Raw genomic sequence first — 72,089 nt, 5'->3', positions numbered from 1 at the left:
AGAGTAGAAAATGTATGTTAACTTTTGATTTGTTTAATTAATCACGTGATTATGCATTTCCCAATAAAACATGGTTGATATTTGACTTATTTGGTGGTTATTAGAAGTTGGAGTATTGCATGGAAGAAGGAGCAGAAATGTTGTGAGAGTTCTTTAAACTATGGAGTCGTTGTTCCATGCATTAAACATGACGCAAAAAAATATATTAACAAATGAAGTAATACTCTTTGGTAATCTAAATATATTATGTAATATATCTTTTGTTCTCTTTTATCCCTATATGTTTGACAGTGTCTACTAGTGAAAGGAGTTCATCCCTTTCACTCAAAAGATATAGACCAATTCTTGGGAGAAATACTCTTGGCACTCTGTGTGTCTTTGTTGACGCACATCTACTTGTGCAGCCGGTTGCTGGTTTATTAATCTCCTCCTTCTGCATCTAAAAGGTCAGGGACTGTGTTTCTTTCTTTCATTCCTGTATAAATCATTTTTCTCCTTGCTTTGTAATGAACGCTACAACAAAGAGATGAAACATAACCCATAAGTAGGGTAACATCTCCCTACTTGATTTTATTTAGTAGTAAGGGCAGAACTTGATATATTTTGTTGTCACAAAAGGATAATAAAAGTATCACAAATTTAGAAATATTCTGCATGTTCATTGTCAACTGTCTTCGATGACCAATAGCATAGAACAAAACCTTTTCAGACTCTCATTGATTTCTATGGCATTCGCTGGCCTCAGAGGTGGCGGGTCAACACAGTAGATTTGCATAAAGCAAGATAACAAGACAATGCAATAGCACTTAGTCTAAACTTCAAATGAGTAGTAGTTTTTTTATGACAATTTTAAAAGTTTTAAAATTGTAAAAGTCTTTTTCCACTCCCCCTGTACCATGTGACAGCCATCAGCCAATCACAAATGCATACACATACCATGTGACAGCCATCAGCCAATCACAAATGCATATACACTTATTCTTGCACATGTTCAGTAGGAGCTGGTGACTTAAAAAGTTTAAATATAAAAAGACTGCACATTTTGTTAATGAAAGTAAAATTGGAAAGTTGTTTAAAATGGCATGCTCTATCTGAATAATGAAAGTTTAATTTTGATTGAGTGTCCCTTTAATACCCTTGATAAAAAGACACAAGAAAAGAGTTGCACACTAATAAGTTAATTCACTAGAGAACAGGTGCTTCCTAGAAAAATACATATGAAACAACATAGAAAAGGAAGTGGGGATTTCACAATAAAAAATTCCCAAAAGTCTAGGTAAATCCAGCACAACTGTAAAATTAAATAAATACACAAAAAGAGCCTGTATGAATAAATACACAAAAAGAGCCTGTAAGCACCTGTTCTCTAGTGAATTAACTTATTAGTGTGCAACTCTTTTCTTGTGTCTCCTATGCTATGCCTTTACAGCACTATTTGACTCAGTAACAATTGGGGTTCAAGTCTGAAGTGACTGGTCTCTATACACCGGGGACTGTATAACTGCATCCATTTTTGCATTAATGCTGCACCTGTTGGATTACAAATATCTGCTAATCTTAAACGGACTGTTTTTGGTCTATTTTACCTGGTGCACCAGATAATAATTTTTTGGCCAGTACTTTATAACACTGTTTTGTGTGGGATCCACTGTATGAATGTGAATGTGTGTATTGTGCATTTAGTTAATACATATTTATATCGTTTTTGACATACAGGCTCTTTTTGTGTATTTATTTAATTTTACAGTTGTGCTGGATTTACCTAGACTTTTGGGAATTTCTTATTGTGAAATCCCCACTTCCTTTTCTATGTTGTTTCAAATACCCTTGATATCCTTTATTGAAGGAGCAGCAATGCACTGCTGGAAAATAACTGAACAAACCGAGTGAGCCAATGACGTGAGGCATATAAGTGCCGCTAGCTCCCAGAAGTGAGCATATCTATATATGCTTTTTAACAAAAGATACAAATGAACAAGGCAAATTAGATAATAGAAGTAGATTAGAATAATTATTATTTTTAAGTTGCAGGCAAATGTAAAATTTAAATCTTCACCATTTCCTATGTTATTCTATGTAGCCAACTCACTAGCGTTTCTTCATCTCTGCATTATTTAGTGAATCAGCTCCATTATAATAAAATAGATGCTGGTGATGCTGGAATGGCTAATGAGACCAGTAAAGCTGGAGAACTCTAGGTTGGTAAGGATTGCTAAGTATCATGCATATAAAATAGACTTTAAAGGGACATTAAAGTCCAAATTAAACTTGGATTGATATAAAGCGTGCAGTTTTACTCCCCTTATCAAATTTTGTACAGTATTTTTTATGCATCAGCTCCTACTGAGTATGTGTACAAGCTCACAGTGTTTATGCATACTAATCTGTGATTGGTTGATTGCTGTCACATGATACAGGGGGCTAGCAAATGTTGGAGGGGAAATTGTCAGAAAGAAATTTCCACGTATTTGTAAATCAGAGTAAGTGTTATTGCATTGTCTTTTTATTATGCACTTGTTAATTAGGCAATTCTACTGTATTTAATGGTCCTTTAATGAACATTTAACCCCTTGGCTGCCTTACATGTGGTTAATATAATTTATTGCTTCATATGCTGATTTAGACGTGTAAGGTTTTTCCCTGCCTATACTTTGCATTGTTATGCTTGACATAATCATACTACAATTGTAACTTTCTTAAATAATTACACTTATGTTTATGCAATCCTTCTACCAAAGAGTCATTTAAACATTACTTCCGGGAATAACAATTAATTTGTTTTTAACTTAACGGTAAAAACATGACGTACTTCTAAATGGCCGTGCTAAAAATATACAGAGATATTTGTAGTAAAGCTTTACTTGAATGGACATTATTCTTTGCCGTCTTCTAAAATCACTGATGCATTTTTACCTCCTCTGAGAAAACGTAAGATGAAAGAAACATTCTTTATCGGAGCAGGTAAAGCATCAATTACAATTGTGAATTCAACTTGTGGAATCTGGATTTGCATGATTTATGTAAAGCTAATTATTGTTTAGTTCTGTACTAGCCTGAATATTTGTATCTATCAAAAGATAATTTACGCTTAACACAAGTTAACGAAAGTTACATTTTTAAAGGGACCCTGTAACCGTATGTTTTTTTCCATGTTTGCTAACTTTAGTTACATATTTTCTGGTAAATTTTTCTGGTACCTGAGTTTTATAAAAATCTATTTTTTTTTTTCATTTTGCTTTCATAATCTATTTCTGTATGACACCTTGGTCTTCCTCGAATTTCAAAATACAATAAAGGGGCAGTGAACATTAGCATTAATTCTAAAAGACTTCTTCAATCACATCCTAAAAAAATCTATTATAACACTCTTAGAAATATTCTCTTATAAATACTCTTATAACACGTATAAAGACCTGCTTAGGCCTTTCATTTTATATATATACTAGTACTAAAGCCCGTGTACACGGGCCATTTTTTGCAGTGCAGCGGTCCCACCCCTTGCTGTCTCCCCCCTCTCTTTTGCTTTCTCTCGACCCTCTCCTTTGCGCTCTCTCCCCCCTCTTTGGCTCTCTCCCCCCTTTCTTTTGCTCTGTCTGCCCCCTCTTTTGTTCTCTCTTCCCCCCTCTTTGACTCTCTGCCCCCTTTCTTTTGCTCTCTCTCCCCCATCTTTTGCTCTCTTTCCCCCCTCTTTGTCTCTCTCCCCTCCCCTCTTTTGCTCTCTCTCCTCTTTCCCTCTTTCCTCTTTTGCTCTCTCTCTCCCCCCTCTTTTGCTCTCTCTCCCCCCTCTTTTGCTCTCTTTCCCCCCTCTTTGGCTCTCTCCCCTCTTTTGCTCTCTCTCCTCTTTGGCTCTCTTTCCTCTTTTGCTCTCTCTCTCCCCCCTCTTTGGCTCTCTCTCTCCCCTCTTTGGCTCTCTCCCCCCTTTATTTGACTCTCTCCCCCCCCTTTGGCTCTCTCTCACCCCTCATTTTGGCTCTCTCACCCCCTCTTTGGCCCTCTCCCCCCTCTTTGGCCCTTCTCCCCCCCTCTTTGGCCCTCTTCCCCCTCTTTGGCTCTCTCCCCCCTCTATTTGGCTCTCTCCCCCCTCTTTGGCCCTTCTCCCCCCCTCTTTGGCCCTTCTCCCCCCCTCTTTGGCCCTTCTCCTCCCCTCTTTGGCTCTCTCCCCCCTCTTTGGCTCTCTCTCCCCCCTCTTTGGCTCTCTCTCCCCCCTCTTTGGCTCTCTCTCCCCCCTCTTTGGCCCTTCTCCCCCCATCTTTGGCCCTTCTCCCCCCCTTTCTTTTGCTCTTCCCCCCTCTCTGGCTCTGTCTTTCAAACCCTTTGACTCTCTGGCCACGCCCTCATCACGGCACCCCACCCGGCCACGCCCCATTGCGGTGGCCCCCGCCCGGCCACGCCCCTTGCAGCATCCGGCCACATCCCTCGCTGCAACCGGCCACGCCCCTCGGCGCGTCCGGTCACGCCCTTCGTCGCATCCGGCCATACCCCCATCACAATGCTCCCGTCAGCCACGCCCCCTGACACTCCGCTTCAGCCTTGCTCTGTGCTGAGTGTCAGGATCCAAACGGCCAGGTATGTTTGTCATGTGCAGTCTCTACTGCGCATAACTGCATCTGACAAACATTCTTGGCCATTTATTATATAGGATATCAGTGTTTGTAATACATTGCAGAAGAAAATATTTTTTAACTTTGGTAATGACCTTGTTAAAGCGCAAGCATAATGCCTTTACTACCCACGGCTTTGCACAACCAACATTGTTAAATTGTTATATTAATATAATTTATAACATTTAAACCTTTAAATTGTTGCCTGTTTCTAAGCCACTACAGACAGCCTCTTATCACATTTTTGTATTGACCTTTCACAACAAGAGACTACTAAACCATGTGTGCCATATAGATAGCATTGTGCTCTCTTTCATGGAGTTGTGCATGACACAGCACTGATTGGCTACCCTGCAAATCAATAGATAATAAATAAATAGCCATGTGATCAGGGGGCTGTCACAAGAGGCTTAAATACAAGGTAATCGCAGAGGTAAAAAGTATACTAATATAACTATGTTGGTTGTGCAAAACTGGTTGTGGGTAATAAAGGGAATATCTATCTTTTTAAACAATAAACATTTTGTAGTAGGTTGTCCCTTTAACCCTTTAAGGACACAGCTTTCAGTTTGCTCAATTGTTTTATGACGGAAAAATTCCGTCATATGTCCTTAAGAGATTAAGCTCTTGTTTTTTTGTTTTTTAAAGGAAATAAGCCTGTCTTTAAACAAACATAACAATTTAAGGTATATTAAATTACAATACCCTGATTATTGCTCACCATGCTAATGTTTTTTTTCTCCTGTGCCTGCACCTCTCTTCAAAGCTGTTCGTTCATTTTAACCCATTAGAAGCTCTGCATTTTCACACTGGGAGACACCATCTTATTCTCCCTACATGTGACAGAAATAGTGAACATTCACAGATCAGTGATATTGCTGATTTCTTGACAAACAGTATCATGCACTTCAGTTTAGAGAAGAGTTGCCACCTTTTCTGGAAAAAAAATACCAACCATCCTCATTAGCATAAATAATTATATTGCATAAATTAGAAAGTAAAGCTGCTAGGACTTATTTTAAATGACAATTGGTTTATAATTACATTCTAACAAACTGACATTGTTACATTTAAATATTTCATCTTTATTTTTAACTTTGACCTAAGCCTTAAAAATACAGTCCATGGCCCATATTATAAGTGGCACACTCATTTTTCTTTTGTTCTTAAGCGCTGTGCTTAAGTTAAAAATTACCACGGCCGGATTAGCATGGTTATTACTTGATGAAAGTTTGGAATTCAAACTGGCAGATGTTGAAGACAGAGCCCCTAGGAACAACATATGTTTTAGGGGCATCCCAGAGAGCGTTACCACAACAGACCTGCAGGTCTTCCTTCGAGAGCTCTATGTAGAGCTCATGGGCACACCAGAAGGCCTTGTCAACACCATGTTAAGAGCTCATAGAGCGTTAAGGTCGAGAGCAGTGCCCCAAGGCAAACCAAGAGACGTAATAGTCTGCTTCCATAGCTTCACCTATAAAGATAGACTGATGCAGGCTGTGTTTAAAAAACCACCTCTCTCAGAGAAATTCAGGGACATCAAACTGTTTCCAGATCTATCCATGCATACCCTGCAGCACCGCAAAACCTACCAACCAGTTACCTCTGTCCTTTGTAAAGTGCATATCAAGTACAGATGGGGATACCCTACAAATTTTATCATCACAAAGGACAATCAGACCCATGTTGCCTCTACCCTCCACAAAGGCCTAGCTCCCCTTATATCTTGGGGTTTACAGAATGGTCCACCTCCCTCAAAACCAACTACACACACGAAATTGCGGGCCTCAGCCCCTGAATGGTTCATTCGGGAGCAAAGAGCAAAACGCTCCAAAACATCTCAACCTCAGGGACTCATCTGAACTTGATTCCTTCTAGCTCAACCTTCAAAGAGTGATACCCAATTTTAGGTATCTGTCTAAAAACACAGTCTTGTTTCCTAAAGGTTGATAAACGTTCACTTCATGCACTTAAAGCAATTTATGCACATACAGTATTTTTAATGTTTACACTAGTTTTTTCCTGTTACATCAAGTTAACTGTTAGAAAATGTTACTGTTACGGAGCAGGGCTGGTATTGTTAGCTCCTGTTTCTTACTTTTTCTCCTTTAAATATTGCTCTCCCCCAAAAGAAGCCCATGCCAGGGTTCCACTGTGGTGGACTATTTCCACCGATTCTGACTACCCTCTACACATGCACCCTACCCAACTTAGTTCCTATTCCCCCTTCCTCTTATCTCTTCTCTCCTTCTGCCCTTATACGCAACACCCGATCACCTATCCGTACACGTAACGTACATCTTGCAAAGTCCATGTCTACCCTCAAACGGTTGACACACAATGTAAGAGGTTTAAACTTACCACACAAACGCAGCTAATTACTGAGATCACTCAAATTTCATAACACCAATGTGGTTTTCTTACAAGAAACACACACTGGACATCTGACAGCCCCCATCGGATACTCTCCAAAGACTACACAACACTAGAATGCGCCCCATTTTCCAAAAAGGCCAGAAGTACGGCCATATTAATACACAAGAGAATTGCCTATGAACAAATTCAGGTCATTAAAGAACCCAAGCTAGATTCCTGATATTGGTCTGTAAACGAAGCCACGTTAGCTATACCTTAGTATCAGAAACAAAATTGAATGGATAGAGTACCCATTCTAGAATACACTTGAAGCACTCATTGTAGACATATATGACATATAGTATATTAAAGTTTGAAGTGATGACCAAATAAGTTAGAGAGATCTCTGAAATAATTAAAATATAACTTTTATTAAACCTTAGTATCAATCTATTCCATTCTCTAACTGGTGTGCTAAGTATTAGTGCCAAGATGCTATATAACCAGCCTTATATTCTTTCTCCCTTTTTTCCCTTTTACAATTTTTTTTTCTCTGATATTGCCTTTCCTTCAGGGTGAATACAATATGTATACCACCCTTGTACGTATTATCAAGTGCAACTCCAAAAAAAATAATTCCAAAATAAATCAACAAGTGATACTGGGGAATATACTCCTTATTTTAATAACCAGAAAAGAAAATTCCATTTCTTTTTTTTTTTTTAAATATTATATTTCAAGTTTTCTATGCACAGTCTGTTATACCACCTACAACCCCCACCATGCTTTCGTCTAACACTCCTTATTTAAGTTATGCCGAATGGATATATAATTCTATTTTCTCTGCAAATCAAACCAATGATTTTTAGTCCTTTTTCCTTAGTTACCAGCAAACTAATAGGAGGATACACCAATAATCTCCTTATATATAGCAGGGTCACAGTAACTTTAAATCACGTATACAATTCTAACCTCAAAGCTTTACAATATTATACACTTTACAAGAGATAAATAATACGTTAGTATTGTTAGAAATCAATAGATGTTAACTAGCTTAATGTTGGGGTCTCCATCTTAATTGTCCAGTTAAACTGCTATAATGTTTCTTATAACACATTATTTTACCATTTCACTTAGCCAAATGACCACGAACACCAATATATACTCGCAGCCAGATCAAGTCCAGTACTCCATGTAAATATACTAGAAAAGAATTCCAGATCTGACTTCTGCCAGAGTTTAGCCTAGCTTTTTTATTCTGGCTTTCTTGATGCTGCAGTGTGACTTAATGACCACCTTTAGAGGCCTACTTATCAAGCCGTCAACTTACTTGCATTCAACGGCACCAATACGCTTGCCTGACATCGCCTAACATCGCGGCCGCGGACTTGAATACGCTCTCCATATTTAACAAAAAAGCTGTCAAAAAGCTGCGCACCAAGTATGGGGCGATGAGCAGCTGACTGTTGTTAACTAACAGTCATCGATCTTGCTGCTATTCGGCTTTTTCACAGCTTTATTTATATCCTGTCACTAAACACTGCCACTATACTAAAATGTTTAACCCCTATCCCGCCGCTCCCAGACCCCGCCGCAACTAAATAAAGTTATTAACCCCTATCCAGCTGCTCCCAGACACCGCTGCAACTAAATAAACTTATTAACCCCTATTCCGCCGCTCCCGGACCCCGCCGCAACTAACTAAATGTATTAACCCATAAACCTCTGGCCTCCCACATCACTACCACTTACTAAACCTATTAACCCCTAAACCGCAAGCCCCCCACATAAAAATAAACTAAATTAACCTATTAACCCCTAAACCTAACAACCCGATAACTTTATATTAAATATTAACTCATCCCTATCTTATAATAAATTTAAACTTACCTTTAGATTTAAATTAAACTATATTAAACTATATTAAACTAATAATTAATCTACCCTATTAGACTAAAATTACATTAAACTATATTAAACTATTAATTAAACTACCCTAACTATTATACTAAAATTACAATAAACTATATTAAACTATTAATTAACCTACCCTAACTATTATACTAATTTAAATTAAACTACATTAAACTATTAATTAATCTACCCTAACTATTATACTAAAATTACATTAAACTACAAATTAAATTAAATATATTATATAGTTAAAAACCTAACCCTACTCAAATAATTTAAATCTACTATTAAAAGTTACAAAGTTACAAAAAAATAACAACCAAGTTACGCAAAATAACAAACACTAAGTTACAAAAAAATAAACACTAAGTTACACAAAATAAAAAATAAATTATCAAATATTTAAACTAATTACACCTATTCTAAGAGCCCTATGAAAATAAAAAAGCCCCCCCCAAAATAAAAAAAAAAACTCTAGCCTACAATAAACTACCAATAGCCCTTAAAAGGGCCTTTTGCGGGGCATTGCCCCAAATAAATTAGCTCTTTTACCTGTAAATAAAAAATACAAACACCCCCCAACAGTAAAACCCACCACCCAAGCAACCAAACCCCCAAATAAAAACCTAATCTAAAAAACCTAAGCTCCCCATTGCCCTGAAAAGGGCATGTGTATGGGCATTTCCCTTAAAAGGGCATTTAGCTCTTTTTCAAAAGCCCAAACCCTAATCTAAAATTAAAACCCACCCAATAAACCCTTAAAAAAGCCTAACACTATCCCCCAAAGATCCACTTACAGTTTCTGAAGAGCCGACATCCATCCTCAACGAAGCGGCAGAAGTCCTCAACGAAGCCTGCAGAAGTCTTCATCCAAGCGGGCCAACATCTTCATCCAACTGGGCAGAAGTCTTTATCCAGACAGCATCTTCTATCTTCATCCATCCGGCGCGGAGCAGCCCCATCTTTAAGACATCCGACGCGGAGCATCCTCTTCATTCAACATCTTCTTCAACAATGAGTGTTCCTTTAAAAGACGTAATCCAAGATGGATTAGCCAATCGGAATTAAGGTTGAAAAAATCCTATTGGCTGTTGCAATCAGCCAATAGGATTGAGCTTTCATCCTATTGGCTGATCCAATCAGCCAATAGGATTGAGCTTGCATTCTATTGGCTGATTGGATCAGCCAATAGAATGAAAGCTCAATTCTATTGGCTGATTGCAACAGCCAATAGGATTTTTTCAACCTTAATTCCGATTGGTTGATAGAATTCTATCAGCCAATCAGAATCTAAGGGACGCCACCTTGGATGATGTCATTTAAAGGAAGATTCATTGTTGAAGAAAACATTGAAAGAAGAGGATGCTTCGCGTCGGATGTCTTGAAGATGGAGCCCCTCCGCGCCGGATGGATGAAGATAGAAGATGCCATCTGGATAAAGACTTCTGCCCAGTTTGATGAAGACGTCGGCCCGCTTGGATGAAGACTTCTGCCGGCTTCGATGAGGACTCTGCAGATTCGTTGAGGATGGATGTCGGCTCTTCAGAAACTGTAAGTGGATCTTCGGGGGTTAGTGTTAGACTTTTTTAAGGGTTTATTGGGTGGGTTTTAATTTTAGATTAGGGTTTGGGCTTTTGAAAAAGAGCTAAATGCCCTTTTAAGGGCAATGTCCATACAAATGCCCTTTTCAGGGCAATGGGGAGCTTAAGTTTTTTAGATTAGGTTTATATTTGGGGGGTTGGTTGTGTGGGTGGTGGGTTTTACTGTTGGGGGGGTATTTGTTTTTTTTATTTACAGGTAAAAGAGCTGATTTCTTTGGGGCAATGCCCCGCAAAAGGCCCTTTAAAGGGCCATTGGTAGTTTATTGTAGGCTAGGGTTTTTTTATTTTGGGGGGCTTTTTTTATTTTCATAGAGCTCTTAGATTAGGTGTAATTAGTTTAAATATTTGATAATTTATTTTTTATTTTGTGTAACAGTTTTTTTTTTTTGTAACTTAGTGTTTGTTATTTTTTTGTAACTTTGTAATTTTTAATAGCAGATTTAAATTATTTGAGTAGGGTTAGGTTTTTAACTATATAATATGTTTAATTTAATTTGTAGTTTAATGTAATTTAGTATAATAGTTTGGGTAGATTAATTAATAGTTTAATATAGTTTAATGTAATTTTAGTCTAATAGTTAGGGTAGATTAATTATTAGTTTAATATAGTTTAATATAGTTTAATTTAAATCTAAAGGTAAGTTTAAATTTATTATACGATAGGGATGAGTTAATATTTAATATAAAGTTATCGGGTTGTTAGGTTTAGGGTTTAATAGGTTAATTTAGTTTATGGCGATGTGGGGGGCTTGCGGAATTCCAGCGTATTTGCGGTTGATGGCTTGATAAATAGGCCTCAGAGTCTCTTATTTTATCAGTTAGTCCCCTTTCTCAGGGCCGTAGAGGTTTCCTCTTCTTTTTTTTCTTCCTTTCCCAAGCAAGTCAAGGTTATCAGCTTCTTGCTGGTATGACCATTTATGTTGCCTTATTGGCCCAGGAATCTAGTTAGAGTCAGTTTTTTTCTTTTTTGTCAGCCAGCTTCCTTCTTTTAACAGCCGTTAGCTATAAAAAAATCTTTTTTACCCTTCTTAGCAGCTCAAGCTGAATTTTTGGTAGGGGCACCAGAAATAAGGCACATTAACAGGGTAAGTCTCTGCTTTCTTTTACTCTGTATATGGGACAGGCTCCCGGGCCTCCCCTGTGCCCGTCCTTTACAACCAGGAATTATATGTGTATCACAAACTGCCTTCATAAAACAGCTTAATGGTTGCTTTAACACTGTGTGCCATGCACATGATACTTGCGGTTCTGTCTTCCTCCCTTCAATCCGTCTTCCAGCTGGTCTCCATATAATGTGGCTCCCTCCTGGGACACCTCATGAGTGGGGCTGCATCCTTCTTGAAGACTCCCTCTGGCCTAATTCACATTGTCAGTGTGCAGGGATCAATCAGGCACCATATCGCAGCATCTTCTTTATCGTGCTGTATCCTTCAGTGGTTTGGGCACCTGTTTGTGGGGCTTGCCCCTTATGGTTGGAGTCAGTGCTACTCAACTATAGCAGCATGAGAGGGACTTCCGTGCAGTGGCCAGGGAAAAAAAACAACCCTCAGTGGTCGTCCCATCAACAGGAGCTTGGCTGTGGGGTACTGTTCACACGCTCTTTCGTATCAGAGCTAATCGCGCATGTGACTTGCAAGCATGCCACCCCACTAGAATAATATCCGCATAGTGGGCCTTCCAGAAGTCAATGAATATAAAGATCTCATAACATTTGCATCTATAACTCTACCTAATTTACTAGGCATGCCAGTCGAAGCCGGGAAATTGCAGGTATAAAGGGCACACAGAACAGGTTCTAACACAAGATATCAAGATGGGAATAATAGGCCCAGAATGGTCATGGTGAAATATCTTAATTTTCAAGAAAAAGTTGATATAATCGGGGCATATAGGAAATGTAGCCCATTTAGGATAGTATCTAGACAAATTCTTATATTTCAGGTTTATTCTATAGAAACCACAGCTAAAAGAAAAAATTATGGCACCCTTCTGTACAGCACAGATCAAGAATAATTTTAAAGCCAGTCTAAGATATCCAGCTAAAATCGTTTTAGAAGACGTTGAGGGTAACATTACACTAAATAACTGTGAAGAGGCCAAAGTATTTCTGGGAGAAAATAATATTACTGTACAAAATTATATTGCAGAAGCAGGGAGAGCTAGAAGATGATATTGATAATAGGTAGTCAGAATACAAGGTGTTAGCATGTCAGGTTTGCTTTATAAATGTGTATATGCCCCGTGTAAAAGAGAAAAATAGGATAATTTTAAAAACAGTAATTTATATTTGAATATGGTTGGTATTGTTCAAGTGTTGTTGTTATGTGTGTACTGGAACCCAGAGGGAGTTCCAACCTTGGCTCTCCAGTAGGATTTTATTTAGTAAAAGTTATTTTAACCCACTTTTTCTTTTTGTGTTTTTTTTCCCCGCCTCTTCTCTCCCTCCACACTCTCCCCCCCAATCATGCCTTTTTATTTAAAAAAAAAAAAAAGGGAAGCTGTACAAATTAAATTAGTTTCTTGGAATGTGTGGGGGGGGGGGTGACATCCCCAATCAAGAGAAAGAATATACTTAAACTCAAAAGACCAGATACTATGTTCTTGCAGGAACTACATTTAAAAGCAGGTGAAATTGATAAGCTAAAGGTAAACTGGATAAAAGATATTGTAGCAATACAATGTGATAAACAGAGCCGGGGTGTAGCCATTCTACTTAATAAAAGCCTGGATTATGAGATAATAAGACATGAACTGGACCCAGCAGGGCGTTATATTATCATACAGGTCCAGATAGCGAAGACTAGATAGTCATTTTGCGATATATACGGACCTAATAAACTTGATAAGTAATTTTGGAGTAAATTGGAAAATAAATTATTACCATTGCAGGGACACAATTTGATAATTATGGGAGATTTTAATACGACAAGGGACCCTGGTATGGATAGATTTGGGCAAACTAATAAACAAATTCATGCACAAGAATCCAAGATATTCAGAAAGTTTATTAAAACATTACAGGTGAAAGATATCTGGAGGTTACAACATCCAGATAAACATAATTTCTCCTGTGAATCCAGAGCCTATAAATATTTTTCCAGAATAGATTTGTTCTTAATCGATTAGGTACTGCTAAATCGGGATATGGATTCAAGAATTAATGAGATCCTTCTTTCAGATCACACGATTATTAGTCTGCAAATTATGTCAAGGAAAGAAATACCTGAAAATAATTTTGGGTTCCCAAAGTTTATGAGCAATAATATCCAATTTTGTAATTGGTTGATCAATACGTGGAAAGACTATCTGAAAATAAATGCTGCATGCATTGAGACACACAAGATTTTATGGGAGGCAGGTAAAACGGTACTTAGGGGGGAGGTTATGGCATACATGTGTAAGTTAAAAAAGAAAAATCATGCCAGGGAACTACAACTAGCGAGTCAATTAAAAAACGCTTATACTCGGTATTTAAATAACCCCCAGACAATTACATGGGATAAGTATATCCAGGCTAAGGCAGAAAGAGAAGTTTTTTTAAAACGAAAATGGGCTATGGAAAGCTTAAAAGATAGGGCATTCTTTCAGGGACAGCAAGGGATCTCTGCTATGTATCTATCAAAACTAGTTAAATGTAAAAAAAAAACAAGAAAATAATTGTTAATATAAGGGAAGGAGATAAAAAGTATACACAGGCCTCAGAAATTAGGCAGGCATTATTTTTAGATTTTATCAAAAGTTATATGGATCAGAACCAATAGAGGTAGGGGAGAAAGAGAGATTCTGGCAAAAGATTAAAGTACCAAAGATTTCTGCAGAGGTACTACAAACTATAAGTCAAGAAATTACTGAGGCAGAAGTATTGATGGTAATCAAAAAGATAAAATTCAATAAAGCTGGGGGCCCAGATTTTATAAAATTATCAAGCAAGAGGTGGCAGGAACATTAGTTAAATTTTTTAATGAATATTATGTTAAGAATAATATGCACTCAAAATATTTTGCTGACTCTACAGTCACCTTAATTCATAAGGAAGGACAAATCCGTGAAGAACTTGGCTCCTATAGGCCTATATCACTCTTTAATGTAGACTATAAAATACTGATCGCAATCATAACAGAGAGGTTAAAAAAACATTGGGGGATATTATACACACAGACCAGGCAGGATTTATGCCAGGAAGGAATGCCGTGAGAAATATTAGACATTTACTTTTAACCTTGGATTATTATCACAACAGAGATCAGAGGAATAAGAAACAAAAAAGGGGAGATATGGCACTGCTAGTGATAGACGCAGAGAAAGCGTTTGACGCTATTAATTTGGACCACTTATTTACTGCATTAACTAAGTTCGGCATCCAAGGTAACATACTTAATATGATTAAACTTATATATAATAAACCCAGATCACAACTGCTGGTAAATTCTCACAACATATCACCCTGCATAAGGGGACATGGCAAGGATGTCCGTTATCGCCCCTTTTGTTTAACATCTTGCTGGAATTTTGTTATACGTGGATGATATAATCTTATTTTTATATAATACGTCTAAAAGTATTCCAAAATTCTTAGAAATTATAAATAACTATAGTAAGTTCTCTTGATATAGAATGAATATGAAAAAAGTCAGAACTACTATGGATTTCTGATAATGATTATAGTTATAGAAACCATGGATTTCAAGAAGTCTATTATATAAAATACCTAGGTCTTAATTTGAGTAAAAATTCAAATGAATGGAACCATCTTAACTATAAAGATGTATTGAGCAGGTTGTCGGAGGAGCTAGGGAGATGGAAAGGGCATAACCTTTCATTATCAGCAAAGATTATGCTAATTAAAACAATTGTTTTCCCCAAAATTCTGTTATTACTACAAAACTTACCTTTGTTTATAACAAGGGTAGATCTACGTAAATATGATAAAACCATAGTACAATTTTTGTGGAACAATAAGAAACCCCGACTAGCAGCAGACAGGTTGATACAACTTAAGAAAGAAGGGGGTCTAGCACTCCCTTGTCTTAAATATTATTACTGGGTAACAATTGTATAATTCACAGTAGATTGGCTGACAGCAGGATAATACGTAACATACTATAAATTAGAGTCAGAAATAATTGCCCCATTTGATCTTAAGGCGGTATTACATCTTGAACGAAAGAAAATCCCAAACAATATCAGTGAGATGCTGACCTTTGCTAATATTATTACGGTATGGCAAAAATACTGCACCATAATGAACTGTCAATTTCAAGTATCACAATATTGTCCAATAGTAGGCATGGTGGACTTTGCACCAGGCATATATGATCAGACTTTTAAAGAGTGGAAAAGGAAGGATCTAATTTATTGTACACAGCTTAAACAAGAGGGTACACAATCATTTGTGGAGATAGCGGCAAAATTTCAGCTACCAATGAAAAACTTTTATGTATATATGCAGATTAGAAGCTGTATTAATCAGCAATTCCACTTATATGGTAGGGATTATAACCTACAGGGAATAGAATCAGGTCTTGTACTATATAGAGGTGGGGTAAGACCATTTGCAGTATGGTATAACTTATTAATGGCTAAACTGGGGGCCATCCACACAGACAAGATTAAAGAATATATAAATAAGTTCTTTCCCCAGATTCAGTGACAGGATATACAAAAGTGTCATCGTAATAAGGAAGTAAGTTCAGGTGTTTGTAGCTGGAAGGAATCTCAGTTCAAATTTTTAAATAACTTTTATTTAACTTCTGATAGAATAAATAAATGGACAAATAAAGCACAACACTACATATGTTATAAATGCAAGGCAGAAAAGGCAGATATTGTACACTGCTTGTGGAAATGCCCGAAGATCAAACAGTTTGGGGGAAAGTGAATTATTGGCTTAATAAATTCATACATGTTAAAATCTCTCTGTTACCAATAAATGCCTTCCTTCTCTTTGATGACTGTGCAAAGAAATGAGATAAACAACTGATAAACATGACTATCATGGCAGCACGTAATATAATATTCAAAAATTGGAAGGCTGCAGAAGCCCCCAGACTAAATGAATTAGTAAATACCATGAAAACACAGATGTCCATTGGGATACTTGATGTCAAACCTTGTACAGAGAAACGATTAAAAATCTTCTTCTCCAAATGGGTAAATATAATTAAGGAATGGTCCCTTACAGCTCAGATCCAATTTATCTATCCTCTGCGGAATACCCCTGAATTTATACTTCTAATATTAAAAATGTTTCTCCCACAACAGTGGGGATTTAGGGACCTCTATTAAATAAAATAAGGGATTTTCTGGGGGTTGAGAGAGGCAGGGGGACCTGTTTTTTTTTTTTTTTTTGGTCTTAGTTTAAAGGTAAAATAATTGTTTTTTTTTACATTTTCCATAGAGGTATACAGTTAAAGGTATAAATTAAATTTTTGTAAAAACAAATCCGATAATTGTATGTTAGAGGTGTTAAAATATTATGGTATTAATGTAAAACGTGTTGTTTTTGTTGAGTTATATGGTGTTTTGTTGCTTGTTTGTTAGAAAATGGTATCCATGCAGATATTATGGTAATCAGTAAAATAAAATAGCATGTGTAATACTGGTCTTTTGCTGGTGGAAACTGCATGGAATTTATCTTACGTATGTTGGTTTATAACGGGTAAAATAGACTAAGGCTGATCTTTAGTAATGCAATATATACTCAAAATTTTGAGCTACATTTTTCTTTTGTTTCTTTTTTTTCCTTATAAAATTTGATGTGTAAATTATCCCCAAATATGTAAATATTGTGATAATAACTTACCCTTTTCTTCTGTACCCTGATTTGGATTATCAATAAAATAAAATAAATATTAAAAAAAAAAAAATATTTCTCTATGTTCCTGGTCTGATAATGACTTATTACTGACCTTTATTCAGCAGATAATCTCTGAACAAAATTTTCTTGCGCCTCACCCATCATATTGTTTCTGACGTCCCCTTTCGAGAGGAGCTTCAAAAAGACATATTTCACCAAAACTAATGACAACACGCTAGTCCGTGATGACACCCTATAGGGAACTGCTAAAGCTACAATCAGAGGCGAGCGTATTAGGAGACAGGCATATCTCAAAAAGCAACCTGGCTTATCCCTTGCCCAATCTCATCTTAAATTGAATTAAATTAAAAACCACATCTGCCAACTTGAATTAAAACGTTTCCAATCAAATCTTCTAAAATTTAAACAATTATTTTATCACAAGACGAAGCAATAAAGCCTATACCCTTTTAGCAAACAAGCTGAGACATAGGACAAGCACTACTCGCATACACCAAATACAACGTTAATCAAATTCTTAAACTTCCCTCACAAATAGGTCAATGTTTTGTAAATTACTGCTCAGAATTCTACATCGAAAAGATGGAAGGCCATACAGCGACCTCCCCATCGGGTGTCCACGCTTTCTTAAAAACTCTGAAGCTACCAACCCTCCTAGATGAATATTGTGACACCCTTACTGCCCCTTTTACACTTTGAGAAGTTAAACAAGTTATTAAACATCTAAACGCTTTCAAGACCCCGGGCCCAGACAAATACCCAACATTCTTTTATAAGAGAAAAAGGAAAAAAGATGTGTACCCAAGCACACACAAAATCCCATAGGGGGCGCCTATTGTTAACTCAACAATATAAAATCAAAAATAAGACAAACTTAAACATAAAGTCCATAAAATATGAAACAGGCAGCTCTATGTCAAAGGATGGTTGAATCCTGGTACTTGGCAATCTGGAGAAAGAAAAGACTCTTCAATCTTGCTAAGGTGGAAGGAAGCTTCACCAGAGAATTCCTTGAAGCCACAATAGTTACCATCCCAAAACCCCTAAAAGATCAGTCCCTTTGTTCTAGTTATAGACCTATTTCCCTCATAAATGTAGATGTTAAAATATACGCCAAATTATTAGTAAATCGCATCTCCAAATTACTTACTCATCTCATTAATCTAGATCAAGTAGGCTTCATACCCAATCGCGAAGGACCAGATAAAACTAGGGGGTCGATTTATGATGCAGCAGATGCTGCTTCCGACCCACTCTGCTTCAGTTCTGCCTAAAGCGGAAGTTAAGAAGCAGCGATCCTAAGACCGCTGCTCCTTAACTCGTCCACCACCTCTGAGGTGGCGAACAGCAATCAGCCCGATCGAATATGATTGGGCTGATTGACACCCCATGCCAGTGGCTGATTGGCCGCAAATCTGTAGGGTGCAGTATTGCACCAGCAGTTCACATTCATCAATGTGAGGCGAACATGATACGCTACATCGTATCATGTCCATCCGCACAATAATAAATTGACCCCTAGGCGCTTACTTAATATCCTCACTGAGTCCACTAGACTAAACAGACCTTTCTTGTCATCTCACTAGATGCAGAAAAAGCATTCGACAGAGTCCGCTGGAACTACTTGCGGGAGGTTCTTAAGGCCTTTAGATTCCCCAAGGAGACCCTGATAGCTATCCAAGCTCTGTACTCCACACCTACTGCAACGGTTAAAGGTTTAGAATACCACTCTACCACACCACCATTCTAGAATACTTTGGGAATCTGTCCTTCTATAAATTAAACTTATCCAAAACTGAAATACATACATGGGGTATCTCCCAGAGAGCCAAATCCAGCTCCTCCAGACTTAATATCAGGCCACCTGGGCTGATAGTCATGTTACCCATCTTGGAGTCAAACTTTCGAACAACATAGGCCATCTAACTATCCCCCTCTCTTATCTGAGTTGCAAACCTTAAAAGACCGATGGGACTAAACTCACATATCTTGGATAGGGCGAATAACGGCCCTCAAAATGTCCTTCCTACCAAAAATTATTTTACCTTTTTAGATGCCTCCCGATTAGAATCCCCAGACATTTACTCCATCAGTTCACCAAAGCAGGCTTACCAAATATATTTGGCAGCATAAATCCCCAGAGTGGTGCATAAAATCTTGCAAAATCCTCTATAGTTCGTTATTATGAGGGGGCCATACTTACACATGTGCCACAGTGGGGAGCAGTAAAATCACCTAGTAAATGGAAAGTTATTGAGCAAGCATCCCTCCACCACCACATCCACTTACCAGACCTAATTGGACCCCCTCCACATTGATGTAGAACTCTAGATATCACCAAACCCAATAATCCGGGAATGCCTTGCGATCTGGGATAATATCAGACATTACCCCCATATAGCCCCGCACCCTTCACCGATCACCTTCCTTGCAGACCTTCTCACAGGTTTCCCAGAGTCTCACACCCATAAGTGGACACAACTGGGGGTACTAACTGTCTCAGACCTTCGGTCACACCCCCACAAACTTTTTTTCAAACACTAAATGAGATTAGAGATGGCACTCCAGTACCGCAATACGTGATCTTTGAATACACCAAATTGAAAAGCTTTCTAGTTAGCTGGGGCTTCAAACCCGAGCTGTCTTGCCCTCGCACACTTCGTGAAACCATTTGGAGCCAGAGTAACATACTGTGTTGGCCCCTATCCCTGCACTATTCTCTTATAGGAAATATAAATCACGAAGATAAACCATCTCACTTACAAAAAAATGGGAAACCTATCTGAACCGTCCCCTCGCAAACGTGGCAGCGTACTTTAACTCTGATTAAAAAGGTCATACATTGTGTTACATTGTTCGAGACTTATTACAAATTCCTTACACACTGGTATTACACCCCTTCAAGACTAGCAAAAATGTACAGTACTACTTCCCCTATGTGTTGGCGTAATTGCGGACACATTGGGGACTCCATGCACATTTGGTGGGAGTGCCCCAAACTTAGACCCGTATGGAATACCTGCTTCCAAACACTGTCCAGAATGGGTATACATTTACCCAGAACCCCTGCTATTGCCCTCCTCCATATCGGGACTCATACTCTCCCTAAGCATCACTCTTACCTATGCATCTTGCTCTTTATCACGGTCAAAGCAGCCATGGTACACATCTGTACAATGGAAAAAAACATTTTCTACTCATTAAACAAATCAGACCATTTCAAACTCATTTGAGCAGACTGGGGAACAAGATTTGATATTACATGGGTATCTAATGCCACGAATACAGACAGAAATCAAGCCTTTAAAATACTGGTCTTTCCCTTTTTCCTTCCCTACCCTAGCCCATCCCTCTCCTATCCCACTCTATACCCACTTCCCCTCCACAGGTCAGACCTCATTTATGTTGTTATGAATGTGAATAACAAATGTTAAATACCTCACTTAAAACTGTAACTACTAAATATTTATGTTCTGGGACCTGCGTGTCCCTCTCTTCATTTCCTGAATTATTGTATCAGGTGACTATTTTATTTAAATACAATTTTGAAATCTTAAAAAACAACAAAAAACATATTCAAATTGATTAAAATGAAATTGAATGTAGGTTATTGACTGGTAAGGGCTCAAATGTGTGATATTTACACATAGCAACATATAAAAATACTCATGTATACAAACATGCACATATTTAATCATATATATATATATATATACAGGGAGTGCAGAATTATTAGGCAAATGAGTATTTTGACCACATCATCCTCTTTATGCATGTTGTCTTACTCCAAGCTGCATAGGCTCGAAAGCCTACTACCAATTAAGCATATTAGGTGATGTGCATCTCTGTAATGAGAAGGGGTGTGGTCTAATGACATCAACACCCTATATCAGGTGTGCATAATTATTAGGCAACTTCCTTTCCTTTGGCAAAATGGGTCAAAAGAAGGACTTGACAGGCTCAGAAAAGTCAAAAATAGTGAGATATCTTGCAGAGGGATGCAGCACTCTTAAAATTGCAAAGCTTCTGAAGCGTGATCATCGAACAATCAAGCGTTTCATTCAAAATAGTCAACAGGGTCGCAAGAAGCGTGTGGAAAAACCAAGACGCAAAATAACTGCCCATGAACTGAGAAAAGTCAAGCGTGCAGCTGCCAAGATGCCACTTGCCACCAGTTTGGCCATATTTCAGAGCTGCAACATCACTGGAGTGCCCAAAAGCACAAGGTGTGCAATACTCAGAGACATGGCCAAGGTAAGAAAGGCTGAAAGACGACCACCACTGAACAAGACACACAAGCTGAAACATCAAGACTGGGCCAAGAAATATCTCAAGACTGATTTTTCTAAGGTTTTATGGACTGATGAAATGAGAGTGAGTCTTGATGGGCCAGATGGATGGGCCCGTGGCTGGATTGGTAAAGGGCAGAGAGCTCCAGTCCGACTCAGACGCCAGCAAGGTGGAGGTGGAGTACCGGTTTGGGCTGGTATCATCAAAGATGAGCTTGTGGGGCCTTTTCGGGTTGAGGATGGAGTCAAGCTCAACTCCCAGTCCTACTGCCAGTTTCTGGAAGACACCTTCTTCAAGCAGTGGTACAGGAAGAAGTCTGCATCCTTCAAGAAAAACATGATTTTCATGCAGGACAATGCTCCATCACACGCGTCCAAGTACTCCACAGCGTGGCTGGCAAGAAAGGGTATAAAAGAAGAAAATCTAATGACATGGCCTCCTTGTTCACCTGATCTGAACCCCATTGAGAACCTGTGGTCCATCATCAAATGTGAGATTTACAAGGAGGGAAAACAGTACACCTCTCTGAACAGTGTCTGGGAGGCCGTGGTTGCTGCTGCACGCAATGTTGATGGTGAACAGATCAAAACACTGACAGAATCCATGGATGCAGGCTTTTGAGTGTCCTTGCAAAGAAAGGTGGCTATATTGGTCACTGATTTGTTTTTGTTTTGTTTTTGAATGTCAGAAATGTATATTTGTGAATGTTGAGATGTTATATTGGTTTCACTGGTAAAAATAAATAATTGAAATGGATATATATTTTTTTTTTGTTAAGTTGCCTAATAATTATGCACAGTAATAGTCAGCTGCACACACAGATATCCCCCTAAAATAGCTATAACTAAAAACAAACTAAAAACTACTTCCAAAACTATTCAGCTTTGATATTAATGAGTTTTTTGGGTTCATTGAGAACATGGTTGTTGTTCAATAATAAAATTAATCCTCAAAAATACAACTTGCCTAATAATTCTGCACTCCCTGTATATATATATATATATATATATATATATATATATATATATATATATATATATATATATATATATATATATATATATATATCCAAAGATTGGTGTAAGTGCACTCTCACCAACTCTTGCAGCTTGTCAGGGTGCTATGAGGATAATAGTAAAATGTAGCAAAGAAGCACTCACTGAACTTGTTCGAACTGTGACAAAAATTTAATGCAAAATAGTGACGTTTCGGGACAGAAACAGTCAGAGGACAGAGGAAGGGACTGTTGCTGTCCCGAAACGTCACTATTTTGCATTAAATTTTTGTCACAGTTGGAACAAGTTCATTGAGTGCTTCTTTGCTACATTTTATATATATATATATATATATATATATATATATATATATATATATATATATATAGGGGCAGAAAAATATCACTGTGGTTTACTAGTCAGGGGTTAAAAGCTACTAGCCCAGAGGGTAAAAGTTAGTAGTCCACTCAATGTTAAAGATAGGAAAAAGTCAAATTTCTAAGTCCTTCATTCGCCCGGGACCACTGGACCACTGGAAATTTCAAGCCCTATATATATATATATATATATATATATATATATATATATATATATATATATATATATACAGTGCTTGATTTGAGATATTAGATTGTAAGTTCCCACGGGAACAGGGACCTCAATTCCCCCTATATTTGTTTGTTAAACTTTGTCTGGTGTCTTTTATATTGTATTGTATCTTATCTTTGTACCCATATTCAGTGCTGCAGAATCTGTTGGCGCTTTAATAATAAATAATAATAATGTAAAAGTTTATTGTAACATTTTTTTAAGGTATTTTGTGAATTTGTTTGTAAACCCTTACAATTTACTTCAGGTCTCAAGTTGTGCTAAATATTCTAGCTCAATTTCGTCTTTTACTAGCATGGTCATGATATACATTGAAAGTATAGGCTGCACTAGTGTGATGTCGGTCGCACTAACCCTTCTCTGTGTCGTGAGTGAGCTCGTCTCAGGTGCAGTAATAAAGAGGTCCAGACCAGATATTTATCAAACAAGGGCTCACCTCAGGAGAGGTAATCTTTATTACACTGTTGCAACAGTGTCCCAGCACAAAAAAAACAGTAACGCAAGACTAACACATTTTCATATACATGCATTTTTATACTATTACAGTAACTTACAAAGCAGAGAGCTAATTGGCTGATAATGATTGGCCAATAAATCTCACATGATTAGTGGTTACTAGGAAAGGAAGAAAAAAAAAACAGGTCCTCTATGTTAAAATTTGGGAGATATGTTTTCTTGGAATGTGACCAGAGGCTAGCTGGCTAATTGGATTGAGAAGTTGATACTGTACAGAGAAGCCTTGGATTTTACCTTGAGTTTCAGATATTTTGAAAACTTTGTATGGGAGAAGCCATAACTTTAAGATGTACTGATACATACTTATTAGGCTAAAAGTAAGTTGTTAAAGATACATCACTTATTAGAAAATACAGAAGTAATATATCTGCAGTTTCAGAGAAGAGTTCAGTAAAAGAAAAGGAAAAGTTTGGTTAAACATATAAAATATAATAAGCAGCTCATAACATTCCCTCCTTTGATCGCAAACGTCAAAGTGCTGCGATCACAAAAAGTAAATGCGACTCATGGCGGTTTGACAATCACAATGCTATTTGTACATGGGTGCTCGCGTCCAAGATGGTTCACAGGATTACAAGAGGGTAATCAAAAACAAGGTAGGAGTGAAGTTATTAGGTAGTAGGCAATTCCGCTATTACCGGACGCTAGTCGCCATCGGGTGGAGTAGACAACTACCTAAACATTCCTATGCTGTATATGTGTGTGTGGCATGACATATGTGTGTGGCATGACATAGTGCAGAAACATCCCCTCCCAGATTTATTAACAACAATTAACAATCCCCATCATTCTTGCAGAGTTGATGGTGAATAGTGGGTTGTCAGGCAGTATCATGGCATGTTTGGGAGGTGAAGGAATTCTGCACCTGTGAAGGAAATATAGAGAGTGTAAGTATAAGGTAATGCAATATGAAAGCAAAATAAAACAATACAGAAAGACAATGAAGAAATAGAAACCACCAGGGAGGGAAAAAGGAGTGGGTTATGGGTATACAGGCTACGACCGGGGTGGCCATCAAGGTAGATGATGGTCCATGGTCTCTCCGTGGCCAGTTTCCCAATGTAGGAAAGTTCTAGACGATCCTAGGGACGTAGTGCATCCTGCATAGGGATAAGACAGGGAATTTTAGGGCACAGCTGGTGGGTAAGTAATAACATTGTAAGATCAAGCGGTCAAAAGAGACATAGAGTAAGAGAGAAGTAGGTGAACTCAGAAGAAATCAGGGTCAAGAGAGATCTCAACATGGTGGGGAGATTCAAAACGGATAGAGGGAAACAAGTATTTGGGAGAAGAATGAGACACAGTGAAAACATTCTTGCATGTAGAGATTAGACCAGGTACACATTGTATAGAGCAACACATCAGTATAAGGCATACTATAATAACAATGCCATACAGAAAAAGGGAGTGTAACCATCCCAAATTAGGTAGCCAATCAAAGAGATGGTTAAAAATACCTCCAAGGCCAAATTTGTCATCAATCACATCTTGGACATCCTGGGATAGGGACCTAATAACTGTGAGATGGTGACTCAAATTAAGTGATTGATCAGTAACATAGGTACAACATTCTTTGCTCACAAGACTACACCCCCCCCTTCCCTCCTTGGGATGCCAGGAGGTAATCAAGGGCCATCCTATTCTGCAATGCTAGTTGTCTAAGCTGTTTCAACTCTTGGGCCACACTCTGAACAACTCTTGCACTCTCATTCATGAAGGTCTGTAGTATCACAGATAACATGATGATGTCCTGATGATTCAGGTAGACACCAACGGCCGGGAGGATAGCTCGACCAGTTGAATCTCCAGCATACTGTTGGACAAGGGGGAGCAGCGAGCTTCCAGATTCACGTTTATTGCGAATTGGGCCCAAGGGCAGCATGGGGACAACACGGATGGCTGGGGTTACCACACCCAGGAAGCAGATGGCTGTATAGTTACCAGGGAGGACTGACACCGCTGTCTGTCCACATATCCAATACAACCCAGGGGGTGGTCTTCTGAGGAAAGATTGTACAAGGGATGGGGAAACAAAAGTACAATTGGGGCCCTGGAGGAAACAAAAAAGTGCAGTGAGATTATAATTCACAGTTAGGATAATACCAGAGGAATTTACCAGCCAGAAATGAGTGCCATTACTGGAGATTACATACTCACATAGGGAGGCACCCAACCGCACTATACCTTGGCCAATTTCCCTGCAGATAGTACCATATGAGGTGCCTCCCAAAGAGATAAAATTACCTGATAGGTTGAACAATGGTGTACCTGGAGGAATAAAAGTAGACAAATCAAAGGTAAACAAATCAACATTAATACCCATAAGAGGAATACCCCCCTTATGATGAGTGGGAATGCGAGCAAAAATATAACAATTGCCCTCGGTGTGATTGGCTATAGTTTGGAGTAGGACAACGTGTGAGTTTAGTCCCCATTCACCTAAAGAATAGTTCTCTGTGGACAATTGGGCATTAGGCAAATTATCATTATGGGGGAAAGAATCATGGGGGTAAATAGGGGTTGTGGCAGAGGTAGTTACAGGGGAACGTCAAGCAAGAAGGGGTGACTTTCATTTCTCAGCTACCCACTTCATAATTTTCAAACCCCATTCACTAGTGGGGCTATGCAAATAGACTGGATAACAAACCCCTTAGGACCTTTAAATACGAACTTTGAGTATAATTACTTGTTGGGCAGCTAGTAGTGGGAGGGAAAACTGCCACAGATACAAGATTACCAGAACAAGATTATTTAGTAAAGGGGTTAGGACAAGCACACTGACCAGAAGACACATATTGGGAAATAGAGTAAGAGAGCATGGTCAAAAGTGTGACTCAAAACAAAGTAGACATATTGAGGGGTGTTACTCAAGATATCAACAGAGGAGTGAGACAATGAAAATAAGAGTTAGAAAGACAGATCTTTCCGTTTCACTCATTCAGCTAGTGAGATTTCACTATTTCTGGTTAGTCTGAGTTTCAAACCCGGAAGGGTCTGAATTAACCAATCGTCGTCAGGGGTCTTGGTTACCCCTTCTTCAGAGGCCTTGGTTGCCCCAGCTTCTTCTTTCTTTGGCTTGTTGCAGGCTGCTTCTTTGTCTGGGCTGTATCTTTTACACCTGGAGTAGTGGATCCAAGAGTCGACCTCAGCAACTTTGATAGCTGTTGGAGTAGTTAGCAAAACCAGGAAGGGACCTTTCCAGAGAGGCTGCAGTGGCTTCTTTTGATAAGTCTTGACCAAAATGGAGTCACCTGACTGGAAGGGGTGTGCAGTCACATCCAATGGCAAGGGCTGAGAGAGAGAGGCATGTCTGTGGAGAGAATGTAATTGCTTTTGCAGTTGCAAAAGATAGGCAGTTAATTATACATCACCTACTGCAAGGTCAGGCAGGTGTAAGGTGTTGGCACTATACAAAGGAGGTGGCCTACCAAACAACAGTTCATATGGTGAGAGCTTGAGGGTCCCCTTATGGTTTGTGCGAGTTCCAAACAGTGCCAGGGGCAAAAAGCATCTACCCATTTAAGGCTTGCTTGAGAACAAATTTTAGCAATAGTCTGTTTTAGGGTCTGGTTCTTTCTTTCCACTTGGCCTGATCTTTCTGGATGCCAAGGGGTATGGAGATGCCAAGTAAAGCCTAAGGCTAATGTCAGTTGCTGAATAATATTACTTGTGAAATGTGTTCCTCTGTTAGATTCAATTACTCTGGGAGGCCAAACCTGGGTATGAGTTCTTTTAGCATTCACTTGGCAACTTCTTGGACTTTCACAGTTCTTGTAGGAAAGGCCTCGACCCATCCAGTAAGTTGGTCCACTATCACAAGTAAATGTTTGAAACCCCTACAGGGAGGTATGTCAGAAAAGTCAATTTGTAAACATTCAAAAGTTTCAAATGCCCATGGGCATCCGCCTGGTGGGCCTTTAGGTTCCCCCCTTGGATTGAATTGAGCATGTCTCACAATTCAATACAACCCATTTTGCAGCTTGATGGGGGGGGGGGGGGGGCAAACCACTGTCTGTTAAGGGTTTCAGCAAGTTGTGTGGTACCTCACTGTGTTTGGTTATGCAGAAAGGATAGCATAAGAGAGAGGTGTGGTTGAGGTAGAGCAGGGCATCCATCTGGAGTGGACCAGATACCAAGAGTCACGGGTAACACCAAGAATAGTCCAGAGGTGAACAGTTTGTTCAGGAAGAGAAGTGTAAAGAGAAGACAATGTAGTGTAAATGGCAGAGAAGCTGCATGCTAAGCAATTTGATTAGCATAACTATTACCAAGTGAAATGGGTTCCTGTGAGTGGGTGTGTGATTTGCAATGCATGACAGAGATGGAAGTGGGTAAATGGATTGATTCAAGGAGTGCAGGAACTTGTGGTGCATTGGCAATTTGGGTACCAGCAGAAGTTAGAAAACCCCTTAATTTCCAAAATTGACCAGTGGCATGTACAATCCCTAAAGCATATTTACTATCAGTGTAAATGTTTACTGACCTGTCCTTTGAGAGCTGACAAGCAAGTGTGAGTGCATGTAGCTCAGCCACTTGGGCACTGTAGTGAGATGGGAGGGACTCGGCCTCTATAACAGAATCTGTCATGACTACACCAGAAACATTCACCATCCTCAAACTTCCTTCACAGAACAGTGTCCAATCCAGGTTAGGTAGAGGCACATCAGAGAGGCCATCCCTTAGTTTGGAGGAAAAGAGAGATACAGATAAACAGTCATAGTGTGGGGTACCATCATCAGGTAGAGGTAACAAAGTTGCTGGGTTGAGAGAGGTACAGTGGATGATAGTGATATTGGAAGGTACAAGAAGCAATGTCTCATACCTAGTGAGACGTTGGTTTAAAAAAAATGTTGTGTATTTGTCTGACTGAGTAAGAGGTGTACTGCGTGTGGCACATAAATGTGTAAAGAATGTCCCTGTACAAGCTCCTTTCCTCTATTTTGGCATTTGAAATAGCTGATTTAGTCTGTGGTATACCCACCTATAGTAAAAGTTTTATACTGGAGTCTCATCTATCAATCACCAGCCTAAGTAAACAAGCCAGTAATAAGAAACCACACTCACAGGGGTGCAGGATAGTTAAAGGGACAGTTTACCCAAATTAAGAATAATTTTTAATTGAAACTGCTTGACATAGTTAAATATACTAGTGCTGAGCATACAATAAACCTTATTTTCTTTCTCTGTAAATATTTTTTTTGAAATCTCAGATTTTATATCAGATTGCCTATACCCCTTTAAATATTTTTTTTTTGTCCTGCCTTCTGTGCATAGCACTTGCTCCACCCCCTGACTCGCTGTTGAGCAGTGAGCAGTTTTTTTTTTTTTAGAGCTTGAATACATTCAGGTCAGTGATATCTATCATTTTGCAACTTATTTGAAGAGAAAAAGAAAACGTTTGCAACATGCAATTCCACTCCTGTATTAGAACAGACTTTTACACAGACCTGTATTTATTCAACTCAGAAGTCAAATCCACATCGGCATGAAGCATCAATCAGCTGGAAAACAAATGTAACTTTTTTTTTTTTTCCACTGCTAGTCTCACAGATTTTATATTATATATATATATATACAAGGAAAGGTCTGCACAAGGTGATTATGTTAGCAAACTATTGTAAAACAAACTAAAGTAAAAATATAGAAAATCATCCAGGTCTTATGCAATTATTATGCTCCCAGAGACAGGACCAGTAAACACAGCAGATTTGCATAATCAATAAATGCAAGATAACAAGACAATACAATAGCATTTAGTCTGAATTTCAAATTAGTAGTAGATTCTTTTCTAACACATTTCTAAGTTATGTATATTTCCACTCCCCCTGTACTATGTGATAGCAATCAGCCAATCACAAATGCATATACGTATAGTCTGAGTTCTTGCACATGCTCAGTAGGAGCTGGTGACTCAAAAAAAAAATGTAAATATAAAGGACTGTGCACATTATTTTTAATGGAAGTAAATTGGAAAGTTGTTTAAAATTGCATGCTGTATCTGAATCATGAAAATTTTTATAAAACCTGAGTGTCCCTTTAAATGTAAAGTGTGGGGAGTGATATTTAAATTTATTTTGTTAGCTGCCGATTGTGTGTGCACATTGGAGGTTTACTGTCTTTAGCATATCATTTACTAAAGCACTTTGGCCTAGATTTGGAGTTCGGCGGTAGATGGGCTGTTAACGCTCCGCGGGTTTTTTTCTGGCCGCACCATAAATTTAACTCTGGTATCGAGAGTTCAAACAAATGCTGCGTTAGGCTCCAAAAAAGGAGCGTAGAGCATTTTTACCGCAAATGCAACTCTCGATACCAGAGTTGCTTACGGACGCGGCCAGCCTCAAAAACGTGCTCGTGCACGATTCCCCCATAGGAAACAATGGGGCTGTTTGAGCTGAAAAAAAACCTAACACCTGCAAAAAAGCAGCGTTCAGCTCCTAACGCAGCCCCATTGTTTCCTATGGGGAAACACTTCCTACGTCTGCACCTAACACTCTAACATGTACCCCGAGTCTAAACACCCCTAACCTTACACTTATTAACCCCTATTCTGCCGCCCCCGCTATCGCTGACCCCTGCATATTTTTTTTAACCCCTAATCTGCCGCTCCGTAAACCGCCGCAACCTACGTTATCCCTATGTACCCCTAATCTGCTGCCCTAACATCGCCGACCCCTATATTATATTTATTAACCCCTAATCTGCCCCCCTCAACGTCGCCGACACCTGCCTACACTTATTAACCCCTAATCTGCCGAGCGGACCTGAGCGCTACTATAATAAAGTTATTAACCCCTAATCCGCCTCACTAACCCTATCATAAATAGTATTAACCCCTAATCTGCCCTCCCTAACATCGCCGACACCTACCTTCAATTATTAACCCCTAATCTGCCGAGCGGACCTCACCGCTATTCTAATAAATGTATTAACCCCTAAAGCTAAGTCTAACCCTAACACTAACACCCCCCTAATTTAAATATAATTTACATCTAACGAAATAAATTAACTCTTATTAAATAACTTATTCCTATTTAAAGCTAAATACTTACCTGTAAAATAAATCCTAATATAGCTACAATATAAATTATAATTATATTATAGCTATTTTAGGATTAATATTTATTTTACAGGCAACTTTGTAATTATTTTAACCAGGTACAATAGCTATTAAATAGTTAAGAACTATTTAATAGTTACCTAGTTAAAATAATAACAAATTTACCTGTAAAATAAATCCTAACCTAAGATATAATTAAACCTAACACTACCCTATCAATACATTAATTAAATAAACTACCTACAATTACCTACAATTAACCTAACACTACACTATCAATAAATTAATTAAACACAATTCCTACAAATAAATACAATTAAATAAACTAGCTAAAGTACAAAAAATAAAAAAGAACTAAGTTACAAAAAATAAAAAAATATTTACAAACATAAGAAAAATATTACAACAATTTTAAACTAATTACACCTACTCTAAGCCCCCTAATAAAATAACAAAGCCCCCCAAAATAAAAAATTCCCTACCCTATTCTAAATTAAAAAAGTTACAAGCTCTTTTACCTTACCAGCCCTGAACAGGGCCCTTTGCGGGGCATGCCCCAAGAATTTCAGCTCTTTTGCCTGTAAAAAAAAAAACATACAATACCCCCCCAACATTACAACCCACCACCCACATACCCCTAATCTAACCCAAACCCCCCTTAAAGAAACCTAACACTAAGCCCCTGAAGATCTTCCTACCTTGTCTTCACCATCCAGGTATCACTGATCCGTCCTGGCTCCAACATCTTCATCCAACCCAAGCGGGGGTTGGCGATCCATCATCCGGTGGCTGAAGAGGTCCAGAAGAGGCTCCAAAGTCTTCCTCCTATCCGGCAAGAAGAGGACATCCGGACCGGCAAACATCTTCTCCAAGCGGCATCTTCGATCTTCTTCCATCCGGTGCGGAGCGGGTCTATCTTGAAGCAGGCGACGCGGATCCATCCTCTTCTTCCGTTGTCTCCCGACAAATGACGGTTCCTTTAAGGGACGTCATCCAAGATGGCGTCCCTCGAATTCCGATTGGCTGATAGGATTCTATCAGCCAATCGGAATTAAGGTAGGAATTTTCTGATTGGCTGATGGAATCAGCCAATCAGAATCAAGTTCAATCCGATTGGCTGATCCAATCAGCCAATCAGATTGAGCTCGCATTCTATTGGCTGTTCCGATCAGCCAATAGAATGCGAGCTCAATCTGATTGGCTGATTGGATCAGCCAATCGGATTGAACTTGATTCTGATTGGCTGATTCCATCAGCCAATCAGAAAATTCCTACCTTAATTCCGATTGGCTGATAGAATCCTATCAGCCAATCGGAATTCGAGGGACGCCATCTTGGATGACGTCCCTTAAAGGAACCGTCATTAGTCGGGAGACAACGGAAGAAGAGGATGGATCCGCGTCGCCTGCTTCAAGATGGACCCGCTCCGCACCGGATGGAAGAAGATCGAAGATGCCGCTTGGAGAAGATGTTTGCCAGTCCGGATGTCCTCTTCTTGCCGGATAGGAGGAAGACTTTGGAGCCTCTTCTGGACCTCTTCAGCCACCGGATGATGGATCGCCAACCCCCGCTTGGGTTGGATGAAGATGTTGGAGCCAGGACAGATCGGTGATACCTGGATGGTGAAGACAAGGTAGGAAGATCTTCAGGGGCTTAGTGTTAGGTTTCTTTAAGGGGGGTTTGGGTTAGATTAGGGGTATGTGGGTGGTGGGTTGTAATTTTGGGGGGGGGTATTGTATGTTTTTTTTTACAGGCAAAAGAGCTGAAATTCTTGGGGCATGCCCCGCAAAGGGCCCTGTTCAGGGCTGGTAAGGTAAAAGAGCTTGTAACTTTTTTAATTTAGTATAGGGTAGGGAATTTTTTATTTTGGGGGGCTTTGTTATTTTATTAGGGGGCTTAGAGTAGGTGTAATTAGTTTAAAATTGTTGTAATATTTTTCTTATGTTTGTAAATATTTTTGTATTTTTTGTAACTTAGTTCTTTTTTATTTTTTGTACTTTATCTAGTTTATTTAATTGTATTTATTTGTAGGAATTGTGTTTAATTAATTTATTGATAGTGTAGTGTTAGGTTAATTGTAGGTAATTGTAGGTAGTTTATTTAATTAATTTATTGATAGGGTAGTGTAAGGTTTAATTATATCTTAGGTTAGGATTTATTTTACAGGTAATTTTGTTATTATTTTAACTAGGTAACTATTAAATAGTTCTTAACTATTTAATAGCTATTGTACCTGGTTAAAATAATTACAAAGTTGCCTGTAAAATAAATATTAATCCTAAAATAGCTATAATATAATTATAATTTATATTGTAGCTATATTAGGATTTATTTTACAGGTAAGTATTTAGCTTTAAATAGGAATCATTTATTTAATAAGAGTTAATTTATTTCGTTAGATGTAAATTATATTTAAGTTAGGGGGGTGTTAGTGTTAGGGTTAGACTTAGCTTTAGGGGTTAATCCATTTATTATAGTAGCGATGAGCTCCGGTCGTCAGATTAGGGGTTAATAATTGAAGGTAGGTGTCGGCGATGTTAGGGAGGGCAGATTAGGGGTTAATACTATTTATGATAGGGTTAGTGAGGCGGGTTAGGGGTTAATAACTTTATTATAGTAGCGGTGCGGTCCGCTCGGCAGATTAGGGGTTAATAAGTGTAGGCAGGTGGAGGCGACGTTGAGGGGGGCAGATTAGGGGTTAATAAATATAATATAGGGGTCGGCGGTGTTAGGGGCAGCAGATTAGGGGTACATAGGGATAACGTAGGTGGCGGCACTTTGCGGTCGGCAGATTAGGGGTTAATTATTTTAAGTAGCAGGCGGCGACGTTGTGGGGGGCAGGTTAGGGGTTAATAAATGTAATACAGGGGTCGGCGGGGTTAGGGGCAGCAGATTAGGGGTACATAAGTATAACATAGGTGGCGGTCGGCAGATTAGGGGTTAAAATATTTTAATCGAGTGGCGGCGATGTGGGGGGAGCTCGGTTTAGGGGTACATAGGTAGTTTATGGGTGTTAGTGTACTTTAGGGTACAGTAGTTAAGAGCTTTATGAACCGGCGTTAGCCAGAAAGCTCTTAACTCCTGCTATTTTCAGGCGGCTGGAGTTTTGTCGTTAGAGCTCTAACGCTCACTTCAGAAACGACTCTAAATACCGGCGTTAGGAAGATCCCATTGAAAAGATAGGATACGCAATTGGCGTAGGGGGATCTGCGGTATGGAAAAGTCGCGGCTGAAAAGTGAGCGTTAGACCCTGTAATCACTGACTCCAAATACCAGCGGGCGGCCAAAACCAGCGTTAGGAGCCTCTAACGCTGGTTTTGACGGCTACCGCCGAACTCCAAATCTAGGCCTTTGATTGGCCATGGGGCGGGGTAATAGAGCATTGCAGCACTGCCCTTTTATCAGGGCATTCCAGGGACATTTAGCTGAACTGCAAAGAAGAAGATAAAAAAATTTAAAAAAAATAATATATTTTACAAACTACTACATTTTATGTATTATCTTCTTTTCTTGTTAATCCAGTGTTATTGCTACTCATGAACTCCCATGAGTGAACTGGTCCTTTAAGTAATAAAATGACAATTTTCCATTGCTCCGTCTAATCACTGAGCTCCGATTTTACAGACAAATATAACACAATGAGATATTCTTATTATCTAAAATTCAACCCATTGCAATCAACTGTGTTTTGAAAGCATAAAACCAGCTACTTCATATATATATACAAATAAACTTGCAAATGCAATTTCTCCTATATTTTATACTATGCAGCTTGCATAACAAGTCATTGAAAATACATTAATATAAAAACAATTTTACAGTGTACTGTCCCCATAAGGGCTGACCATTTATCATATTACATATTCAACCTTATTGTCTTATTTACCATTAAAACTCCACCTCCCAACTGCATCACAACCTGCATATACTTAAATATTTATTGCAAAACAAACAGACCCAAATACATACATCTAATGACACACAATCCATAATACAGCAAAGAAGCAGAACTTCAATGGCAAACAAGACAAGTTTTTTTACCTTATTACAAACATACTTAACCCATTAATCATATACAAGAAAAACTCTCATATTTACTAGAGCGTGACAAAAATGACACACACCATCGCAGTCTTTAGTTACTTCACTTGCATATATTTTATATGCCTCAAACAGATGGAAACACATTAAATCTCTCATCAGCCCATGCATAAAACAAATATCACTTAAAACTAAAAAAAATGCTATTATTGGCGCACAAAAGTTAAGAACAGACATATGACTTTAAAACCAAGTTACAGCAATTACAAGCAAATCATTACGTCATCAAATTTCTTAGCTAAGAATCCCTGATACACACACACAGCTCCAGCCTGCATCAAACATCAAGGCCAGCTTTCTTTTGCAGCGATTGTACACAAAAATTCATATCAACTCGCATACCTCAAATATTTCACTCCCAGCATTTATTCTAAAGCAATGTTAACATACATGAAACTTTTAGTAATACAGAAAACACATTTTCATTTGGGTTTTGACGTCCGCAACCCTACTATTCTCAAACAGATAATAGTAGTCCATCTGGTCATGGCATATATCAACCAGAAGATTGCAGAGGGCAATTAATTTAGGGAGCTCAAAGGACCCAAATCTCGGCCACCTTAATTCAGGATCAAGGCTGAGAGTATAGGAAACTCAGAGCTCTGTGCACAAAATATAAAGTCTATTTTTTTTATAACCAAGCAGTACTGTTTTCCCTAATTTGCATATACTTTAGCAAGGGGGAGAGTCTTTGTCTACTTTAGACAGCCGGGATCCCATTATTATATCCCTGTTCCTTAAAGTGAATGTAAATTTTGATGACAAAGTGCCCAGTCTACAAAAATTCAACCAAAAACAGGGGCACTTTAACTCCTCAAAATCCACACCTCACTTTAATCCCTAATCAAGTCCCTGCAGTTTTCGGATGGACATTTCCTTAACGTCGCTGCTTAGTGGGAGAGATTAGCACTATAGTCAAGTCAAGTCCCTGCAGTTACCGGACGGACACTACCTCAACGTCCCTGCTTAGCGGGAGAGATTAGCACTATAGTCTCAAGTCACAATATGTCTTGGATCACTATTTCTGCCTCTGTAAAATCCCTACCACATGAAACTTTATTTTATAGTGGGGTGGCACCCTAATGGTGTTTAACTGCCAGACAGATGTCCCACTGAATTTAATAGTGATCCAGTATATAAAACAAAAACAGGGTAAAAGACCCACAACATATATTACACGTACATGAACACAAAAGACAAGAAGACACTCACAGACTTGTCCAAGGGGTAGATTGCGTCCGTTGTTTGTGGTCTGTTCCTCAGGACGTACTCCCTTATCGCCCCCCGGGACTCCCTGGCCAACAAGACAAAACCTCCCACAGGTAAGCTATAGACCTGAATCAGATGGGTGCGCGCAGATGTTGGTTCCCAGCCAGGGAGGCACGGAAAGGTCGACCTGAAGCACGTCCCACCAGAGTCGCCAAGTTACTGTCGTGAGTGAGCTCGTCTCAGGTGCAGTAATAAAGAGGTCCAGACCAGATATTTATCAAACAAGTGCTCACCTCAGGAGAGGTAATCTTTATTACACTGTTGCAACAGTGTCCCAGCACAAAAAAAAACAGTAACGCAAGACTAACACATTTTCATATACATGCATTTTTATACTATTACAGTAACTTACAAAGCAGAGAGCTAATTGGCTGATAATGATTGGCCAATAAATCTCACATGATTAGTGGTTACTAGGAAAGGAAGAAAAAAAAAAACAGGTCCTCTATGTTAAAATTTGGGAGATATGTTTTCTTGGAATGTGACCAGAGGCTAGCTGGCTAATTGGATTGAGAAGTTGATACTGTACAGAGAAACCTTGGATTTTACCTTGAGTTTCAGATATTTAGAAAACTTTCTATGGGAGAAGCCATAACTTTAAGATGTACTGATACTTACTTATTAGGCTAAAAGTAAGTTGTTAAAGATACATCACTTATTAGAAAATACAGAAGTATATATATATCTGCAGTTTCAGAGAAGAGTTCAGTAAAAGAAAAGGAAAAGTTTGGTTAAACATATAAAATATAATAAGCAGCTCATAACATCTGGTAAATCAGTCATGCACTATTGTTAGCACGGTCAAGTGATATTGCTTATCGTGTCCCGAGCTATCAATAGCGTGCCACTTGTAATCTAGCCCCATCTCGGTAAAATACTGTGTAGTTTAGAGTGCACAATAGATAGTGGTTGTTGAATGTTTTTGCAGTGTCTGCATTGCTCTATATTATAGTAAATCAAAAGGTGCGGACAGTCCGTTTGTAAAATATAAATCCTTTATTGTGAAATAACTTTAAAATACAGGAACAAACAGGAGTTGACAGAGTAGGTGTATTTACCTAAGCTGGCTTACGCGTTTCGGCGTTAGCCGTAGTCATAGCCATAGGTGTAGGGCGTTGCCCCTGCCTTATATATTACGTGTTAAGACATCATTGGTTAACAAAGATTCAAGTTAAAAACAAAAGAGAAGAATACACCCACTCATAAATTAAGACCTTTCACAGATACAAATATTACAAGGCATATACTCAGGAGCAACTAATGTTACCAAGAGTCGCATAAATGGATGGAATTAGTTATACGATATATAAAGAAAATTATAATTATAAGTATATTTGTGTATACACCAAACCTCCACACGGCAACTATAGAACAATATTGGAATATAACAAAAGCCCAAATTACAACTTGGTATAAAGTAAGGTGTATACTAATATATACAAACCTCATCATACACTAAATAAATAAATAGACAATATCAGTATATGAATAAGGGTGTCCATATAAACATATTCTATAACTATGAAATAGTTAACTAATACATTCAATCCATCTTTACTGTTCCTTAGTAATCCAAAACATGAATTCAAACAGAAATGAACAATAGAAACCTGTTAATATTCTGTCAATGTTAGTATAGAATAGGATACAGTCTTAGCCCAAAGCCTCTTAGTATACTATAAAGCTAATATGAAAATATATGCTAAACATTATATATATCTAGAGGCAACTTAAGCCCGGACTTCATCCCACAAGACATTGACTAAGTAGCACTGGTTATTCGTTCTATTTGTTAAGCTTAAATTTATATATACAAAACGTTAAGGAAAGAATACAATATAAACCTGGTTGTAAACCTAGGTTACAAGTGTACAGCACATTTGCAGTTTACCTGTTGTATATTTGTAGGTACACATCATTGTATAACAATAGAACATAGGAACATGAAAACATGAGAGAGATGTACTGGATGAGACTATTCCCAAAAATTAATTAGGTCATATTTAGAGTTAAGACCTTTGGGGATACGTGTCTCCAATTTGAAGATCCAGTACATCTCTCGCTTGGCCAAAATCTGTTCCTTATTGCCCCCTCTTTTTGGTGATACTATCTTCTCAATAATACACCATCTAAGGGAGTCAACACTTTTATTATGTCTGGTTGCAAAATGCTGCACCAAAGGTGTAGCAGCCTTACCTAATGACAATGTGGACAGATGTTCTCTGATCCTAGAGTTAGCATCTCTCCCAGTGAGTCCTACATATTGTTTGTAACAAAGAGTGCATTCCAAAAGATACACGATGCATTCAGTGGTACAATTTAGACAGGATTTTATATCAAAACTCTCTCCTGTCACACACGATCTAAAGTTAGTGGTGATCAGGGCAAAATCACAGGGCCTACACTTTCTTCGCCCACATCTAAACATACCTAGATGTCTTAACCAAGAAGATTCCGAGTTACTGGTTTGCTTCAACTGTGTGGGTGCCAATCTTGAGCCCAAAGTGTGATTTTTACGGTAGGAGTACTTAATGCCTAATTTGGCCGTGTCTTGTAAAGCATCATCCGCCACTAGTAGTGCAAAATGCTTTTTAATTATTGCACAGATTTGGGAATATTGGGAACTATACCCTGTTACAAAATAGACACCTTCCCTAGCTGCAGATTTGCAAGGTACCATATCTTGGGTAATTAATGTTTGTCTGTCTATCAGATCTACCTCCCTTCTGGCTCGCAAGATATCCTTTTTGGGGTATTTCCTTTCTTTAAGTCTAATAACCAAGTCATCTGCAGCTGCTAAGTAGTCCATAGGGTTACTGCAATTACGTTTAAGCCTAGTAAATTGGCCTTTGGCTACCGCATATCTCGCATGCTCAGGATGGCTACTAGTTGCGTGGAGGAGGGTATTCCCAGATATTGGTTTGCGGTATACAGTAGAATCAATAGTGCCATCCTCTTTGCCAATGAGAGTCAAATCCAAAAAATTAATGGACACTGAATTGAATTCAAATGTAAACCGCAAACCATCACTGTTATTGTTAAGATAACCTACAAACTCCGAAATTAGATGTTGGGGACCACTCCAAATCAATAGCAGGTCATCAATTAAACGTTTGTACATTATGATGTACTCACGGTAAGGATTTCCTCCTCCAAAGATGTGGGTCATTTCCCACCACCCCAGCACAAGATTGGCATAGGATGGTGCGAATTTGGCACCCATGGCCGTGCCACACCTTTGGAGGAAGAAATCCCCCTCAAAACGAAAAAAGTTGTGTGTAAGCAAAAACTTGGCCATCTCCACAACAAACTTCTGAAATCCTTCGGAATATTTAGTGAAGTGAAATAAGAAAAACTGTAAGGCTTTCAACCCCATGGAATGGGGAATGGAAGAGTACAGTGACACTGCATCTATAGTAAGCCATATATATTCCCTATTCCAAGTAATATTTTGGACTATATTCAATACATGTTTAGTATCCTGGATATGGGAATGTAATGAAAGTACCAAAGGTTGCAACAAAGCATCCAACCATTCAGATGCATGTTCTAAAAGTGAGTCAATGCCACTTATTATCGGTCTACCCTGTACATTGGAGAGGGATTTATGTACCTTTGGTAGATGATGGAACCAAGGGGTCTTAGGATGCTCCACTATCAAGTAATCCATTGTCTGACGATCAATAAAACCTCCTTGGACTCCATCATCTAAAAGGCTAATCAATTCCTTTTTGAAAGTAGGTGTTGGATCACCTGACAATCTACAATATTCATCAATATTATGTAACTGTCTGTGAGCCTCTGCAATGTACATGGCACGGTCCATAACTACGACAGAACCACCTTTGTCTGCCGGACGAATGACCAGAGAATCATTATGTTCCAGTGATACCAAAGCCTCCCTTTGTGTTTTTGTCAAATTGTGTTTTCTTCCGGTCCTCTCATTAGCAATGCTGTTCCCTAAAGATACTAGATTCATCTAATTTCGGAGTTTGTAGGTTATCTTAACAATAACAGTGATGGTTTGCGGTTTACATTTGAATTCAATTCAGTGTCCATTAATTTTTTGGATTTGACTCTCATTGGCAAAGAGGATGGCACTATTGATTCTACTGTATACCGCAAACCAATATCTGGGAATACCCTCCTCCACGCAACTAGTAGCCATCCTGAGCATGTGAGATATGCGGTAGCCAAAGGACAATTTACTAGGCTTAAACGTAATTGCAGTAACCCTATAGACTACTTAGCAGCTGCAGATGACTTGGTTATTAGACTTAAAGAAAGGAAATACCCCAAAAAGGATATCTTGCGAGCCAGAAGGGAGGTGGATCTGATAGACAGACAAACATTAATTACCCAAGATATGGTACCTTGCAAATCTGCAGCTAGGGAAGGTGTCTATTTTGTAACAGGGTATAGTTCCCAATATTCCCAAATCTGTGCAATAATTAAAAAGCATTTTGCACTACTAGTGGCGGATGATGCTTTACAAGACACGGCCAAATTAGGCATTAAGTGCTCCTACCGTAAAAATCACACTTTGGGCTCAAGATTGGCACCCACACAGTTGAAGCAAACCACTCGGAATCTTCTTGGTTAAGACATCTAGGTATGTTTAGATGTGGGCGAAGAAAGTGTAGGCCCTGTGATTTTGCCCTGATCACCACTAATTTTAGATTGTGTGTGACAGGAGAGAGTTTTGATATAAAATCCTGTCTAAATTGTACCACTGAATGCATTGTGTATCTTTTGGAATGCACTCTTTGTTACAAACAATATGTAGGACTCACTGGGAGAGATGCTAACTCTAGGATCAGAGAACATCTGTCCACATTGTCATTAGGTAAGGCTGCTACACCTTTGGTGCAGCATTTTGCAACCAGACATAATAAAAGTGTTGACTCCCTTAGATGGTGTATTATTGAGAAGATAGTATCACCAAAAAGAGGGGGCAATAAGGAACAGATTTTGGCCAAGCGAGAGATGTACTGGATCTTCAAATTGGAGACACGTATCCCCAAAGGTCTTAACTCTAAATATGACCTAATTAATTTTTGGGAATAGTCTCATCCAGTACATCTCTCTCATGTTTTCATGTTCCTATGTTCTATTGTTATACAATGATGTGTACCTACAAATATACAACAGGTAAACTGCAAATGTGCTGTACACTTGTAACCTAGGTTTACAACCAGGTTTATATTGTATTCTTTCCTTAACGTTTTGTATATATAAATTTAAGCTTAACAAATAGAACGAATAACCAGTGCTACTTAGTCAATGTCTTGTGGGATGAAGTCCGGGCTTAAGTTGCCTCTAGATATATATAATGTTTAGCATATATTTTCATATTAGCTTTATAGTATACTAAGAGGCTTTGGGCTAAGACTGTATCCTATTCTATACTAACATTGACAGAATATTAACAGGTTTCTATTGTTCATTTCTGTTTGAATTCATGTTTTGGATTACTAAGGAACAGTAAAGATGGATTGAATGTATTAGTTAACTATTTCATAGTTATAGAATATGTTTATATGGACACCCTTATTCATATACTGATATTGTCTATTTATTTATTTAGTGTATGATGAGGTTTGTATATATTGGTATACACCTTACTTTATACCAAGTTGTAATTTGGGCTTTTGTTATATTCCAATATTGTTCTATAGTTGCCGTGTGGAGGTTTGGTGTATACACAAATATACTTATAATTATAATTTTCTTTATATATCGTATAACTAATTCCATCCATTTATGCGACTCTTGGTAACATTAGTTGCTCCTGAGTATATGCCTTGTAATATTTGTATCTGTGAAAGGTCTTAATTTATGAGTGGGTGTATTCTTCTCTTTTATTTTTAACTTGAATCTTTGTTAACCAATGATGTCTTAACACGTAATATATAAGGCAGGGGCAACGCCCTACACCTATGGCTATGACTACGGCTAACGCCGAAACGCGTAAGCCAGCTTAGGTAAATACACCTACTCTGTCAACTCCTGTTTGTTCCTGTATTTTAAAGTTATTTCACAATAAAGGATTTATATTTTACAAACGGACTGTCCGCACCTTTTGATTTACTCTGAGATTTGCACCAGCCAGGACAGCCCGTCACCACATTGAGCGGATACTATTTAGCTTCATCTAGCACTATTACAAGCACTTTGGAGAAACCGTGGATACTCATCCAATCCTATTTGGAGTTGGGCTACACACCTCTATAGGCCGGTCCCGATTGGATGTCTTCAAGCTAACCCGCTGACGTCACCTTCCTCCCTCGGAGCGCGGCTTGATTGAAGTAGCAAATTATCCAGCTAAGCGGCCACGCTGTGTAAGCGTTGGGAGTGGTCACGAGTCTGGAGTGCTGTGACTATCCCTGAGGCCGGCGGATGAATCGGATAACAGCCGTACAAGAAAAGGGTTTGGAGGCCAGCCTGGTCTGGATACGAGGTGAGCGTGTTTTCACTAATATATGAACATTACTTTACGGGTTTGCATCGGCTTGTCACCGAAGGGGATTGACCGGTAACAGAGGGATTGCTATCTACACATTTATCACAGATTGTGTGCCCAACAGTGACTTATGATGCGATAAAGCTATATTTGACGAACTTTGCATTAGATGTTTTGACCTACATAGAAGGCAATTGATAGGTCATCAAGGATAGCCCCACTCCTCAACAATAATATTGCTCTATATTATTCCTGAAGACTGTGCCCTTAAGAAAAGGTGCTATAGTTTAAATGGGAAATAAAATAGATAAATAATAATATTAATGCAAATATAAATTTAATATAAAAAAATATTATAGTGCACACAATAAAAATCATAACCCCCCCCCCACATAAACATCAAATCAATTAAAAGCAATGGAAAAAATCTAAGGTGACAGAAATCCACAAAGTCCACAAAATCTAATCCTTGAAACCACCTTAGAGGTTCATCAGAGATAATTTCTAGAAAAAGGCTAAATAATGAATATATACAAATACCCTGATATAAATCATTATAGAAATAAATCACATACTCTGTTTGCAATAATATTGCATCACAATAATCACCAGCTTACAATGTATTTGTTTGTTGATAGCTATACATTTCTTCAAAATCGTCCCTAGTCATTAGAGAAACAATATGAGCAAATCTCAAAAGACCCGGTACATCCCCAAATTATAACTTGTTTATTTCTTAATGCCATCATCAAACTAAATAAACATAATATCTGCTGTGTTGTTCTGTCTACCTCAATGCCGCATTGGATATTTCTTTGCACGTGATTGGGTACATCATGAATGACGTCTCCTCTTTCAGGGGATTATGATGTTACAATAGTTGGACTAAATATCAATTGTGGCTAGTACTCTACCCAAAGTGTAACTTTAATCATAACTAATATACGGCTAGATTAAGAGTTTTGCGGTATGAGGGGTGCAGTACTAACTTGCACTTTATTGTCACCCGGCGTTAACAGGCAAGAAGTGAGCTCCATACCGCACTCCAATACCAGCGCTGCTGAAAGCTGCGGTGAGCTGGTTTTACGTGCTCGTGCACAATTTCCCCATAGACATCAATAGGGAGAGCCGGGTGAAAAAAAGTCTAACACCTGCAAAAAAGCAGCGTAAAGCTCCGTAACGCAGCCCCATTGATTCCTATGGGGAAACAAAATTTATGTTTACACCTAACACCCTAACATGAACCCAGAGTCTAAACACCCTTAATCTTACATTTATTAACCCCTAATCTGCCGCCCCCGACATTGCGACACCTACATTATACTTATTAACCCCTAATCTGCTGCTCCGGACATCGCCGCCACTATAATAAACATATTAACCCCTAAACCGCCACACTCCCACATCGCAAACACTAGTTCAATATTATTAACCCCTAATCTGCCGCCCCTAGCATCACCGCCACCTACCTACATTCATTAACCCCTAATCTGCCACCCCCAACGTCGCCGCCACTATACTAAATTTATTAACCCCTAAACCTAAATCTAACCCCTTACCCTAACACCCCCTAACTTAAATATAATTACAATAAATGTTAATAAAACATACTATTAATAACTTAATAATTCCTATTTAAAACTAAACACTTACCTATAAAATAAACCCTAAGCTAGCTACAATATAACTAATAGTTACACTGTATCTATCTTAGGGTTTATTTTTATTTTACAGGCAAGTTTGTATTTATTTTAACTAGGTAGAATAGTTAGTAAATAGTTATTAACTATTTACTAACTGCCTAGCTAAAATAAATACAAATTTACCTGTAAAATAAAACCTAACCTGAGCTACACTAACACCTAACCTTACACTACAATTAAATAAATTACCTAAATTAAATACAATTACCTAAATTACAAAAGAACAAACAAACACTAAATTACACATAATAAAAATCAAATTATCAGATATTTTAACTAATTACACCTAATCTAATAGCCCTATCAAAATAAAAAAAGCCCCCCCAAAATAAAAAAAAACCCTAGCCTAAACTAAACTATCAATAGCCCTTAAAAGGGCCTTTTGCAGGGCATTGCCCAAAATAAATCAGCCCTTTAAGTGACGTCATCCAAGATGGCGTCCATTGAATTCTGATGGCGTCCATTGAATTCCGATTGGATCAGCCAATCGGAATTAAAGGTGAAAAAATCCTATTGGCTGATGCAATCAGCCAATAGGATTGAGCTTCAATCCTATTGGCTGATCCAATCAGCCAATAGGATTGAACTTGCATTCTATTGGTTGTTTGGAACAGCCAATAGAATGCAAGCTCAATCCTATTGGCTGATTGCATCAGCCAATAGGTCTTTTTCACCTTTAATCTTGGATGATGTCACTTAAAGGAACTTTCATTCGGGAAGAAGACTTCAATTGAAGAGGATGCTCCGTGCCGGATTTCTTGAAGATGGACCCGCTCCGTGCCGGATGGATGAAGATAGAAGATGCCGTCTGGATGAAGACTTCTGCCCGTCTGGAGGACCACTTCTGCCGGCTTGGATGAAGACTTCTCCCGGCTTTGTTGAGGACTTCTTGCCGCTTGTATGAAGACTTCTCCCAGCTTCGTTTAGGATGGATGTCCGGTCTTCATAACTGTAAGTGGATCTTCGGGGGTTAGTGTTTTTTTTTTTTTTTTTAAGGGTTTATTGGGTGGGTTTTATTTTTAGATTAGGGTTTGGGCAATTGAAAAAGAGCTAAATGCCCTTTTAAGGGCAATGCCCATCCAAATGCCCTTTTCAGGGCAATGGGGAGCTTAGGTTTTTTTAGTTAGGTTTTTAATTGGGGGGTTGGTTGTGTGGTTGGTGGGTTTTACTGTTGGGGGTTGTTTTAATTTTTTTTACAGGTAAAAGAGCTGATTTCTTTTGGGCAATGCCCCGCAAAAGGCCCTTTTAAAGGGCTATTGGTAGTTTAGTTTAGGCTAGGATTTTTTTATTTTGGGGGGGCTTTTTTTATTTTGATAGGGCTATTAGATTAGATGTAATTAATTTAAATATCTGATAATTTCTTTTTTATTTTGTGTAATTTAGTGGGGTTTTTTTTGTAATTTAGGTAATTGTATTTAATTTAGGTAATTTATTTAATTGTAGTGTAAGGTTAGGTGTTAGTGTAAGACAGGTTAGGTTTTATTTTACAGGTAAATGTGTATTTATTTTGTCTAGGTAGTTAGTAAATAGTTAATAACTATTTACTAACTATTCTACCTAGTTAAAATAAATACAAAATTGCCTGTACAATAAAAATAAACCCTAAGATAGGTACAATTTAACTATTAGTTATATCTTAGGGTTTCTTTTATAGGTAAGTATTTAGTTTTAAATAGGAATTATTTAGTTATTAATAGTATGTTTTATTTAGATTTATTTTAATTATATTTAAAGGGCCACTAAACCCAAAATCTTTCTTTTATGATTCAGATAGAGAATAGAAATTTAAACAGCATTACAATTTACTTCCATATATTTGAAGAAAAAGCAATGCACATGGTGAGCCCATCACATGATGCTTCTATGTGCAGCAACCAATCAGCAGCTAGTGAGCATATCTAGATATGTTTTTCATCAAAGAATATCAAGAGAATAAAACAAATTAGATAATATAAGTAAATTAGAAAGCTGTTTAACATTGCATTCTCTTTCTAAATCATAAAAGAAAAAATGTGGGTGGCATGTCCCTTTAAGTTAGGGGGTGTTAGGGTTAGGGTTAGATTTAGGTTTAGGGGTTAATAAATTTAGTATAGTGGAGGCGACGTTGGGGGCGGCAGATTAGGGGTTAATAAATGTAGGTAGGTGGTGGCGATGTTAGGGACAGCAGATTAGGGGTTAATAATATTTAACTAGTGTTTGCGATGCGGGAGTGTGGTGTTTTAGGGGTTAATATGTTTATTATAGTGGTGGTGATGTCCGGAGCAGCAGATTAGGGGTTAATAATTTTATTTTAGTGTTTGAGATGCAGGAGGGCCTCGGTTTAGGGGTTAATAGGTAGTTTATGGGTGTTAGTGTACTTTTTAGCACTTTAGTTATGAGTTTTATGCTACAGCTTTGTAGCGTAAAACTCATAACTACTGACTTTAGATTGTGTTACAAATCTTGCGGGATTGGCTGTACCGCTCACTTTTTGGCCTCCCAGAAAAAACTTGTAATATCGGCGCTATGGAAGTCACATGGAAAAAAGACTTTACGCAAATTGCGTAAGTTAATTTGCGCTAAGGCCAAAAAAGTGTGCAGTGCCCCTAAACCTGCAAGACTCGTAATACCAGCGTTAGTGAAAAAGCAGCGTTATGAGCCTTAACGCTGCTTTTTCACTCATACCGCAAAACTCGTAATCTAGCCGATAGTTTTCCAAAACCAATAAGACCCCTATCAGTGATGTTTATTAATATCTACTTATATCAAAGCCCTAACGCCGTATAATCATGACAAACTATCTTACTGACTATTATTTAACCATTTTATGATGACGTGAACTTACCAAACAGCAATATTATGATAAATTAATATCCTGCATTAAAAAGTGATATGTCATATTCCAACTTGTACTGTACCTTTAATTGTGAGGTTTGTTCTATGACATCACCATGCTATTTTAAAACTAACTCCATACAGGTGCATTGCTTGATAATTTCCAAGCTAAGGCAGTATTGCCAATCCTTACCTGAGATTATCTACTCAAGATTTCTCTGTTTGTGGATGTTAAATCAATTTCTTTTCTTAAAGCAAGCCTTCTTTTTGTTGTCTAATAACTTCACTATCAACCTAGAAGTTGATAATTGTTTTCTAAACTCAGTACTCAGTGACTTTCACAGATTCTGTGTGGGACTACATTTACACACTGCATAGGAATATAGCCCCTACAGAGACCAGGGGTTGCCTGTTCCAACCATCTACTTGGGATTAACTTCTATTCGGATCCTCTCTGAGCTGTCTGATGGTTATGGTTATTTACTACTCTTCCTCACAGGACAAGCTGAAAGTAGTTCCAGACATTTTTCTCTCTGATTGGATCCATCCGCCTGCTTCACAGCAACAAGCACACAGACACTGCAGCTGCTGCCTTTTCAAATCTGAACTATAATTTACAACTATTATTTATTATATTAACTTTTGCTACATAGTAGCTGCTTGCCAGATTACCATACCACCTGGGTAGATCTGATTACTACCTTGTAGCTACAGTTTTGAAACAAGTTTATATGAATTTCATTTCTTAGTAATAGTTTTTTGGATTCTAAGGTAAAATGTTGTGTATATTTATTCTGCCCTGAAATCCAGAAAAACCACTCAGACAAACATGAGTATTACAGTTATCATCAAGCAATAAGATGGATTCTGCAGAATTAAACACCCATATTGCACAACTTGCCCAGCATGTGGATTACCTAACACAAGGTATGAGAGAAATTCAATATGAAAAAATAACTTTAAAGACTATATTAAAGGGGCAGTCAAGTCCAAAAAAAAACCTCTCGTTTTTCAAATAGGGCATGTCATTTTAAACATCTTTCCAATTTACTTTTATCAACAATTTTGCTTTGTTCTCTTGGTATTCTAGTTGAAAGCAAACCTAGGGAGGCACATATGATAATTTCTAAGCCCTTGAAGGCAGCCTCTATTTTATTTACTTTTCACAGCAGGGGAGAGCAAGCTCATGTAGGCCATATAGATAGCATTGTGATCACGCCCGTGGCTAGTGGCAGACACTGCACTAATTGGCTAAAATGCAAGTCAATAGATAAGAACTAAAAGTCATGTGATTAGGGGCGGTCAGAAGATGCTTAGGTACAAGTTAGTCACAGAAGTAAAAAGTATATTAATATAACCGTGTTGGTTATGCAAAACTGGGGAATGGGTAATAAAGGGATTATCTATCTTTTTAAACAACAAAAATTTGGGTGTTGACTGTCCCTTTAAAGGAGTTAATTTCTTCCAAAACACAGTTAATAAAGGCACCAGAACCAGTAGTCAGCCCTCCTGATCTATTCACTGGAAACAGATCTAGTTTTAGACAGTTTAAAAATGCCTGCAAATTGATGTTTTCTCTGAGACATCGCACATATTCATCTGAACAAATCATTTAAAAAAAAAAAGATGATTAAATACTCAGTTCCTTAGATGCTTTTTTCATTGCTATGGCGGCACTCTATGAGTACCCAAACAAACAAACTACAGCAGAAAACAATCTCAGATCAGTCAAACAAAGACATCGCCCAGTAAAGACTTTGTGGCTCAATTCAAAATTTTGTGTCACGACTCACAATGGAACGATATAAGCCTGAAAAAATGATTGCATTTGGGTCTCTCAGAACAATTAAAGGATGAACTCTCCAGAATTGATATGCCCACCATACTTGATTCCCTTATTAAAGTATCTATTAACATGGATAGGAGAATCAGAGAGCGCATGGCTGAGAAATATTAACCTGAATCCACTTTCAAAGAATTTACCACTACTACTTTATACTGCGCTTCAAAAGACCATGCAGTTATTGCTTGTCCTAGCCTTTTACGCCAGAAACAAGGCAAGATTTTTTCAACCTATATACCCAATTCGAGCAAGATCCCCGCTAATTGCTCCCTCAAGTTGTCTATACAAAATATCCCAACAAGACTATAGTAGTTATTTTAAAAAAAAAATTAACAAAATTATAGCCATCACTAAAGAATATCCCAATAAATTTATAGTAATCATTGAATAATATTTTAATAAATTAATTAATAAATAATATTCCATTTTTTATCTTGTTATTCTAAAAAACCCACAGAAACCTTAAAGAATTCATAGAAGATTAAAACAATCTAAAAATCATTCACCTCTTCCTTTTCTCTATATAAAAAAGTAAAGAAAAAATCCTAGAATATCCTCTCTATCCTCTGAAAAAAATTCCTCTCAATTTTAGAAATATATCCGGACCGTCAGAAGTATTTAAAAATAAAATGTAAGAATGATAAAATTTCCAAATATACCAAAGATTTTACACTCTAATATGATGGATTATAGAAGATATATATTAAGCATAATAAAGGAGGTTTCAGTAACATATTTGCACAAATGGGTTAAATATAAGCTAGAACAGTTTAGACTCACAACCACATTATACATAATAATTATATTTGTAAATAAATATGAACTAATAATTCAATTTTTAAGATCAACCTAAATAATGATGAAAAACAAAATAACGATGTTTACACGACAAAAATGTGATAATTCACCTTATAAACTTAAGATAAAATATACACCAGTTTATACCACCAGAAGATGTATATAACCAAGAAAATCCACCTTAAATTTTTAGTAAAATCCACCTTGAACAAACCACCTATCAAAATGAAGAAAACACTAACCAATGAGGAAGAAAGGAGGGCTTTTTAAATACCGGGCAACAGATCACAAAACATCCGTCTTGATAAAGCAGACTGGTGAAACGCCGTAGACGTTACCCACCACAACTCGCATATCCCCTGCAAGATCTCAAATACCAATTGAGTACGGGGGAAGAAGAAGAAAGTTAAAACAAACGGCCGTTTGTATTCTGAAAGAGCTGTCAACACGCCGGAGCGTGCATCGCAAGTCCTAAAGCCTGCCGCTGTAACTGACAGCAAAAGACAGCCAAAGGAGAGAATATCGAAATACCGGGGTCACACAGACAAGAACAGGCTCTGATAATCAGGTTCCAGGAGAATCTTGTATCGTACAAGACTGGAAGGCTGACAAGAGACACAGAAAACTTCCCGGTAAGATAGTTTGGGAAATCGCCAGACACAGAAAGTGTCAGAAGACCCGGTAAGCCCTATTAACACCACAATAACACTGCCTATTACAACTTGCAAAAATTCAAGTGTTACAAATCCAAAAGTTGCAAATTTATATACTTACAAATCTACATCATTCTGAGAACAAAAGTGTATCGGTTTGCACAGTTTAAATGACTTTTAAATCGAAACATCTTCATTGACAAAATGAATTTTTAAAAACGGAATATTTTGATGAATATTTCATTTGATAATCTGTTACAATAACATCAAGGTGGAATCATTTTAAAGACATTTTATTTTTATTTCTGTTTTTATATCAAATATAAGGTGGATTAAGGTAAAACACATGGTTTTAAATCTACAATTACAGGAGTGAGATTTAAAGTGTATTAATACTTTAAAAGGTTAGGTATAAATTTCTACCATAGTAATTATCTGTTACCTTTATAAATTGCACAGGGAGACGTCCCTCATTTAATTATTATTTATATATTATTTATGCATTTTTTTGTCTTTGTTTTTAGTGAATAGTCCTCTGCCTTTGTTTTTAAAACTGTTATATCACTTTTTTTTTGAGAAATTGCAATAATCTTTATGCTATTTTAGCAAATAAATTACACTTCTTACTTTAATATAAGTCTCCATATTATCCTTTAAGCTTTTTTAGAGCTCCTAAACTGTATTACTTTGGTGTTATTTTAATTGTAAATTGGTAATCATAGGGAAAATTACCTGTAAGGGAGCATAAGGATAATAACTTGGCGCTAATCTTAATCTAACCCAAACCTATACAATGGGATCAACATCGTTTGCAAACCAAAACTATAATCGATTCTGGGGCTTCTGGAATATTCATTGCTGCATCTATTGTAAATAAAAGTAAAATTCCCTGTGTAAAAAAAGGCAAACCCTATTCAAGTGAAAGTGATTGATGGCTCTCTTATTATCATTGGAAAAATAATACATCACACCATACCATTGTAAATTCTCACATCAACAGGTCATTCTGAACATATATCCTTTGATATCATACCTACTTCAATACATCAGGGTATATTGGAGTTGCCTTGGCTTCAAATGCATAACCCCTCAAAAGACTGGAGTTAAAATGGAGTTCAAATGTTGTTTCTTTAAAATCTGAATATTGTGTTAAAACATATTATCCACATCTTTCAATTTCACAAATAGTTCCTACAATTCCACCTACATGTCAAGATTTCTGACATTTTCGATCTAAAAGAAGCAGAAAACCTCCCTCCACATAGGTCGTATGATTGTCCAATAGATCTAAAACCTGGAGTATTGATTCAGTTTGGTAAAATGTATCCTCTCTCACAGCCTGAACTTCAATATCTGAAACAATATTTAGAAGATAACCTTCGTAAAGGGTTCATCAGACCATCAACCTCCTCTACTGCATCAGGCATATTTTTTGTAACCAACAAGGACAGTACCCTCCGACCTATCATTGATTACAGAGAACTCAATAAGGTCACTCAGAAAAACAGATACCCTCTTCCCTTTCAAGAACAATACAACAATATGTATCTACCTACAAGATATGTTCCAGGTGTAAACCTGACAAACAGAAACCATTTGGATTCTTATCTCCTCTTCCAATTCCGGAAAAACCATGGCAAACAATCTCCATGGATTTCATTGTAGATTTTCCACCATCACAAAGATATAATACTATTCTGGTAATTATAGATCATTAAAAAGGGTGGCATACTTCATTCCTCTCATACAACTGCCCATTGCTTTAAACACAGCTGAAGTCTTCCTGTCACACTTTGTAAAACTCCATGGGTTACCTTCCAATATTCTTACTGATCACATAACACAGTTCACCTCCAGGTTCTGGAAAGAGTTCTGCAAATACTAAATATCAACTCAAAACTAACTACAGCTTATCACCCACAAACAAATGGTCTCACAAAATGAGTAAATTATTGTTTAGAGAAGTATTTATGTTCTTACTCCCATCTACAGGATGATTTGGTAAATTTGTTACCTATGTTGGACTTTGCATACCACAATTCCATTCTATGCAAACTATGGATATCATCCACAATTCCTTCCAACTTTGTCCACATCTTCCAGCTGCCAAGCAGCCACTCAATTTCTGGAATCCATCAATATATCCTGCTGAAATATTAACCTGAATCCACTTTCAAAGAATTTACCACTACTACTTTAAAAAAAAATATCACTCAAACTGTACTAATGGAATTTGGTACTGCCAGAGGACCTCTGTCAAAAGAGGAAAAAACTCTACAGAGATTGGCCAAGTTATGTCTCTACTGCGCTTAAAAAGACCATGCAGTTATTGCTTGTCCTAGCCTTTTACGCCAGAAACAAGGCAAGATTTTTTCAACTTATATACCCAATTCGAGCAAGATCCCCACTAATTGCTCCCTCAAGTTGTCTATACAATGGGATCAACATCGTTTGCAAACCAAAACTATAAGCGATTCTGGGGCTTCTGGAATATTCATTGCTGCATCTATTGTAAATAAAAGTAAAATTCCCTGTGTAAAAAAAGGCAAACCCTATTCAAGGGAAAGTGATTGATGGCTCTCTTATTATCATTGGAAAAATCACACATCACACCATACCATTGCAATTTCTCACATCAACAGGTCATTCTGAACATATATCCTTTGATATCATACCTACTTCAATACATCAGAATATATTGGGGTTGCCTTGGCTTCAAATGCATAACCCCTCAAAAGACTGGAGTTCAAATGGAGTTCAAATGTTGTTTCTTTAAAATCTGAATATTGTGTTAAAACATGTTATCCACATCTTTCAATTTCACAAATAGTTCCTACAATTCCACCTACATATCAAGATTTCTGACATTTTCGATCTAAAAGAAGCAGAAAACCTCCCTCCACATAGGTCGTATGATTGTCCAATAGATCTAAAACCTGGAGTATCGATTCAGTTTGGTAAAATGTATCCTCTCTCACAGCCTGAACTTCAATATCTGAAACAATATTTAGAAGATAACCTTCGTAAAGGGTTCATCAGACCATCAACCTCCTCTACTGCATCAGGCATATTTTTTGTAACCAACAAGGACAGTACCCTCCGACCTATCATTGATTACAGAGAACTCAATAAGGTCACTCAGAAAAACAGATACCCTCTTCCCTTAATTCCAGAAATGTTGGGATGCCTCAACGAAGCTAAAATTTATACTAAGTTGGATCTAAAAGGTAGCATAAAATTTAATTCGCATTACAAAAGGGGACAAGTGGAAAACTGCATTTAGAACCCAGTATTGATTATTCAAATATACTGTCATGCCATTCGGCTATGCAATGCTCCAGCGACTTTTAAATATTTTATTAATGACATTTTCAAATATTTATTAGATGTTTGTGTTGTTATCTACCTGGATGACATCTTGATCTACTCCAAAAATCTACAAGACCACACAAAACACGTTAGATTTTTTTTGTCTTTGTTTTTAGTGAATAGTCCTCTGCCTTTGTTTTTAAAACTGTTATATCACTTTTTTTTTGAGAAATTGCAATAATCTTTATGCTATTTTAGCAAATAAATTACACTTCTTACTTTAATATAAGTCTCCATATTATCCTTTAAGCTTTTTTAGAGCTCCTAAACTGTATTACTTTGGTGTTATTTTAATTGTAAATTGGTAATCATAGGGAAAATTACCTGTAAGGGAGCATAAGGATAATAACTTGGCGCTAATCTTAATCTAACCCAAACCTATACAATGGGATCAACATCGTTTGCAAACCAAAACTATAATCGATTCTGGGGCTTCTGGAATATTCATTGCTGCATCTATTGTAAATAAAAGTAAAATTCCCTGTGTAAAAAAAGGCAAACCCTATTCAAGTGAAAGTGATTGATGGCTCTCTTATTATCATTGGAAAAATAATACATCACACCATACCATTGTAAATTCTCACATCAACAGGTCATTCTGAACATATATCCTTTGATATCATACCTACTTCAATACATCAGGGTATATTGGAGTTGCCTTGGCTTCAAATGCATAACCCCTCAAAAGACTGGAGTTAAAATGGAGTTCAAATGTTGTTTCTTTAAAATCTGAATATTGTGTTAAAACATATTATCCACATCTTTCAATTTCACAAATAGTTCCTACAATTCCACCTACATGTCAAGATTTCTGACATTTTCGATCTAAAAGAAGCAGAAAACCTCCCTCCACATAGGTCGTATGATTGTCCAATAGATCTAAAACCTGGAGTATTGATTCAGTTTGGTAAAATGTATCCTCTCTCACAGCCTGAACTTCAATATCTGAAACAATATTTAGAAGATAACCTTCGTAAAGGGTTCATCAGACCATCAACCTCCTCTACTGCATCAGGCATATTTTTTGTAACCAACAAGGACAGTACCCTCCGACCTATCATTGATTACAGAGAACTCAATAAGGTCACTCAGAAAAACAGATACCCTCTTCCCTTTCAAGAACAATACAACAATATGTATCTACCTACAAGATATGTTCCAGGTGTAAACCTGACAAACAGAAACCATTTGGATTCTTATCTCCTCTTCCAATTCCGGAAAAACCATGGCAAACAATCTCCATGGATTTCATTGTAGATTTTCCACCATCACAAAGATATAATACTATTCTGGTAATTATAGATCATTAAAAAGGGTGGCATACTTCATTCCTCTCATACAACTGCCCATTGCTTTAAACACAGCTGAAGTCTTCCTGTCACACTTTGTAAAACTCCATGGGTTACCTTCCAATATTCTTACTGATCACATAACACAGTTCACCTCCAGGTTCTGGAAAGAGTTCTGCAAATACTAAATATCAACTCAAAACTAACTACAGCTTATCACCCACAAACAAATGGTCTCACAAAATGAGTAAATCATTGTTTAGAGAAGTATTTATGTTCTTACTCCCATCTACAGGATGATTTGGTAAATTTGTTACCTATGTTGGACTTTGCATACCACAATTCCATTCTATGCAAACTATGGATATCATCCACAATTCCTTCCAACTTTGTCCACATCTTCCAGCTGCCAAGCAGCCACTCAATTTCTGGAATCCATCAATATATCCTGCTGAAATATTAACCTGAATCCACTTTCAAAGAATTTACCACTACTACTTTAAAAAAAAATATCACTCAAACTGTACTAATGGAATTTGGTACTGCCAGAGGACCTCTGTCAAAAGAGGAAAAAACTCTACAGAGATTGGCCAAGTTATGTCTCTACTGCGCTTAAAAAGACCATGCAGTTATTGCTTGTCCTAGCCTTTTACGCCAGAAACAAGGCAAGATTTTTTCAACTTATATACCCAATTCGAGCAAGATCCCCACTAATTGCTCCCTCAAGTTGTCTATACAATGGGATCAACATCGTTTGCAAACCAAAACTATAAGCAATTCTGGGGCTTCTGGAATATTCATTGCTGCATCTATTGTAAATAAAAGTAAAATTCCCTGTGTAAAAAAAGGCAAACCCTATTCAAGGGAAAGTGATTGATGGCTCTCTTATTATCATTGGAAAAATCACACATCACACCATACCATTGCAATTTCTCACATCAACAGGTCATTCTGAACATATATCCTTTGATATCATACCTACTTCAATACATCAGAATATATTGGGGTTGCCTTGGCTTCAAATGCATAACCCCTCAAAAGACTGGAGTTCAAATGGAGTTCAAATGTTGTTTCTTTAAAATCTGAATATTGTGTTAAAACATGTTATCCACATCTTTCAATTTCACAAATAGTTCCTACAATTCCACCTACATATCAAGATTTCTGACATTTTCGATCTAAAAGAAGCAGAAAACCTCCCTCCACATAGGTCGTATGATTGTCCAATAGATCTAAAACCTGGAGTATCGATTCAGTTTGGTAAAATGTATCCTCTCTCACAGCCTGAACTTCAATATCTGAAACAATATTTAGAAGATAACCTTCGTAAAGGGTTCATCAGACCATCAACCTCCTCTACTGCATCAGGCATATTTTTTGTAACCAACAAGGACAGTACCCTCCGACCTATCATTGATTACAGAGAACTCAATAAGGTCACTCAGAAAAACAGATACCCTCTTCCCTTAATTCCAGAAATGTTGGGATGCCTCAACGAAGCTAAAATTTATACTAAGTTGGATCTAAAAGGTAGCATAAAATTTAATTCGCATTACAAAAGGGGACAAGTGGAAAACTGCATTTAGAACCCAGTATTGATTATTCAAATATACTGTCATGCCATTCGGCTATGCAATGCTCCAGCGACTTTTAAATATTTTATTAATGACATTTTCAAATATTTATTAGATGTTTGTGTTGTTATCTACCTGGATGACATCTTGATCTACTCCAAAAATCTACAAGACCACACAAAACACGTTAGATGTGTGTTTATCTAGGTTGTGTACACACAGACTATTTGCCAAACTTGAAAAATGTCATTTTGAAGTCACATCAGTTATTTTTTTAGGTTATATCATTTCTCCTCAAGGAATACAGATGAATCCAGCCAAAGTATCCGCTATTATGGATTGGCCAGTGCCTTCCACTAGACGAGCATTTACAAAGATTCCTGGGATTTTCCAATTTCTACAAGAAATTAATTCGCAATTTTTCTACCATTGTAAAACCACTGACAAAACTAACAGGTTCCACAAAAAGATTGCAATGGTCTGATGAGGCACAAGCTGCTTTTGATTACTTGAAGGAACATTTCACATCAGCACCAATATTACTACCCAACCCAGATCACAATTTATTTTAGAAGTGGATGCCTACCATTGTGGACTTTGTGCTGTATTATCTCAAAAACCAACAGCTACTTCAGCAAGTCATCCTATAGCCTTCTACTCACACACCCTTACTCCTGCTGAACAAAACTACTCCGTAGGGGACAAAGAACTCCTTGCTATCAAGGCTGCCTTGGAATGCCGGCGACACTTAATAGAAGGTACAAAGACACAATTTTTATACTTTGATCATAAGAATTTAGAGTACCTCAGAACAAATAAAACCTTATCCTCCAGACAAGTCAGGTGGGGTCTCTTATTTGACAGATTCATATTTCTGATAACCTATAGATCTTGTTCTAAAAATGGAAAGGCTGATTCACTTTCTCTGCAACTTGAGGTCATTACAGAAAGACAAAGCACAACAACCATAATACCAATGGAAAAAATAATTGGTTATCTATCAGCTCATGACGAGCAGTAAGTTTTGATAGCCCAACAACAGGACCAAGAAATACCAATTTCCCAGTTACAGAAACACCAGAATGGACTACTATATCATCAAAATCAGCTTTATATACCTGCTTCACTCAGAACTCAAAATCTACATCAAGTTCATGATGCCCCTCTATCAGGGCATGCTGGCATGAAAAAACTTTAGAATTAACACAAAGAATATTACTAGTGGCCCAACCTTTGAAGAACAATACAACAATATGTATCTACATACAAGATATGTTCCAGGTGTAAACCTGACAAACAGAAACCATTTGGATTCTTATCTCCTCTTCCAATTCCGGAAAAACCATGGCAAACAATCTCCATGGATTTCATTGTAGATCTTCCACCATCACAAAGATATAATACTATTCTGGTAATTATAGATCATTAAAAAGGGTGGCATACTTCATTCCTCTCATACAACTGCCCATTGCTTTAAACACAGCTGAAGTCTTCCTGTCACACATTGTAAAACTCCATGGGTTACCTTCTAATATTCTTACTGATCACATAACGCAGTTCACCTCCAGGTTCTGGAAAGAGTTCTGCAAATACTAAATATCAACTCAAAACTAACTACAGCTTATCACCCACAAACAAATGGTCTCACAAAATGAGTAAATCATTGTTTGAAGCAGTATTTATGTTCTTACTCCCATCTACAGGATGATTTGGTGAATTTGTTACCTATGTTGGACTTTGCATACCACAATTCCATTAGTGTCACCACCAAAAGAACACCATTCTATGCAAACTATGGATATCATCCACAATTCCTTCCAACTTTGTCCACATCTTCCAGCTGCCGAGCAGCCACTCAATTTCTGGAATCCATCAAGGAAGGCTATCAATTACTGCATGCCAATATCAAGGATGCTCAACAAAGACAAAAGCATTACTACAATTTAAAAAGGAGACCATCTCCATCCTACAAGATAGGAGATCTTGTTTGGTTATCTACCAAGAACTTAAAATTAAATATACCCAGCAAAAAAACTTGCTAACCTATTTGTCGGACCATTTCCTATCAAAATAATAATAAACTCAAATGCAGTAGTCCTCAATTTACCGTAATCTTACAAAATATATCCTGCTTTACATGTTTTCCTACTAAAACCACATCTTGAAGACAAATTTCCTAATCGAACCTCTCCTCCACCACCTCCAATTCACATTGAAAATCAACATGAATATAAAGTACACAAGATTCTGAATTCGGAGAACAATTCAATATCTTTATTAGGTGGAAAGTTTATGGAGCGAGAAGAGGAAGTGCCGCTGCAGTGAAACCACATCTGGGTGTGCAAACTATCTCATAGCCAATACACACCAAATTACAGGGGCAGAGTGGAGCCAAAAAAAATAGTAGCGGTGGACATCCACAAAAGTTCAAACAGAAAAATGTCGGCTACAAGTAACAGTGCCAAAAAACTTTTAATCCATTAAAAAATAGAACGTGGGGGGCAGAGCCAACTAGCAAAGTGGATGGTCACACAGTGATAGAGCTCCCGGTTCAAACTTCAACAATAAGGATTTATCTACTTATAATTTATAATTAAAACCTTAAGAAATGATATCCTGCTATCTACTTTATACCTAGACCGAACCTGGGAGCTCACATCAGCACGGTATTATTTGAGCATTATTTGACCCTGTTGTGAAGCTGGAGGTGAGCTTGTAGAACGAAGCCCCAGTCATTCCGTCCAGATATGGAACACCCACGTGGCAATTAGAGGGATTGGAAACAGTATCAGGGAGAAGTGTGCGAGCCGCCAAGATCATCATATTGGATGAGCAACATAGACGCTGTGGGGAACACGGTCTGAAACATAGATCAGATCACCCCATGTCCTTAGTTGCCTTACCTTACATTCTTACGGAGGCTCCCGGTCTCATGCACCACCAGCTCCTGGACTTTGTCCCCGTGCCAATGCCTAATACCACCAGCAGCAATGAGATACCCTCTGACCTACCTGCACTTATCAGGTTGGGTGAAAATCCTTCTAGCGGACGGCTAATTACCTTACAGGTATGGAGTAAAGATGGTAGGTGGCGGTCATTGCAGGAACTTGCGCAACAAGGTCAGTGTGCTTCATGGGGCCAACAAAGGGGCATAATATGGACATAACATCCGTGGCCTGTGGACATTGGGAATTATTTGACAATCTCCTTATGACAATGCATACCTTGTCGGGCTCAGACCGCTCTGAGACATACCTAAATACTACATATTAAAAGCCTGCAATATGTTTAATATACATATCGATAGCCCTCTGTTTTGTACAGTACAAAATGCTAGTTTATTACTATGAGCAGATGTTACTTTTATATTTCATAACTTTTCCCAAGCTGAGTCCTTCTATGGTGCCCTCACACTGACTGTTTGAACTACTTGTTGAAGATTTAACGGGCTGAAGTTTTAAGCTACCATTGTGCTGAGGACCTACTGTCCTTGACAATATTTATTTTATTTACATTATTGGCTCAATGTTTGGTTTGCTTTGCATTGCTTTATCTAGTTGCTAAGTAATTATCTATATCTCCCCAGCTATCTTCTATTGCCTAAAACTATTGCCGGAAACAAAGACCTGATGGTTGCCACTGTTCACATATATATACTAAGTTTTATGCTTTCAATGTCTCTGCAGGCTTAATAGATATGGTTTGGGAAGTTTTATTGCAGTATAAGGTATTCCCAGTTATATGTTTATTTTGAAGTCTGACACATTAATGCACATGCCTTGCAAGTTTAGGGCATATATCTCTTATGGAACAAATATTTCCCAGCAATATACCGAGCAGAGTTTTTATACGTGATACGCATGAGGAGCAAATATTTCCCATCAATACACTGAGCAGAGTTTTTATATGAGATACACATGAGTTTTTAACCCTTGGACATGTAGGAATACATATATGTTGAGCCCCGGGTTACAGATTTGCGCTAGACTACTCCCCATCTCGCACATTTATATAACAGCCAATTTATGTTTGCACTAATGTTTTAATAGAGATATATTAGAGCCATTGCCCACTAGTTCCCCATGTACATACTGCTATGGATTACCTATATATAGAAATAGCTGTTGCTACCCTCCAGTATACTAGTAGAGAATAAGGTCATACTAGGGTTATTGGACACGTTGATGTCTTCCTTGATTGGGGGTGCACTGCCTGCGGCCGAGGCAGGGTATTTCTACTTGTGATTTTTTATTAGCGTTGCCAATGTACTGAGATATTCTTCCCTCTATTAGATATACACCGCTCCTAGTTCACAGCAAAACTATAGTATGTCTTGTAAGAATGAAAAAGCTGTATATATATTGTATGCAAGCTTGAGGAAATAAATTATGTATTTGGTAACTTCCTTTAAATCAAGGTACTGGTTCTCTTCAGAGGCTAAACAAGTATAGTATATGTATATAAAAAATATAAATGTTCCAATAACACCTGTTGCCCCTATTTCTTTACAACACCAAGAGCTTCTGTATTAATATAGACTAATCCCACAGTGTGTACATGTAGCAAGGTAGTCTGTAATTAGTATTGGAAGTCCAAATATAAGCACAACAACACACTCACTCACCCTTCTTCTTAAATACAGGAGCCAAGTTTTCCTCTTTCAGCAATCACTAGCGCCTTTGGATGCTGTGAGTCACAGGCAAGCAAATATTGGAAAGTTGTTCCTCCAGAAGTATAGCCACTATGTGGTGCATCCAGTGAGAGAGAGTGCTTGTAGAGCTGCTGGGAGCGGTTTAATGCCAAGACAAACCGCCAAAAAAATGATAAAGTCAAATACTTCCACACAGGTGGAAAGACACCAGTAGCTAAACATTTTAGATCCCATTGTGACAAACCCTCTAAATATGTTTCATTCAAAGCTATAGACCATGTCCCTAAGCTAAATACTGGAGGTAATAGACATGATAAACTGAACAAATGTGAAACCTTTTGGATATTCACATTACAATCAGGAGCCCCAATAGGTATAAATGAAAAATCAGATATAAAATTATTCACTGGGTAATAACATCACTCAATTTTAATACTTCACTTTTTCATCCATTTGCATCTCTTTATATATTTTTCCACATTGTTTGCCTCACATGTTTAGTTTAAATTCAGCACATTCCAAAAACTGCACCAAATTGTAGTATGGCAAAATTCCATCAATATAATCCTTGACCAATGAATCTTATTGGCCTAGGAATCATTTTAATGCAGTCTTTGTTATTAATGAGAACACATAACAAACACATTCAAAATTCTTGTTATTTAGAATGGTTTTAGTCACTTTAATATTATTTTACACACATTCACCTTTCATTATTGGGTCTACATTATCACTACATTCTTTATTTTGCCCACTTCATTTCACTTCGGATGCACACAGCAATTTCTTTATTTATTTTCTCTTTCCATTTTTTCTTTCTCTTTTTCTTTTTTTCCACTCCTTCCCGGGCAGCATGTTCTATTTCTGATAGGTCTGTTACTCTGTAGCCTTTTTCACAGTTATAGCACAGTCAGATTCACAAGCCTGCTGCTTTCTTTGTGAATTTAATATAAACGGATATTTAAAACAAGTCTTTGTTACGGCATCACAGTTATGTTAAACCGTGTTGTTATCATGTGGGCTTGTTTCCTTTTAATGTCAGATAAATGAGGATACTAAGTATTACAGCTACACCAAGCTACTCTTCCATTTTACAAATCATGTCCCCTTTTAGCTCAGACAAATAAGGATAGTAAATGTAGCAGATATTTTTTGTGACGTTATGGCTATATTATTGGCTGCCATTCACTTAGTGTGTTTCTCCTTATGACAAGATGAATAGGGACACAAAATCCACCTGCTATATATCTTTCTTTGTAACGGATCTACACTAAGCATTACACCAAGCTGCTCTCTCATTTTACCAATGATGTCCCCTTTAAGGTCAGACAAATAAGGATAGTAAATATAGCAGATATTTTTTGTGGCGTTATGGCTATATTATTGGCTGTCCCCCTCTGAGTGTGTTTCTCCTCATGACTAGACGAAGAAGGACATTAAACATTAAATTCATCCGCCACAATATTTTTCTTTGTAACTGATCTACACTAAGTATTATAGCTACACTAAGCCACTTTCGTATCTTTGCAAATGATGTCCCCTTTAAGGCCAGACAAATAAGTACAGCAAATATAGCAGATACTTTCTGTGGCATTATGGCTATATTATTGGCTGTCACACAATGAGCGTGTCTCTCCTTATCACAAGATGAATAAGGACATTAAACCCACCTGCTATATATTTTTCTTTGTAACGGATTTACAACTACATTGAGCTGCTTCTGTTGCCTTGCTACTTCAAAGTAGGTGGATTGATATTTTGATGCACTGAATATACACAATTTAGAGTATAAATACTAGCTATCTGAGCGTATCAGTGAATAGGTGAGAGCATGAGCGCTTTCTGTGCAATTGTACGTTTTAATGTTGTTACTGAATTAATTCATCCACACTATTATTATCTTTAGTAAAGATTGTTAACTCAATATCTTTTGTTGTATTTTAATATTCATACACGAGTAATCATGTATTTTATACTGTTCACCTGTTGTTACATGTGGTCTAAACTAAATATGCAAATGAATCACCTGCATTTTATGACACTCATGACGATTCTAGCCAAAGCATTTCTATTGGTTTGAACCAGACTGCATAGTTTTGATTGGACCAAATGTGCATTTAACAGGTGATGGAGACAATAAAGAAAGCGTGGTTGCGCCTGTGACTATTAACCTTTAAATGGGAAAATAGAAAAGTCTAAAAGTGGATTATACAGTTCTAAAATATATTCAAACCATAATATGTAATAATATGAATAAATGTATTTTAAAACTTCATAAATGACTGTACAAAGATATGGTTAAATCAATATAATTTTATTCAATAAAATATCCCTCAATTATATTAAAATATAAATAAATGCATAAATAAATGAATCATTTAAAGACTGGCCAGTCTAACAAAAACTAAATATTCAAATCTATCTAATTTTTAAAAAAAATTCAAAATAGATCTTATTTCTAAATATATCTTATTTTTTTTAAAAAGAGTCAGTATATTGCATCAGTAACCAACAGGGAACCATTCGAGCAATATCCAACACTAATTCAAAAATAAATATATTTATAAATTCATAAATAATGGATAAATATTATTCTCAAGTTGATACAATTAAAAATTAATACACTTTAAAAATATATAAAGCAATCCTTGAAAGGGCAGGCTATCTTATGTGATTACTATTTTTAACAGATATGGGTATCTAAAACACTTTTGGTGCAATTAAATTAGTGATGAATAAATGGATCCATATGACTTTGAAAATAGGGGAAGGCAAAGAATTTTTCCAATCATTAAGTTTCCTCAATGTGTTAAGTCTCACAAATATTCTTCAGCAGATACCGGTAAGTGCTACTTTAAAGTGCATTTTATCAAAACAGAGTCAGTGTAATTTATTGTCTTAACGGAGTCTTACTTATTTTGTTTTGTTTATGGAGAAAACAAACAATCCTGGATTCACATAGGCTCCAATGTGTCCTCTGTATCTTTGTCTGTACAAGGGTATTTCTCACGCCTGACAGAAGTGAGCTCAAGCTACAACCAGGTTGGTCTTTCACAATCTTCAGTCACCTGTTAAAACAGTGACTCTAGTATTAGGACAGATGGTTTCCCCAGGCTCCGTCGTCAAGTTGGATTGGAAAAGCAGAGTTCTAAACGATACGCGTTTCAGCTGCTACTGCAGCCTTTTTCAAGCGATATGAAGTGCCTTCTCTCTTTGCTTTAATTTATTCAAAGTCAAAACCTCTCTGATTGGATAGTTCACTAATTATTTGATTATTCACCCCGTAGTGCTTTTTCCTACTACCTAGGTTTTTTGGTTCAGTTTGGTTGCCTAGTGGAGTTACAGAGACATTATTAATAATATCTTCCATTTGCCTCTAGCATTTAACAGGTGAACAGTTAACCCTTCACTATCCCTGACGAAGTGCTGTAACAGCACGAAATATGTTGGTTTGTTTGATATTGAGCTACTAGGCTGACATGCTTGAAGGCTGTGATATTGTATTTCAATTCTGTGACTGCTCACAGTACATTTTTTACGGATACTAATAAAGACAATTTTTTAAACCTTTACTCTCCGTCCATTTCCTGCGGGAATTTTTCCACCTGTGTGGAATTATTTGTCTATAGTATGTCTTGTGTCACTCCTTTTAATATTGGTTGTGTCCTCCTTAACCATAGATGTATGATGGTGAATTGCATGATGTATTGATACACTATGTTTCATATGTTTAGCCTCATTATGGAAATTATCTTTGATGAACGTCTAAGGTGGTTTCAAGGATTAGACTTAGACTCCGTCTGTCACTTTAGGATATTTACCATTGTGTTTGATTGATTTGATGTTTGTGTTTTTTTTATTATTTTTATAGTGCACACTATAATATTTTTACATAATAAAATTTACTTATATTAATATTAATAGTTTTATTTCCCATTTGAATTATAGCACCTTTTTTTTTACGATTGCAGCTTTAAAGTTATGGTAAAGTTCTCCCTTATATAAACAGATCCTGAATGTTAGCGATATTTTAGATGGAGTTTAATTCATCATTTGTAATGATGATGCTCTTTAACTTTTTTTTAAATGTTGTGATGAAATTCAAATATCCCACTCTCGGACCGTCCACTTCAAAACTATTTTTTTTCCGATTGAACGTTTTTTTTGTTTTTTTTTTTCAAAACGATTTTATTGAAAATCAATAATTTTACAAAGTAGACAAACCTTTCAACAACAGGAATCTTACAATAACATAATATAAAATACATACTTTGATGCTTACCTGAAATTTTTCAAATGGTAAATGTTATCGCATATCTCCACCGGCAGATATCAAAACCTAACCAAGCATGAGACCAATATTATAAACATCATTATATCTCCCATTGTTGACTTTTGACTGTAAAAAGAGTTTAGAAAGAAAGAAAGAAGAGGGGGAAAATGGGAAGGGAAGGGGATCAAGGTATCTATGTTTAATGATTTAGTTTTGCTGGCCATATCCTTACAAAATTCAACTGTTCTCATACAGCTGTACTCCACTCCACAGGTCTAGGAGTCCCTGATGAAATTGTATGTTGTTTGTTGTTAAGTAATGTAATCACTCTAATTGCAGTATATCTGTAGTCTGTGAGTGCCATTCTTGAGTTGAGGGTATTGCACCAGATCTCCACCTCTCAGATCTCTTAGCGCTATTTAGCATTATAAGGAGGATGATTTTGTGCAGCTTATTTTGTAGTTTCGGAATCTCTATGAACATTAATAAGTGGAAACTAGGTTCAACGTCAACCCCATTACAGATGAGATAGATCTGAATATCGCTCTCCAAAATCCTGCTATATGTGGGCACTCCCACCATATGTGCTTTATCGTGCCTACCTGTCCGCACGCCCTCCAACATTTGTCACTAATTTGTGGGTTGGATTTATGCAACCTGAACGGTGTTAAGTACCATATGCTAACAAATTTAATATGCATTTCCTGTGTTGTGGCTGATGCTGAGGCAGATGTAGCCATTAGAAATGACTTAAGCCAGATCTAACGGTTTTTAATAAATGTTATATAATTTATAAACTGTAAAAAATGCAAAAAATGTAAAGCTTCTACTTTCTATTGTGCAAGCTAACCAAAAGTGCAAGGTACAGCTGCCAAAAGCTGGTAACATATGTGAAAGCACACTGCTTCTGTCATAGAATGCATCAATATGTGCCAATATAATGGCACCCAGTATAAAGATTCAGAACTTTACAACTGACTTCTTTAATGGGTTAAAATAGCATAATGGCTTTAAGGAAAGCTGCAGTTATAGGAGAACAAACATTAGCATGGTGAGTAGTAATCATGCTATTGTTGTTGTGCCCAGCAGCATAGAAACCACTGCATACCTCCCAACATTTGTAGGATGCCTTCTGATATTGGGAGGACTAAGCTAAATTAGGGAGACATGTGGGTGGAGTTAGAGGTGTCATGTGGGTAGATCCATGATGGAGGTGTAATGTTCTGTGGATTTGGTTGGATTAAGTATGGGCTGTGTCATTGGTGAATATGGGGTGATCACTTTGGAAACTGGGATATTCATAGGAAACGGAAAGCTGCACGATGCACAAATGCCTCACAAATTCTGCCCAATCTGCAATATATTGGGAGATTGGAAGCTCAGTTGCAAAAAAGTGATAATATCTCATCAAGAAAAAAAAACACATACAAAACATTTATTTAAATAAGTAAATATTTGTTGTATGTGCAATGCAGTCATATTCTGTTCTCAAGAACGATCATGGGTTTCAGATTAACCTACTGTAGACACAGCACATTGTTGGAAGGAGACATGTCTCTGCCATCAGTAAAACAAAAAAAGCAATTTTGCATTGTATAATACCTATTTAGAAGTGAACACTAAGGGCTGGGTTCTCAAAAACTTTCCAAAAATGGGAAGAAATCATCTGATTATTTTATTGAGCATTGTATTGTAAAGTAAATGTCTCTCCTTCACATAAAATATATTAGCAAACTCTCCTTAATGAAATACACAGTCCCCAATGTAACAAATGCAATTAAAATAATTCCTGAGGGGCCTCATAATATTGATAGGACATCTTATAGAACAGGGATGACCAAACTCCTAAGAAATGGGGGCTGCAGGTCAATATTTTAAAAGACTTAAAGGGACATGAAACCCAATTTTTTTTTCTTTCATGGTTTAGAAAGAGCATGCAATTTTAAACAACTTTCTAATTTACTTCTATTATCTAATTTGCTTCATTCTCTTGATATTCTTAGCTGAAAGGCATATCTAGATAGGCTCAGAAGCTGCTGATTGGAGACTGCACATAGATGCCTTGTGTGATTGGCTCACCTATGTGCATTGCTATTTCTTCAACAAAGGATATCTAAAAAATGAAGCAAATTAGATTATAGAAGTAAATTTGAATGTTGTTTAAAATTGTATTCTCTACATGAATCATGAAAGAAAAATTTGGGGTTTAGTGTCCCTTTAAAGCTGCATATACATTTATGTGTTTTAGAGAATCAGGCCCTAAGAGTGACACACTGACACATAAAATAATATACAAAACAAACCATTGGGAAAGATCCTGAAAATATTTTTTGTGAGTTTTAAATTTCTATGAAATAAATATATCAACCATATAAATTTTCATGACAAAATAAAACTATCAGAAAGTAACAACCTACTCAACAGAGGGCCCTCGTGCAAATCTATCTACATGGACAGTGATAATGAGCATGCACTTTATAATTATACTGAGTATTCATAAACTGGGATTGAGCGCACTGTAATGTAAAATACATAGTAGATGAGGTTGAAAGAAGACAGAAGTCCATTAAATTCAACATATTCAGATCTTACTTTACAATACAGAAGCTCCAATTGAGCTTAAATTAATTCCATTTAAAAGGTGACCCATTTAACACAAACAATCATATCCCTAAGTTCTGTTTCAAGCCAGAAATGTCTCTTAGCCTCTTTATTACCCATAAACCAGTTTTGCATAACCAGCACGATTATAAAACTATACTTTTTACCTCTGTGATTACCTTCCTTGTATCTAAACCTCTGCAGACTGCCCCCTTATTTCGTTGTTATTTTGGAAAAACTGGCATTTTAGCCAATCAACGCTGACTCTTGGATTGAGCACAATGTTATATATATATATATATATATATATATATATATTGCACACATGAAATAGCACTGTCAAACTGTGAAAAACTGTCAAAATACACTGAGATAAGAGGTAGTTTTTGGTTTTTAACAATTTAGACATCATTTTGAGCCTACATAGGTTAGCTTTCAGCAAAGAATACCAAGAGAACAAAGCAAATTTAATGATAAAATTAAATTGGAAAGTTGTTTAAAGTTGCATGCCCTATCTGAATCATGCAAGTTTAATTTTGACTAGAGATTTCCTCCCTTGTATCAATGCCTCTTTTAATACATGTTAATAACTTATTAGCCTTAAAAGCCTCTGCCCTTCATTGTGCACCCATTCTTAGCTTGTTATCTATGATTGCACCCAAATCCGTGTCCTGCTCTGTTTTGCTAAATCTAGTCACATTTAAATAAAAGGTTACCTGCTTATTTTTACTTCCAGAATGTAGAAGATTACATTTTCCAGTTTTAAATCTCATTTTCCATTTACCAGCCCATTCTTCCAATTTCTGTAAATCCTCTTGCGAAGCAATTTCATCCTGAACTGACCTAATGAGGCCTATCTATCAAAGTGTCAACCGCAAATACGCTGGAATTCCACATCGTAATTGTTGTGAGATTGATCCGACCTAGTTATATACAACATCCCTTTTCTTAATATAAATTAAAACTTACCTGTAGAATTAAAAGAAACTATTTCAAACTATTAATTAACCTACCCTAACTATTATACTACAATTAAATTAAAATACTAATTAAATAAACTAAATTACATATTAAAGAAACCTAACCCTACTCAAATTATTTAAATAGACAATTAAACATTATTAAAAGTACTAAATTACAGAAAACAAACAAACACTAAGTTACAAAAAAACAAACACTAAATTACGAGAAATAAAAAACAAATTATCAAAAATAAAAAGAATTACACCTAATCTAATAGCCCTATCAAAATAAAAAAGCCCCCCCCATAATAAAAAAACCCCTAGCCTACAATAAACTACCAATGGCCCTTAAAAGGGCCTTTTGTGGGGCATTGCCCCAAAGATATCAGCTCTTTTACCTGTAAAGAAAAATACAAACACCCCCAACAGTAAAAAACAACACCCAACCATCCAACCAACCAACTCCCCCAAATAAAAAAAACCTAAAATAACCTAAGCTCACCATTGCCCTGAAAAGTGCATTTAGCTCTTTTACATGCCCAGACCCTAATCTAAATATAAAACCCACCCAAAAAACCCTTAAAAAAACCTAACACTAACCCCCAACGATCCACTTACAGTTTTTGAAGTCCCGCTTGAAGGATTCATCCAGCCGGATAAGTCCTCATCCAGGTGGCAAGAAGTCTTCATCTGGGAGGCCTCTTCCATCTTCATCCAGCCAGAGAAGTCCTCATCCAGGCTGGAAGAAGTCTTCTATCTTCATCCATCTGGCGTGGAGCAGGTCCATCCTGAAGATATCCGGCACGGAGCATCCTCTTCATACAGTCGCCGCTGTAAACTGGAACTTCAATGCAAGTGACGCAAGCCAATAGGATTTGAGCTCTCATTCTATTGGCTGATTGGAACAGCCAATAGGATGATAGCTCAATCATATTAGCTGATTGGAACAGCCTATAGGATTTTAGCAGCTCTAATCCTATTGGCTGATTGAAATCTTTCAGCCAATAGGAATGCAAGGGACAATATCTTGGACTTCAAGAACTGTAAGTGGATCGTCAGAGGTTAGTGTTAGGTTTTTTAAGGTTTTTTTTGGGTGGGTTTTATTTTTAGATTAGGGTCTGGGCATGTAAAAGAGCTAAATGCCCTTTTAAGGGCAATGCCCATACAAATGCCCTTTTCAGGGCAATGGGGAGCTTAGGTTATTTTAGATACATTTTTCATTTGGGGGGTTGATTGTTTGGGTGGTGGGTTTTACTGTTGGGGGGTGATTGTATTTTTTTTTTACAGGTAAAAGAGCTGATATCTTTGCGGCAATGCCCCACAAAAGGCCCTTTTAAGGGCCATTTGTAGTTTATTGTAGGCTAGGGATTTTTTTATTTTGGGGGGCTTTTTTATTTTGATAGGGCTATTAGATTAGGTGTAATTCTTTTTTATTTTTGATAATTTGTTTTTTTATTTTTCGTAATTTAGTGTTTGTTTTTTTGTAACTTAGTGTTTGTTTTTTTCTGTAATTTAGTACTTTTAATAATGTATAATTGTATTTTTTAAATCATTTGAGTAGGGTTAGGTTCCTTTAATATGCAATTTAGTTTATTTAATTGGTATTTTAATTTAATTGTAGTATAATAGTTAGGGTAGGTTAATTAATAGTTTAAAATAGTTTCTTTTAATTCTACAGGTAAGTTTTAATTTATATTAAAAAAAGGATGTTGAAATTTTAATTTAAAGTTAGGTGGTTGTTAGGTTTAGGGGTTAATAACTTAATGTAATTTTTGGCGATGTGGGGGGCTGATGGTTTAGTGGTTAATAGGTTTAGTTAATGGTAGTGATGTGGGAGGCCAGAGGTTTAGGGGTTAATACATTTATTTAGGTTGTGACGATGTCGGGGAGCGGCGGTATAAGGGTTAATAACTTTATTTAGGATGCGACGATGTCGGGGAGCAGTAGTATAAGGGTTAATAACTTTATTTAGGTTGCGGCGATGTTGGGGAGCAGCGGGATAGGGGTTAATAACTTTATTTAGTTTGCAGAGGTGTCAGGGAGTGGCAGGATAGGGGTTAAACATTTTAGTATAGTGGTGGCATTTAGTGACAGGGTATAAATAAAGTTGGGAAAAAGCCGAATAGACGTGAGATCGATGACTGCTAGTTAACAACAGTCCGATGCTCATCGCTTTGTACTTGGTGCTCGTTATTTTGCCGGCTTTTTTATAAATAAGGAGAGCATATTGAGATATGCGTCTGCAATGTTAGGTGATGTTAGACAGCGTATTGATGCCGGAGAAGGCAACATAGTTGACAGCTTGATACATACCCCCCCCAATGACCTTAAACAACTTTGTATAATCTGCAAAAATAATGAGGTTGCTATTTAATCCTTCCACCAAGTCGTTAATAAAATATTAAAAAGTAGAGACCCCAATATTTATACTTGTGGAACACCCCTATTAACTTTGTCCAATCTGAATATGATCATTTTACTACTGCTCATTACCTCCTGTCATTTATCAAGTTATTTATCCATGAGCTAACATTATAAGACATTTCCAGTCCCGTATTTTTGTTGAATAATCTATCCTGTGGCACGGTATCAAAAGGTTTTTCAAAATCCATGTATATCACATAAACTGTTCCCCTTTATCTATATTTTTACTTACCGCCTCATAGATTATGATTAGATTAGTTTGAACTATTTCTCATATAACCCTGCTGATTTGAATTTATCATTTTGTTCATATGAATATACTTATGAATATAATTCCTTCAACTCAGGGCCGTATTTTGGCCTAGACAAACAAGACACTTGCCTACTGTGGCAGATTTTTTTGGGGCAGCTCTTTTTGAGTCTCACTATAAACACACACGCACTCACACATGCAGACACTGCACTACACATGCACACTGGATTACACACACTCACTGCACACACTCACTACACACACTCACTACACACACTCACCATATACATACAT

The sequence above is a fragment of the Bombina bombina genome, chromosome 4, assembly GCF_027579735.1.
Source record: "Bombina bombina isolate aBomBom1 chromosome 4, aBomBom1.pri, whole genome shotgun sequence".
NCBI lineage: Eukaryota > Metazoa > Chordata > Amphibia > Anura > Bombinatoridae > Bombina > Bombina bombina.
The sequence above is the reverse complement of the archived record's forward strand: the minus strand, read 5'-3'. Positions refer to the sequence as shown.